The sequence below is a fragment of the Mytilus trossulus genome, chromosome 13 (assembly GCF_036588685.1).
Source record: "Mytilus trossulus isolate FHL-02 chromosome 13, PNRI_Mtr1.1.1.hap1, whole genome shotgun sequence".
NCBI classification, from domain to species: domain Eukaryota; kingdom Metazoa; phylum Mollusca; class Bivalvia; order Mytilida; family Mytilidae; genus Mytilus; species Mytilus trossulus.
Window position 1 is genome coordinate 17,902,395 of NC_086385.1, and position 60,948 is coordinate 17,963,342.

The window sequence follows — 60,948 nt, forward strand, 5'->3', positions numbered from 1 at the left end:
TATATTGTTTTCCGTCGAAGGTCGTTTGTTCTCGTCGGGTATTCTTGTATCTTTTATAAAAAAAAAATATAAGAAAAGTCACTTAAGGTGATATGGGTGTCTTTCGCCATCTTGGATTGTGAAAAAACAGAGAATCTAAGGTCCTGATTGTCTATGAAGTTAGCACAATGTAATGCAAGAATGCAGATATATAATGTAAATGTTCATTTAAAAGTACAAGTTAATTCGAATATGAATAAAATTGAGAATGGAAATGGGGAATGTGTCAAAGAGACAACAACCCGACCATAGAGCACACAACAGCTGAAGGTCACCAACAGGTCTTCAATGCAGCGAGAAATTCCCGCACCCGGAGGCGTCCTTCAGCTGGCCCCTAAACAAATATATATACTAGTTCAGTGATAATGAACGCCTACTAAACTCCAAATTGTACACAAGAAACTAAAATTAAAAATAATACAAGACTAACAAAGACCAGAGGCTCCTGACTTGGAACAGGCGCAAAAATGCGGCGGGGTTAAACATGTTTATGATATCTCAACCCTCCCCCTATACCTCTAGCCAATGCAGAAAAGTAAACGCATAACAATACGCACATTAAAATTCAGTTCAAGAGAAGTCCGAGTCTGATGTCAGAAGATGTAACCGAAGAAAATAAACAAAATGACAATAATACATGAATAACATCAGACTACTAGCAGTTAACTGACATGCTAGCTCCAGACTTCAATTAAACTGATTGAAAGATTATGTCTTCATCATATGAATATCAGGCACAATCCTTCCCGTGAGGGGTTTAGTATCATACTATCATAACATATATGAGAAGAACATAACCCGTGTCATGCCAACAACAGGTTTTTAAATAAATGTGTTTAGTTCCGATGCAAAGACCCTATAAGTGAATCAATATTAACGCCAAAATATGCAATCTTTAATGACCTGACAACAGTATCGTAACTATATCCCTTCTTAATCAGTCGATTTAAAGGTTTTGTTAGCTTCTGAGGTGAATACTGACATTTTTGTGCTTTATAAAGAATATTTCCATAAAATATTAGATGTGAAGTACCTGAACGTATAAGAAGTCTGCATGTTGAGCTATATTTATGAATGATGTCCGTATACCGATGATAAAATTTAGTAAATGTTTTAACTAGTTTGTGATATCGAAACCCATGGTGTAATAATTTTTTAGTTATACATAAATTTCTCTCGTTAAAATCTAAACATTGTTAGTCTTGTATTATTTTTATATTAGTTTCTTGTGTACAATTTGGAAATTAGTACGGCGTTCATTATCACTGAACTAGTATATATTTGTTTAGGGGCCAGCTGAAGGACCTCTCCGGGTGTGGGAATTTCTCGCTACATTGAAGACCTGTTGGTGACCTTCTGCTGTTGTTTTTTATTTGGTCGGGTTGTTGTCTCTTTGACACATTCCCCATTTCCATTCTCAATTTTATTGTTACATACACGAGCGAATCGTACAAGTTGAGATATATAAACACCGTAAGATGGCAACAATGGAACGTCACCATCTAAAAATGGATAATTAACGATAGGAATGAGAAATCATCTCTTTTATCATAAATTTTAGTATTAAGCTTTCAGTTAATGATATAGATATCAAGATCGAGGAAAGGGCAGTGGTCATTGTTAGCATTAGCTTTATTTAAAGTAAGTTCAAAAGGAAAAATTTCTTTAGTATACATACTGAAGTCGTCATTATTGAGAGCCAAAATATCATCCAAATATCTAAAAGTATTATTAAATTTGTGTATCAGATGTTGTTTCGGAATCTCCAAAGCGAACAAAAATGTTATCTAGTAAAAATTCAAAGGCAGATATAGTATCAAAGCATGTCCAATTGACATAGTTTTTTTGTTTAGTGCTACTAAAAAATTACCTAAAAGAGTTTGAACATATATATTCACATTCTGACTTTTTAAATGCCCATTTAATTAGGTGTGTGATTTTTTTCTTAATGAGAAAGTGAGGCAATGTGGTATATAGGGTAGAAAAATCAAACTTTGAACAGATTCAAAATCACCAATATCAGCATGCAATTTATCAAGTACTTCCAACGAGTTTTTGACACTCCGAAAGTAATTAATTCCACTATTTTCGAAGGCCTTATTTGAACAATTTATTATCAGGTTTTTTATTGTACCAAGCGTACTGGTAAGAAGAATAGATAATTTAGTAGTGGAACAATGGCTTGAAGACGAAATAAATCTATATTTGTAAGGTGTTTTGTGTAGCTTCGGAAGCAAATACATAGTTGGGACTTTCATTGTTTTTGGTTCTGCTTGTAAAGCGGTAGCTAAAAGTTTATGTTTGTTACAGATGTCGTTTTCTGAAAATGGAGTCAGTTGGAATGTTGGTGAATTGGTGATTTCTTTTTGTAGAACCTCAATGTAAAATTTACGTCAAACAATAATAATATAATTAGCAGCTTTATCGGTCGGGACAAAAACAAATTCCTTGGCTAGTTCTTTTAGTTAATGTTTGATACGCGAAATAGGTTTATTGTGGTTATTGTTAAGAGTAAAATGTTCTTTAAAATGTTGAACACGTATATCAACTATGTTCATTACTGAATTAAAAAAAAGAGTCCAAAGATTTTTTGTCAGCTTTTTCCCGTTTTATCCATTTCAAACAGTAAGTACGGAGTGAGTAGTGGATGAGATTACGACACTCATTCCAATTAATAATTGACGGGGGATGATATTAAGGTCCTTTACTGATGAATGATTTTAACTCTCGGTCTTGTACGATGTTAAGATCTCCTGTTTTAACATGGGAAATGGGTCCACACATGTATTCGGAATTACTGCAATTACATGAAGTAGGTGTATTTTCACTGATATTAACATCTTTAGACAATTGGCTAAAATTAAATACAAAATTCCGGGTAGATTTCTTGTAAATATAACAAATAAGAGGGAGCTCATTATTATCAAAATATCCAGGAATTTGTTCTTTAACAGAATGGTCGTTTAAAATCCCGGCAATATTTACATAATCAAAACCTTTATTGACATAATTTATTTTAAGAAAATGTCTTTTATGATCTTCAGGGCGATCAATTTTGGGAAACAGTTTAGAATAACAATATGCCATTATAATTTGAACGATTTCATACTAAGAACTGCTATATGAAATTGTGTTGCAATCCTCTAAAATTTTATTTAACTTATTAATCGGTTATGAATATTATAAATATTAATATTTTTTCAATTTAAGCAAACAACAATCAAACAATCATTATAATAATCCAGCTATGGACAGGATGTTACAAACCTTTTTCTTAATTGTATATATTTGTTTTCGAATTACCTTTCAAAATTATCATTGTAAATTATCGGAACTGCAACTAAATTGTCAACCAAAAATTCCGAGAGCTTAAAGTGCAATAATTTTACCTTTCAGTAAAAATAACAACAGCTGACGTCAATCGTGACCAACTTTGTCATTAAGATAGAAAAAGAAATAACATAGTTATTTCTATAAGTTAATGCTTGCCTTCCAAAAGGGCGTGATAAATTTTGCGTCACTAGGCGACACCTTTTTATCTTTTTGTTTTGTATAATACGGAAGACTGATGACAAACAGGTGGTTCCGTTAATAAAGAGGTCCCCCGGTATGATAATACGGAAGTATCATCCATAAAAAATGTGTCATTTTGTCACAACCTGTAGTTTGAGAAAATGCGAGGTCATTTTTATTGTATTTTTGAACATATTTCAATAGATACAAGGTTTTGACAAATTATGAACAAATTCTATCATTAATATTTTAGACTCCCATACTACCTTAAATAAATTTTTGTTAGTCTTGTATTTTTTTTAATTTTGGTTCATTTATATGTTTTAGAGTTAAGTGTGACGTCCATTTTTACTGAACTAGACTAAGTACACAATTTTATTTAGGGACCAGCTGTGAACCACATAATGGTGCGGGATTTTCTCGCTGCGTTGAAGACACATTGGTGGTCTTTGGCTGTTGTCTGCTATTTGGTCGGGTTGTTGTCTCTTTGACATATTCTTCATTTCCATTCTCAATTTTATTAAACACTAACGGACAAATAAACAGAAATATAAAGAATGTCGGCAATGGTGTTACGTTCATTTATAGTTCTGCAATATTTAAGTTTCTCTACGATAGTATGTACTAGTAATCTTGTTATTAAATTTTATCAAAATTATTGTTCGCATATTTAGAATTGTTGGAACCCCCTTTTAACCTGGGCTTAAAATGGTGGGATCCGCCAATGGGGATGCTTTAAAAATAAAACAGAAACAAAACGACACACCGGTTATCAAATCTTTATCGATGTGTCCAATATAACAATTTGTGATCCATGTCATATGTTGAAATTTATGTCTACTTTAGCCAGATATTTTACAATGTAAATCCAATTGACAGTTATTAGAATAAAAAGGCGAATATCATGTTTTTCTTTTAAAATTTGTACTGTTAAAAGTAGTGACGAGACATTGTTTTTTGGGGTTTACAATAAGTTGCCACGTTGTGCTGATTCGTCAACTGTTTTTATCTGATTAACCACATTTAAATTTAAAAGTTCCTCTTTGGTGCATTAATCACATGAAAGACATGACCGTGGACAAATAAAATTCCATGATGGATCGGTACAAAGCTGAACACAATTTGTGCATTGTATATGTGTCATCTTTTATCTACAGACAAACTTTGTTTTTTTTCTTTTAAATCCTCGGCTATGGTTTCCAATCAAAATAACAAACTACAAGCTATAAGCCATAAGGAGCATGTATCGCTCGAATAATATTTATACTGGAAACATAAGACATGTCAAACTAATAAAGCATGATATATAAAATGCCTGTACCAAGTCACGAATATGACAGTTGTTATCAATTCGTTTGATGTGTTTGAACTTTTTATTTTGTCATTTGATGAAGGAACTTTCCTTTTTGAATTTTCCTTCGAGTCCAATATTTTTTGAGATTTTACTTTTTTTTATAAAACGTCTTCATATCTGTTTAATAATTCAGATAGCTTTTAATCTAATATATTAAAGTCAGCTTTCTATCTAAAGTTCTATTTTTGAAGCGGTTGGTTTAATAGTAGTCCACCATAACTATTTAAAGTGTTCCATGTATATATGTATATACATCTCTTTTCTCTTAGGGGATTGATCATACGTGGAATGTGTTTGTCCATCATTTTCGTTTTTTTGTTCGTTCGTTCGTTCTTTGTTTATTTTATCTTTATATTAGAAACAAGATAGAGGTCATGTTGAATGTGAAATGTTAAATTTCACATTTTTAAATGTTAGATGCAATTTACATATCAGTTCTATAATATCAATATGACCTCAAATCCTGAAAAGTACTTCGAACGTATGAAGTTTTAAGTGTTTTTCTATTTCGAAATTTTACTTCCGCGTATTATCAATTTCGGGGACCTTTTTATAAACGGAACCACCTGTTTGTCATCAGTGTTCCGTATTATAGAAAACAAGATTTTGAAAAGGTGTCGCCCAGTGACGCAAAAAATTATCACGCCCTTTTAGAAGGCAAGGATTAACTTACAGAACTAATTAATATGTTATTTAGTTTTCTATTTTAATGTCAAAGTAAGCCACGATTTACGTCAGATGTTGTTATTTTTTTTTCTAAAAGGTACTAATCATCGTAAGTAGGTAGAAATTGAACCTTCACCAAATTATTGCACTTTAAGTTCTCGGAATTTTTGGTTGACAATTTAGTTGCACTTCCGATTATTTACAATGATAATTCTAAACGGTAATTCGAAAAAAAAATGTATAGAATTAAGAAAAAGGTGTGTAACATCCTGTCCATAGCTGGGTTATTATAATGATTCTTTGATTGTTGTTTGCTTAAAAAGTTAAAAGTTTTAAAATTTGGACTGCTACATGGAAATGAGGACAACTTCAATAGTGACATACATTTTGCCTTACTATGCAAGGGTTATATCACGTGTAATTTTATCAGAATTTTGCTAGACACATTTTTAACACTAGATAATTTTTCATTAGACACCCAACTCAAGATGATTGTAACCAAATCTAATTTCAATTGGCTCTGAGATTTCTGTAGAAATCAACGATAAAGTTGCGAAGGAAAAAAAATCCTAGGTAATGAAGGGTCAAAGCTAAAACTGTACCTAAAAATAAGGTGAGCTGAAAGGATGGTTGATAGGTGACATTGCAAATGTCATAGTACTGCAATGAACATGGTGAGGTGAAATGATGGTTGATAGGTGACATTGCAAATGTGCTAGTACTGCAATGAACATGGTGAGGTGAAATGGTGGTTGATAGGTGACATTGCAAATGTGCTAGTACTGCAATGAACATGGTGAGGTGAAATGATGGTTGATAGGTGACATTGCAAATGTGCTAGTAATGCAATGAACATGGTGAGCTGAAATGATGGTTGATAGGTGACATTGCAAATGTGCTAGTACTGCAATGAACATGGTGAGCTGAAATAATGGTTGATAGGTGACATTGCAAATGTGCTAGTACTTCAATGAACATGGTGAGCTGAAATGATGGTTGATAGGTGACATTGCAAATGTGCTAGTACTGCAATGAACATGGTGAGCTGAAATAATGGTTGATAGGTGACATTGCAAATGTGCTAGTACTGCAATGAACATGGTGATCTGAAATGATGGTTGATAGGTGACATCGCGAATGTGCTAGTACTGCAAAGAACATGATGAGTTGAAATGATGGTTGATGATAGGTGACATTGCAAATGTGCTAGTACTGCAATGAACATGGTGAGCTGAAATAATGGTTGATAGGTGACATTGCAAATGTGCTAGTACTGCAATGAACATGGTAAGCTGAAATGATGGTTGATAGGTGACATTGCAAATGTGCTAGTACTGCAATGAACATGGTGAGCTGAAATAATGGTTGATAGGTGACATTGCAAATGTGCTAGTACTGCAATGAACATGGTGATCTGAAATGATGGTTGATAGGTGACATCGCGAATGTGCTAGTACTGCAAAGAACATGATGAGTTGAAATGATGGTTGATGATAGGTGACATTGCAAATGTGCTAGTACTGCAATGAACATGGTGGGCTGAAATGATGGTTGATAGGTGACATTGCAAATGTGCTAGTACTGCAATGAACATGGTGAGCTGAAATAATGGTTGGTAGGTGACATTGCAAATGTGCTAGTACTGCAAAGAACATGATGAGTTGAAATGATGGTTGATGATAGGTGACATTGCAAATGTGCTAGTCTTCAAATATAATGGATTGTAAATCTTTCATTCTTACACGATCATAATAATTTTATTCTCAAAATGGATAATGGGATAATATTATCAATCATTTCAATGCTACAAAATATTTACTATACCATGCATACAACATGCTGTTCGTGACAAATCTTACAAGACACAACCACAATTATACACAAGCAAAACTCTCTCTCTCTCTCTCTCTCTCTCTCTCTCTCTCTCTCTCTCTCTCTCTCTCTCTCTCTCTCTCTCTCTCTCTCTCACTTTCTTTCTCTCTCTTTTACGAAACTTTTTTACAACACAGCAAACTTTTGGTTTAATTACAGATGTTTTGGTGAAACTAGCACTGCCATATAAGCGAAATGGGAAATAAATTAAAATGAGACCGGTTTAAAGATGTACATCAGGTTATAGCTCGTCGTGTTTAGGTCCACTAAACTCTTCTTTAGATATCTGACCGTCTTTATCTTTATCTTCATGAAGAAATATATTGTCAAGAACCTTTTGATGCTCTTCTGATTCTGGTTCTATTTTGTCTTCAGAATGTTTAATTAGGAACTCTGATACCTGAAACATAGAACAATATGTATGATTTGTCTGTAATGTATGCTTATCAAAAACGTACAGTTTATAGGTTTGCCTATCAACTTAATTTTAAAAGTTTAATATTCATAAAAAGGTCAAAAGTGTTTTGCAGTATTAATGTCACAGGAAGTAATTCTTGAATACCCATATTATCTTCTTTTCGAGATACGCTCCAAATTATGTTCAAGTATACCATTCTAACCAAATAAACTATCGCCACATCATAAGTCAACCAGTCAGCACCTATTTTTGTGAATTGATAATTCCACGATGGCGTTAGTATCGAAAGAAACAATAGTATAGCTCACATCCTGATTGAAACTAATGCTTCAACGCCTGAAGCAAAATTGTCTTTACAAAAACCTGAAAAACGCTATTGAGGAACGAATAATCCTATTCAAAAATTGATATAACACAAATTTATAAGAAAATAAGCAGATTTGGTTAACATTACGTTTGTGAAGATGTTTTTAATGTACTAACCTCTTTTCTAGTAATAAAGCCGTCTTTGTCTGCATCTATTTCATTGAATACATTGGTGGGTTTAGGTCCGTTATCTATCTTCACTAGCTCACATTCAAATATTAACGTAGAAGCTGGAGGTATTTTCTCACCTAAAAATTTAGAATGTAGATCATATAATGAATAATTTGAAATGACAAGCAAATCAATCGATAATCAACTCAAAATGAACAAACACTCACCAATGAGTTCCTATGGGCTTAATTCACAGACCTTAAGCTTAGGTATTAGAAATTATGTTTTAAGGTTATAATAGCAAATATCACAGGTGTGTGATATATGATATGTATTGTTCAACTCTTAATGCTATCTTTTCTTCAATGAGATTTTGTTTAAAAAAATAATTATGGAAGCTCACATGCTATTAAAGGGAAGTTGAAGTTTTTCTTTCAATCTTTCAAAAGTTCGTAAGTATCAAATCAAATAAAATGAAACCTTTTGTATTCTTTCTATATTAAAGAGTGAATGGTAGTAAAGACACAGAGATTTGATGATAGCTTGATGAATTAGATCACTTATGGTTTCCTCTCTACTTTCTAAGCCGGCTAGAGAAAATAAAACATGTATTTGGCATTATGAAACTGTTAAATGATAAGACCAAGTTGTTCATTCACAATATAAAATGTTAAATTTCCAAGGTATAAATGGTTCCTTGAAACGTGTTTTTATCAGATATTGTTAACGTCTTAGAAAGTAAATTCTTTAATCATTTGAATCATTACAAAGAGGATAAGGAAAACCCGATGCGTGCTTCTTTGTTTGGTTGTAAACTTTGGCCCGACATGGCCAATTATTTGAATTCGAGGGTCACTGCTGTGGGTCTTATGTAGACGAAACGCCTGTCGTACATGTATACGAATCTTCATAATTCGTGGTATATTTGTATGCCATTTAAAAAAATAAGGAAGGATCACAAAATGTAATTATTGATTGATTGATTGATTGTTTGATTGGTTGATTGCTAGTTATCATTTTTGCGTCACCTGTTGTGTTTGAGGACCCTGTGAACATAGGGTGGCCTATAGTTGCTGGTTTCAACGTAAATAATACTGTTAGTGTCATTACCGGCATAGATTAATCGGGTTTTCTACACATTGATATCGTAAAATATCCGCCGAGAGTCACTTTATTAAACTTTTTCGCGAGTGACCAAAAAAGCTTCACATTGTGTCGAGCGGCTGATATTTCACAATATATATATACGAAGAAAATAGAAATATCTGTTTATCTTTTTATTACTGGTCTTTTTCCCCTTTGTAAGACAGTTATACGCTTGACGAGAACAATCTTGATAAAGTCTCCTCTCACATTCATACTAGCATTACGGAGCAACTGAGCAAGGTTATATTGACGAAGAGAAGGAAGATTAGCACCAATATCACCGTACGTAGGTGTCGAGGAACTTAATATTTCCTTTAATGATTATTACCTGCTCCTATATCACCGTACGCTAAGTGTGGAGGGCTGTTAATGTTTGTTTTATTGGTCTTACCTGCGCCTATATCACGTACGCTAAGTGTGGTGGAACTGTCAATTTTTCCTTAAATGTTACTACCTGCGCCTATATCACCGTACACTAAGTTCGGTGGGACTGTTACTTTTTTCCTTTATTGTTATTACAAGCGCCTATATCACCGTACGCTAAGTGTGGTGGGACTGTTACTTTTTGTTTTATCATATTACCTGCGCCTAAATCACCGTACGCTAAGTGTGGTGGAACTCTTTATGCTTATTTTATTGGTCTTACCTGCTCCTATATCATCGCTAAGTGTGGTGGGACTGTTAATGTTTGTTTTAATGGTTATTACCTGCTCCTATAACACCGTACGCTAAGTGTGGTGGGACTGTTAATGTTTGTTTTAATGGTTATTACCTGCTCCTATATCACCGTACGCTAAGTGTGGTGGGACTGTTAATGTTTGTTTTAATGGTTATTACCTGCTCCTATATCACCGTACGCTAAGTGTGGTGGGACTGTTAATGTTTGTTTTAATGGTTATTACCTGCTCCTATATCACCGTACGCTAAGTGTGGTGGGACTGTTAATGTTTGTTTTAATGATTATTACCTGCTCCTATATCACCGTACGCTAAGTGTGGGGGACTGTTAATGTTTGTTTTAATGATTATTACCTGCTCCTATATCACCGTACGCTAAGTGTGTGGGGGGGGGGGGGGCTGTTAATGTTTGTTTTATTGGTCTTACCTGCTCCTATATCACCGTACGCTAAGTGTGGGGGACTGTTAATGTTTGTTTTAATGATTATTACCTGCTCCTATATCACCGTACGCTAAGTGTGGGGGGGGGGGCTGTTAATGTTTGTTTTATTGGTCTTACCTGCTCCTATATCACCGTACGCTAAGTGTGGTGGGACTGTTAATGTTTGTTTTAATGGTTATTACCTGCTCCTATATCACCGTACGCTAAGTGTGGTGGGACTGTTAATGTTTGTTTTAATGGTTATTACCTGCTCCTATATCACCGTACGCTAAGTGTGGGGGACTGTTAATGTTTGTTTTAATGGTTATTACCTGCTCCTATATCACCGTACGCTAAGTGTGGTGGGACTGTTAATGTTTGTTTTAATGGTTATTACCTGCTCCTATATCACCGTACGCTAAGTGTGGTGGGACTGTTAATGTTTGTTTTAATGGTTATTACCTGCTCCTATATCACCGTACGCTAAGTGTGGTGGGACTGTTAATGTGTGTTTTAATGGTTATTACCTGCTCCTATATCACCGTACGCTAAGTGTGGTGGGACTGTTAATGTGTGTTTTAATGGTTATTACCTGCTCCTATATCACCGTACGCTAAGTGTGGGGGACTGTTAATGTTTGTTTTAATGGTTATTACCTGCTCCTATATCACCGTACGCTAAGTGTGGTGGGACTGTTAATGTGTGTTTTAATGGTTATTACCTGCTCCTATATCACCGTACGCTAAGTGTGGGGGACTGTTAATGTTTGTTTTAATGATTATTACCTGCTCCTATATCACCGTACGCTAAGTGTGGGGGGCTGTTAATGTTTGTTTTATTGGTCTTACCTGCTCCTATATCACCGTACGCTAAGTGTGGGGGAACTGTTAATTTTCTCTTTTCACCAACACACATATCAAGCATTCCTCTTTCCCATCCTTGGATGACCTGACCAACACCGAGTTGGAAAGAAAACTCTTGATTGTGGTCATCTCTGTAAAAAGAATATAATATTTACTTTTAATGAGTGGATTTATTAATATCATAGAAACAGACAATTAACCTTATACTGTAACAGATTTGATATCGCAGTAAAGTGATGCCGTTATTTATTCAATGTACAAAAGGTTTGCCGTTTCACATGTGGCGCAAAGTGCGGTGTGTTCTTTTTTTGGGTTGTTGTCAAGCTCTTTGTATTATAACATTGCAATATTTATAGATACTACTGAAAACTATAACCAGGCAAATCCGGAAAAAAAACCTAACGTTAAGACTACGTGAGACATACAGCCTAGAATTTGCGACACTGAATAATCATGTATTTAATCATTTAAAAATAATATAACAACTTTGCCATTAAAGAAAAACAGTTTATGAACATAGAGCCTAAAGAGCAGTTGGGAGTGATCTAATAATAGTTAGATAGTTAATAAAAAAAAAAAATTAAAAAAAAGTATCAGCAACCGCCTCCTCTCCTCCGCCCACACATGAACACACATAAGCACTAAATTGAAGTCGTGCATAGTGGCCGAAACTATAAAATGATCATCTGATTTGATTCTATTCAAAAATCTTTTAGTTGTAAAAATGTAAAAATAAAAATGTTTTTTTATGACAACATGGACAAATGAAGATGGATTATTTGTTAGAAGTTGATCTTAAATGATGAAATACTTCACTCAAACTTGTAGACATGTTTAAAGTAGCAAATGCATATGATTTAATATGTCTTTTGTATAGAAAATACAATTTAGTTGATCTTAATCGATCTAGGTGCTTTATACACAATCCCATTGACTATTATAAATAATGTTTATATATTAAACAACAGGTGGCGAATATTATAGCAATGTCAATCCTCTACATCACCAATTTACGATCGTCTGTAGAAATAAAAACTGCTGAATAATAAAGTACTAAATCATTAAATAAACGTTCAACAAATAAATCATAAGGCAATTTCTACATTCACTATGATGATGTGTTATGGTGATTCTAATATTGATATGAGAGAGAGATATTCTAGTTCCATCTCTTGTTAAGCAAATCTTCAGTGGTACAGTCAATCAGTTCACTGGTACAATCTATATCATTATCTCAATACCGATTTGAAATATTTACAATTAAATAAAACATATTTTGCCTTTTTTTTCCCGGTATATTGTCAATTTCTCCGAATGTCATTCGGTTGTTACTTTATATTGTTTTCCAGAAACCCTGTATATTTCATGCTGAGTATATCTAGCCGCTAGAGAAAGAGATAGAGAGAGAGAAAGATTTAACTTACGTGGATTCAAACTTTGTACCGTTTTCCAGAAATCCTGTATATTTCATGCTGAGGATATCTAGCCGCTGTGATTTTCTAGCATCTTTATCACATCCTTTTTCTGGTAGGCTCACAACTTCAATTTTCAAGTCTGGTTTCTTTTCCGGTTCTTTTGTTTCTTTTACTTCTTGGTCCATTTCTTTGACCTCCTCGCTTGCCCGTACGGACAAACAAACGGAGACAAGAAGACAGAGGAATACAGAGATTTTAACCATTTTGAAATTATGTGTTCTATAAGCGAAGGCACTTTCTTATTATAATACCTATTTTGTATTATATTCAACGTGGCTAATTCATATTTGTTATGTATTACCTAAGGCAATAATATGTCATTTACTTCTAGAGGAAAATGATTGGTCAATTAAAAGAAGATTACGACAGTATTTATAGTAACAGAACACGTGTTGAAAATGCCAGTTTATTTTGCAAATCTTAATGCAAAACTCAATAGATTTTTTATTATTTATTCGAATCAATAAGGTCAATATTGGTTTGTAACGTACAGCGACACAGACTTTGGTATAAGCAGACTACGAGATCCCGCTTGAAACGTATTAACAATTCACGATAAACGCGGGTTGCATCTTTAATATTTAAAAAGTTTAAAAAGTGCTTACACAGTCATTCATCCCCCAAAGCCAAGCGCGGATCCAGAAGGGGGAGGGGGGGTATTCGGGGGTTGGAACCCCCATTTTTTTGGACGACCAATGTATTTGAATGGGAACATGTGATTGGAACCCCCCTATTTTTTTTTAAAATGGCTGGATCAGCCCCTGAAACCGCCTCCAAATATTAAATTTTGTTCAAAAAGAGTTATAATTTATCATTTACGAGCCAGTATATGCCTTGAAGACAAGTGCTTAACATGAGGAATTAAGTTTTGCATCTACAGCTGTAAAAATAAAGCGGGTTTTTTTTTTATTTTTAATATCGAACTAATTGATTATGGCTATGATATGCCGATTTTTAATGACAAAAATATATTTTTTCAAAAGACATTTACAATTAAATATTAATCAAATCAAGGACTATTTCCGTTTTTACAGTCCATACATTTACGGTGTGCTATTTCACATTAACCAGCGTGGGATACATGTATGCACTAAGCTTTCGAGATATCAAAATTTTATGATGAAAATAGAAGCAATTATTTTCATGCTTAGCGATTCAAGAGTTCATGAAATGTCACATGGACCCTTTTCATGACATGCATATAATATATATATGAATACTATCAAGCCCTCATATTGTACAAATATAAAAAGATGTAATAGTTATTTTATTTGACTAAAATTTTGTAAAATTTAAATAAAATGAATTAGTTCATTGATTGTTACGGGCTTATAACGACTAGGTAACATATGTTATTAATATCCAGGACGAGAACAAATTAACAATAGGTTGTAAGGTATGAGATGAAGGGATACGACCGGATGTTTAAAAGGAACAGGAGAAAATAACAGACACCTCAAATATTTGTTACAATGGTTCTTAAACGTGCAGTATTTACGAAGCTTCGGATCTTTTTATGCCCCATTTATGGGCATTATGTTTCTGGCCTGTACCTCCGTCCGTCCGTCCGTTCTTTTGTCCGTCAGTCCCGATTCAGGTTAAAATTTTAGTTCGAGGTAGTTTTTGATGAAGTTGAAGTCCAATTAACTTAAAACTTAGAGTGCACATGTTCCCTATGATATGATCTTTTTAATTTAAGGATGTACACCTCTGAGGAGCCAAACATTTCTAGAATTAAACTTTTTTTCTTAACCTGATTTTTTGGTTTATAAGACTGTAACAAAATAGTTGGTGAAGAAAAAATCATATGGTGGTGCACTTCTTTTTTTGCTACAGCCCTTTGAAAATGCCCAATTTTGATGATTTTCCCATTTTTCATCGATTTTTACCTATTTTTGGGCTATTTTCGTGAAAAAAATCACATTTTCACAATTACACTTTTTTTTCATACTTTCTATAAAGATGAAGTGGACCAATCTGAATAAATTTTACTTTAAAAAACTATAGGTAGGTGTTAATATAAGAAAGTTTTATCATGTTTTGACATTTTTTTGTGTAAAATTCACCATGCTATAAATTTTGTATTTTTGTGATTTTTCTCCGTTTTCAGAACAAAATGCATATTATTGCAACTTTTTTGTTATAAATGATTGAAAAAATACATATCTAAGAAATTTGAAAAGACCAAAATGATATGGGATGCAAAAACTGGATTACTCAAAAACCATTTATTGTAAATACACAATTTTTTCACAGAGTTATGTTTGATTATAATATTTTAAAAATTCATTGATATTTTCTACTTCCATCAAAGTTTTTGGAAATAATTCAAGAACGAGATTTCAACGAGACTAAACGAGACTGAAAAGTCAGAAGAATACATCCTTAAATGTCAAATTATATTTTGTACCCCATTTTCACGGTCCATTGAACATAGAAAATGTTAGTGCGGATAAGGCATCCGTGAACTATGGACACATTCTTTTTTTTTTTCAATTTCAATAAACTCATCATAGATACCATTAATTTAGTATACGACAGACGCGCGTTTCGTCTACAAAAGACTCATCAGTGACGCTCGAATCCGATACACAATAGATAGGAAAACGTACATGGGTCATTTTCAAAAAATGTGGATATTTCAGTCGTGAAATAACAATACAAAAAAATATTCAATTTTCAACTTTAATATGATATTGAATAGTTTAACAACAATACAACCTGAAATAAAAATATGCAATCTTTAATGCTACTACAAAAATATTTTAAAATATAACATAGAAATAAGTAAGGGACAAGTATGGGACAAATGTCAACTACATAACTGATTTAGTTTCGGTCCCTATTTTTTTTAATCATATTTACATTGTGCTTGATATATATTTCCATAAAAATCATAACACTTTTTAAAAACATATTTTAAAGTGAATTTAATTCAGCATTATGAACTACATAACGTTTTTTGTCAACTACATACATGCTGCTGTCGGTACCATATTGAGTTCAGAACTATTTTTTCAGAATGTATGAAACAAAGAAAATTGATTCTCGAATCTACACGATCGCGCTATTGTAGAGGCACGCTATCCCATTTTCAAAAGTCAAGCATATATGTTTGCTGAAAATTTATGTCCTAAAGGTACAAATAAAGAGCATTATAAAACAGAATGCTTGAACAGAAAATACCAAAACTGTGGTGTTGCAAATCTCCTTTTAATGCCAGAGGAAAATGACACAATTGATGAAGCTATTGAAGTGACATGGGAAAACTTTGAATATGTTAATGTTTGTACAAAGGGGAACCTGGAAAGAAAAAAACTTACGCCAGTAAAAAAAACAACAAAAATAGGAACACTTTTCAAATTTCTACTGGAGCTTTTATCTACCTTTCCCTCACAACAATTCCGAGCAGCATGGCAAAACCAGCAACTCAGGGCTATTATATCGAACCTTTCTGCCAACGATTGTATTTGTATACAAGACTTTTTCAGAAAACTTTAGGTAAGTTTTCAATATAGGTATATGACATTAATCCTTTCAATATATCTGTCGGTAATTGAATCAAGCAATTTTATTATATTACACATACAAGTACATGTAATCACAAAACTGGTATACTTGGCCAATATGTAATGTTTCTCAAAGCCTGAGGGAACAGACACCCTTCGCCAATTCAAAAATTAAAATCGAGAACACCATTGCATTTTTCACAGCCTCGTTGTCAAATCTTAGATAAGATTACTATTTTAAATTGTCCGTAAAATTAACTCCGTATAATTGTTTGAAATTCATGTACATGTACAAGTGAGAGGTTTAGCTAGCTATAAAACCAGGTTCAATCCACCATTTTCTACATTAGAAAATGCCTGTACCAAGTCAGGAATATGACAGTTGTTACCCATTCGTTTGATGTGTTTGGACTTTTGATTTTGCCTTTTGATTTTTGATTTTCCTTTTTGAATTTTCCTCGGAGTTCGGTATTTTTGTGTTTTTACTTTTTATATTCCTTTTGAAAAAAACTTGTAATCAATACAATATCGAAAATGCCAACAATTATTATTACAATTTTATGATGTTCTACAAAATTCCATGCCGTGATTTTCAGCTGTTGAATTGAGAAAAACGATAAACATAATATTCTTTATTCTGTTTTAAAGGTGTTCAGCCAGAGAAGAAATACAAAGTTCCTATTTCCAACGCACAGAGGTGTCTCTTCACGTGTCGATCATTTATAGACACGCAGTTCTTGAGTACGACGGAAAGGACAGCACAACTGAAAACCCAAATATTATTAAGGAACATTTCTTTGTAGTTAGTAATGATGATAAGCACGATCATCATTTTGTCCATGAAGTCCAAAATCAGATAGAAGAATACTTGAATTCCATATCCTATAATGTGTCAACAATACACGAATATACTGATGGTTGCCAATGTCAATATAAATCAAGGCACTGTATGGGTGATGTGTCAAATGGACAGCAAGATTTTGGATACGACAGACTTATAAGGAATTATTTTGAGACTTCACACGCTAAAGGTTAGTCGAAGATATCTTAATGATTTATCTATAGGTTTGTTCCCTAAGAGAAAGAAAACTCATTCAACACGTATTGCACTCAGGTAGTGGACGCACAATAATTATAAAAATAAGGAGATGTGGTATGATTGCCAATACTCACTTTCGTCACCACGGCACTCAGTTTTAATCATTGTGGGATTCCGGAAAGAAAACATCCATCTTCGCCAGATTAGCTTACAATCTTTGGAGTCAAACGCACCTTGTAATGAGTGAGATTCTAACTCGCATCCATGAGCGGATTACTAGAGGTGCGCGCCGCCCGCTTACCTTCAAATCTGTTTAACATGAAAAACTATCCGAATTTCAACACAATATTTAAAGAAATCATACAATAAGGTCAATTATACTGAATTTTACGCCGTGAAAAGACCCCCCTTTCCAACCCTTTCAAAATTCTGGATCCCCACACCAAACACATCTGAAAAAATTCCAAACGTGTCGCTTCTGTAATCTTCTTAACATTTGCAGTTAGTGTATTTCCAATACTTGTTTATGCCATAGTATTTACAATATCTGATTTAAATATTTATATTTTTCACTGTAGGCCCTCAAGATGCTGCGGGTGGATATGTTAAAAGACAAGCTAACTTAGCGATTTTAAGGAGGAAAGCAACAATTCAAAAAGCTCATGATTTTTATAAATTTGCAAATGAAAACCTACAGGAAACTAGAGATTCGTCAGTTTGTTTAAGGCGTGTTTTCAGATTCATAGACAACATAGATCGGAATCGCGACAGGTACTTTAAGTCCATACCTCAGAACAGAAATATTCATCAAATCATTTCAGAACGAGAAGGCTTACTTTCGGGAAAAAATTTGTCATGCTACAGCTGTGATAGCTGCTTGCTCAACATGGCTCATTCCTGTCAACATACAGAACCTGTCGGCTTAGTAAAAAATATACAAACAGAAAAGGAACGCGGGTGTGCAATTGTTGAAGATATCTCCCCAGATGACGATTTTGAGGTAGTTGATATGATCCGAAAAGGAAGTTTAGTTGCCTTATATACAGACGATGAAGGAGAAGACTTTTATCTAATGAAGGCAGGATCATGTCAAGAAAAACTGAAAAGTTCGGACTCCGTAATTGATTTGTCCTTGGCCATTCACGAAGAAATAATTGGACTGGCAGAGCAAAGCAGTTTATAACAGACTATTCGGAATAAAATTGAACGAGTTATTTTGTCTTTTAATTGCTCTTACAAAATGTATATTTTTTATATTTCTTAAAAAGTAAACAAACAAACATTAAAAAAAGAAAAACTAAAGAAACAATTAACGTAAACTGAAAGGGAAATAAACAAAACAAACATACAATCGAATTAAAAAACATCAAATTCAGTCTTTCAATGCCGTCGTTTTTCAACGTTTCATTTTTCCATGTAGAAAACGTCGTAATTCGACGTTACGTTTGGTGACACCAGTATCGTGCGTAACGTCATGACCATTCACGGCGTTATGTAGTTGACCGTTATGTAGATGACCTATTTGTGGTTTTGAATGTTTTTCTTGACCCTAATACTACCAGATAAATGTTTTTTGTTGAATTAGAGTCAGTAGCATAGACTTTGAATGATTTAGGTAAAACAAATATTTATGCAAAAATTTATCAATGTTTTTGCCGTTACAAAGTTGACAGAATAAAATTACGGAGTAATTTTGCTCACCAAAACTAATCTATAATGAAATAAATCCATGATGTCATCCTGTAACTTTAAGCACGTCATCAGAGGATGAAGAGTAAGTAGAGAGCACTTCCTTAGTAACAAGGGATATAATCAGTTATTTATTGGCAACATTATTTCATTTGTGTTATGTTGTAGTTGACATTCTTTTAAGTACGAAATGAAATGTAAAAAAAATGCTAATAAAATCTAATAATTCCCTGTATTTGTGTATACATACCTGCAGTAATACCTATATATTTATAATAACAAAAGAAAAATAATAATTTCCTCTGGGTATTAAAACCAGCATTTAAAAAAGGCTAGTTTTACAATTTCGTACAAGCAATTTTGGGGTTTTTGGACCCTTTGAAACCCACTGGAAGTAATTTCTGTAGCTAAATTTCATATTGAATTTGCTGGAACTTGTTACACACACCAAAAACTAAATTGTGTATCTAAAAATTTATTAAAAATATTTACACATTTTTTTTAGAAATATTAATTGTACAAGAAAATCCAAATTTTTTGAAAAGGGCCCACATACGGGTTGCATGCTTAATTCAAATTTCAGGACTGTGAACAAACATTATTTATAGTAAGAAAACAAGCGCATTTCCCCCCACTTTTCTAGGAGAATTTAATGAAAACAATTCCCTCTTACTGACATTGTGTTTTACAGTTAGATTCATGGTATACCGCCATCTTGGATTGTACAATCCAAATAGGTCATGATCGATCGGAGTCGTTATTTGTCCAAGTCTGGATTTTTTTATTTTTACTTTAAGCAAGAAAACAAATTCGGTGATACAAATCTTTTATTTTTATTTTCTTAATACATATTATAAAACCTATCTTCTCACAATTAATTTCAAAATTCTATCTCATAGATTTTTTTATTCACATAAATGTGTTTTTTCATGAACCAACTTACCAAGTTAAGGCAATTTTTTAACGACTCGTAGCTTGGAAAATAATACGGTGACCCTTACTTTTTATTATGTTTTTGAAAAATCTTTATTTTGGCAAAGTAAAAGGAAAATCTGTCTCGAGAAATATATATACATTTAACCACCTTAATAATATGATATATGATATACAAAAATGTATGGCGCTAAACAATTTTCAATAGTGACGGAGACATAGTATTAGTATGTCTCTGACAGTTATAATAAAAATAATGAATAGCACTTGATAAGTTTCGTGCTTCCAAAACGATTTTCTACATTAAATTTCATCAGAAACGCTCAAAACTTTTGAAAAGGCCTAAGGAATACTATAAAAACCTTGTTAAATGAATAGATTAAATTAAAATTAAAGTTTTCATTGAAATTATTGTGTATCTCATTTCATTTTGGATAGTTTGCAAGAGGGTTTGTATATTCAATATAATTCAAAATTATATCTATATAACAAGAAGTTGTGATATGATTGACAATGAGACAAGTTCATCGTACGGCTTTCAACAATGAGCACAGACCATGCCGCATAGTCAGCTATAATAGTCGCCACAAGGACAAATCTAAAACAATTCAAACAACAATTTGTGTACAAACAGTTAATAACAAATACCAAAAACATACAGTCACAAACAGCAACCACTGCATTACATGCGCCTGAGGGTTTATGCATATATGCCTAATATATTTTTCAACAAAAAAAATCCAACAATGTTTTTGTATTGATCCTGATATTGAAATGATTAATGGTAGTTTAATATGCATTCGATTACTTTGTAATAGAATTGATAAAAATTTAGCTTTGAAATTTATTTTAACTGTATAATTATTATTGTTAGTCCTGATTCCAGAAATTAGACGGATGATCAAGTTTCCGTGTTCATACTATCTTGCTTACTGAAGGAGTCTTTACACAAAATCTGTTGGATGCGTACAGATTGACACTCTCTGACAAGATTTATTTGCTTTTCACTGGCTTTGAGTAACTGTAAGTATTCTTATTTCGGTGTTTTGTGCTATTGTTTCGTGTGAGTGTTTGTTTGTTTGTTGTTTGATGTTTTTATTTTAATTTTGTGTGTTTTTTAAAATTGGCAAGGTGTTGTGTGTGTTGTTCCTAGGTCCTTGCATTTTACTCGTTCTTCTATGTTCATAATTCATTCCTGTAGATACTATTGCTGTAAACGAATTTAACGATTTATTGAAGCAAGTTTAGGGTGCATATAATTGGTAATTGGGCCATACACCCCTTTTATATCGTTGCAGGCGTGTTTTGTGTTTCAATATTTGTTAAGAAAATATTCTAAAATGTCTTAGTTGTTTTACTTTGAATTCTTCCTTGTTTTCTTGGAGCTAGTGGACCATGCAATGCGATTTTATAATAATATCTGATTCAGTTTTAAAATCATTTATGCAGTCCCTCTTTTCATAGTGAAAAATAAAAAGATGTGTTCATGCCTTAATCTATGATTTACACTTCCACCATATTCTCACGTACGGTGTTGTCGATGATACGACGTTTTGCAAAAGTTCGCTTTTGTTCGTAGTTTCGGAATTGAATTAAAATCAATACATTATTTTCATTTTGTAACTCGAAAGATCCCTTACAACTGATTTTGCCGTGTGTTCAAGTAACAACAATACTTCTAAATGAATAAACTCTCCACGCCATTTTTGTTCCCTTTAATCTTTACCTGGATATGAGCCCAAATTTGATCAAATATACGTGTGATTTCTCGGGGTAGGTATCATCTTTTAAACAAGAACCAGCAGTGTGCTCAATGTCAAAACTTTTACGTTTGTATAGCGTTGTAATTTTTCAAGCTGATGAAACACGAAGTCTTCTGAGAAGGCGTACATGTAAACAAAATTCTACGGACAAAGAAAGATAACTCATATCAAATTCAGGGTACCGCAGTCGAGTAGCCACAAAAACCATTGAAATGAGCTATTTATTGCAACATAACAAGTTGGGCAATAAACGAAAACGAGCAAAGAACATTTTGCCATTATATGTAAACATGTGTGGCATGATAGCTAGTATGGTGAAATACTCAATCAGATTTTTTTAATTTCTGAAAATAGAAACCCAATGTTGGGTATATAATAATGCTCATATACATAATTTGGGATAGTATACCCATTTATAAGGATCTTGAGAAACTGTCCACACAGAAAAAAAGAGTCGAGTCCACGTATAATTCCTACTCGGTAATGATAATTTGCATGTACATTGTATTGTATTTAAATCGCAAACAAAAACAGAATTTCAAAAGATCTTTTCAGATTAAATTATTCGGACTCAGTAGAAGGTACCATGTAGCATTATTTTCATCTCCGTTAAGGAAAGATCGGTCCAAATTCGGAATTGTGTTTTAGTAAAGTACCATCGCGTAAATACATTGTACTTAGCATGAATAACCAATGAAGTAAATATGCTTATTTAAATGGGCCAGTATTTCCATATAGATAATGCAAAACCTTGAATTTTTCGAAAAAAAACCGTAAGGAACAGAATACCTTGGGTGTATTTGGCATATCTTTTGGAATTTTGCGTCGGTGCTCTTTAACTTCGTACGTTATTTGACTTTTTTTCAATTTGTTCATTCTTGTATCACTGATGAGTTATTTGTAGTTGACACGCGCGTCTGATGTACACAATGTTAAGACTGGTATACATGATAATCTAATGTAAAAAAAATTATATCTAACACGAACAAAATAGACATAAAAACAAATACAGGAAATAGCCTACTAGTTTAAAAAAAAAACAGATGAAATCACTAAAAATAATATCAACAAGAATATGTCCACAACACGGATGCCCAACTCGCACTTTCATTTTCTATGTTCAATAGGCCGTGAAATTGACACCAAAAGTAAGCAATAAAATAAGAAAGATCATATCATTAGGAAGATATGAACTATGTTTCAAGTAGATATGACTTCAACTACATAAAAAAACACCCCGTATAACCCCGATACAAATGAATCCGGACGTTGACGCGTTCGAAGCGATAATCAGGACAACATTTGGGATGACAATAACTTTGAATGCCTCTCTAGAACTTATTTGAGTATATATGAATATGTCAATGAGCATGTTAGTATCTTTATTCAATTATACAGTTGTTGTAAGTTTTAGATATTGTATAAAACGTTTGATTAAACTGCTAGATGCAAAACGCACAGACATGGTGCAATTTCATACGGTTTACGATGTAAACAATGCTGAATATCTTTTCGTGCATACACCTTTGAGTATTAATACCTTAAGCAATACTAAATAACTATACATTGAATTACTACGTGCCTTCAAATGTGCCCTAGAACTTAGAATAAATAATTTTCTCTGACTGTATTGTTCGTTTCACCAAATGTGTCGCGTTCGTTGTGCGTTTTGAAATAATCACTGTACAGTTCGTTGACAAAAACCGTGACAAACACTTTCTTGTCAAGGTTTTCGAGATGGTTTCGGCGACCCTTTTTCTGCATTTTATTGCAAATGTTTATCTGTTAACTTAGTCAAACTAGTTGAACTTAAAATATCTGTCATACAAAGCCAAAATTGAAATATGTAACTCGAGTACATCTGCTTGGAATGTTTCTATTGAAAATTGAGACTTTCAATGTTTTTCCAGATGAAATGAACAGTTAATAAATATATTCCAGAGGAAAGAAAGTTTCAAAAAGTATAGTACAGTCATTAAAACTTTAATGACTTCCTTTTCACAATTTGAGACTCTTCCAAATGCCGATGTTGGTCAAAATTCGCCTAGACGAAAGCAGACATACATGAAGGAGCTCGTTGAACTTAATTTGCCGAATGCCATAGATGGCATTCCAACTGCTTTAATTTTTTTATTATTTTTTTTTACATGCGGAGCTTTGTAGATGTGGTGTGATGGCCAGCGAGACAACTGTCCATCAAAGTTTAAATGAAGTTGGCGTATAAACTATTATAGTCCAATGTACAACATTTAACAATGACAAAAACCTATACCATACAGTCGCCTAAAAAAGGCCCCGATATGAAAAAAAAATATGAAAAAAACGATTACACTAACGGTTAATAATTTATAACTTATGAAATGACAGATCTATATAACCAATGTACTGCAGGATTCTGACGTTGGACCGACAAAACAAAGTGCGGCAGGTTTAAACATGTGAGCCCCCAACCCTCTCCGTAACATAGAACACTGGTGTAACAGCACAACATGATAAAAAAGTTCTGTTGCAATTGGCTAAACTCAAAATGTCGGTACAAGGCACAAAAACCATATACATAGAATATCGACAAAGGAGTAGTTGTAGTAACTGATAGTTATTTCAAAGCGAATTACAACTAAGAAGTAAATCGTGTATCCAAAGTGTTTTAATCAGTATATCCTACGCTTTTAGGTAAAGACGTAATAAAACGCACGAACTTGTGCAATGCCAAATATGAACAGTATCGAGAAGATGTACGGTATTATGAGTTCTCATAAGTGTGCATAAATTACAATAATGTTAAGTGATGTTTTGATTTAACAGGTAGAGCAAAACTTTCTATATTGTGGCCAATTGTTTTTTTTATTTATGAAAGAATTTGGTGAAGGGTGACTCAGAGATATACTATAAGTTATGATAACTTTGGTCTTTTTCCGATCGGCAGTAAAAACTGACTGAAGTTGGCCACCCATTTAGTTGTGTGGGTTGTAACAGTACACAGTCACGTCCTGTCCGAATGGGAATATAAAATCCAATGTCTCGTGTAAAGAGAGTACCACGCTAACTACATAGTACGAACCCCTGCAAAAACTTCAAGAGATGTCTATAAATAGCCTGTTGAAAGGCACCATTTGTGTCCTTATAAAATATACATCATTTTATCCAGTGGCAATCCAAACGTCCCTGACGTAATTCCGGAGGGTCTCCTCACAGGACTTACATGTATGTGTTGCTACTTTGTACTTATCATGAACATGCATGGCATATTTGCAAGTGATCGTTAAGCAACCAACAATCAGCCATTACGTACGCGTGTCATAAACAAATAAAAGGGTCCATATATTGTTAAGTACAAACAGTAAAGAAGAAACACAGCAAATGTCTAAGGTTAGGTTGGTGATTGATGCTTTGCTAACCCATAATTTACCAATGACGCCAAGGGTAACTGGGGAATATAAATATGGTCCCTGTGGTCTTCTGTGAAATAAATCAAAATTTGAATGAAATGCATATGGGTGAGTATAGACTTTAAAGGTGTTTATAATAACCAGAATGACCTGACCAATCATTTAGATTTTTGCACCACAGTAGAAAGACTGTAATGTTCGAGGAATTTAAGCATAATCTTTATACCATAAAAATTAAACAAACACAAAAACATAATTAAAGAAAGCAAACCAGTTAATATTGAGTGTTTTCTCTTCATCTTTATATCTTCACATTAAAGTAACTGTATTACTATTGATGGCTATCAGTTACATGTTCCTTGCATAGACCTATTCTTGAGCCTTAATGTAACTCTATGGTAAGCTATGACCCCCTTGGACCCGCCTCTGAGATTCAGGCCAAAAGGCTTAACCTATAATCCATTGATTATATTTGATTACTTTCTATATCAAATAGAAGATGCGGTATTGAAACAGCTCTTCGCAAGAGACCAAACGAAACAAAAATGAACAACTATAGGTCACCGTACGGCCTTTAACAATGAAAAAGCCCACACCGCTATTAAGCACACCGAAATAACAAATGTAGTCAGTGCATACGAGAAAACTAACGGCTCAATTTTTGCACAAAAGTGTGAACAAAAAAATATATACAACCACTGAATTACAGGCTCCTGGCTTTGAACAGGCACATACAGAATATGGCGGGATTAAACATGTTAGCGGGCACCCAACCCACCACCTAACCGTACGTTGATTGTTGTATGGTAAACACTTTCAAATATGCTATGAAATTAGAAATCGGACTTGTGCATCTGTATGCTTTGTCATAGTTGCATCTTTTGAGTTATTGTATTTTCCTACCAATGCACACTTTTGTATACATGAGGATTTTTTTAAATGTAGAAATTTCCTCCAAGTGTTTTTCGACAATACAACTGACATTATGGGTTGCTGTCTGCATGTTATGATGGTAAATTATTATTTTCAAACATGCATATTGGTTATAATCATATCAAAGCATAATCTAATACATGCAACATTCATTCACAAACGCAATATTTTGTCAACGAAGCGTACAGTATAAAAAGGTGTAATGACAACGAAGCGTACACAACATGAAAAAAGAGACATTTTAAAACGTGTATTTTTTGGTTTCTAGATACAACATAAACAAACGATCTTTATAAGTTTGTTAATTTATACTATGAAGTTTTCAAAAATGTATGTTTTAAAAACTATGAGGTACGAGAAACATTAAGTTTTGAATGTTTAAAAATACCAAGCACGTTTTATAATTAATATCGTCGTGCGTTTTTTGATGTTTGTATAAAAAAATGTCACATTTTTTAAAAACCTTTTAGTAACTCATGAGTATTATGGCAAAGAATATATTGGCGCAAAATATACGAAGAATAGATATTGGATTGCCTTTAAAAGTATGAATTCCTTACTGTCTGAACTCAGTGCTAAACGGTGTGCTCGACTCGAACGCGTCAACGTCCGGTTTTATCTGAATCGGGGTTATACAGGGTGAAAAATACCTTGACGAAACCTTTAACCAAAAACTTAAACCTGAACGGGACAGACGGGCGAACGAACGGACGGACGGATGCACATACATAAAACATAATGCAGCTAGTTGAGGAAAAAAGATCTACAACTTTCGAAAACGTATTTAGAAATGTTAAAGAGTGGCATAAAGGGGGGTATCTGCAGGAAAGAGCTTGAAATGATAATGCCATTTCGCGATGAACGAACGATAAATAATATCTTGCACGTTGATCTTTTTATCGATTACGCGAAACACGGCGAATAACACACCTCTTTCACGGCTGTAAGTGAAATAAAAATGGCAAAACACGTTGCACGAAAATAACCCTTTATCACCTTCATTAAAATAATCAATTAATAAAAAAAGTAAGGCGTTTCTTTGAACAGTAAAATAGTAACAAAATATGTATGTGACAAATGTATTATAAAAAATAAAACAATTAATAAATGAATATAAAAAAACATATCAGAATCATACAACACCGAGACAGTTATATGAAAACTGGATATACTTGTAACGAGTAAGTTTAGTTCAAATTCTATTTTCCTGATGAAGGTAAATTCAGAAAAGTGCTTCGGACGAAGAACAAATATTAAACATGTTGTTTTAATTTTTTTAAAGTTCATCCAATATTAAATTTTTTTATGGTTATTTGTCTTCATCTCTGAAAATGTCCTTTCATGAAATATATCATAGAATATATTCTTACTTTTTTGTTAGTCATAATATAATTTACCATTCATATTATTGCTTACTATAATGAAATTCAACAAATGGAAGTTTTTAACGACCTTGACTGGCTATACAGCCCTTGCACGCTCGGTTTTGAAAGTCAGAAAAACTTTTCAAACACTACAGCAATAAAATAGAATTGAGATTATTTATATAGTACATAAACATGTTCATATAATTATGTAAAGCATAAAAAGTATAAAATACAACAATAAAAGACATCTTGGTACAATACTGTACTGCGTAGCTATATAGTAAACATATTTTCCCTTAAGTGCATAATGGACTTTAAAAAAAAAGGAAATCAACTGAACATTATAACAAGTAGATAAATATATTATTATGTTCTGCCGAGTAACAAAAACGTCGGTAAATGAATAGTGATCTAAACATGTAGCATGTGTTGCTCACACATGGATAGAAGAAGATTTATAGTATTAGTGTCAATGGGACAACCCTTCATCAAAGTCACAGTTTATAAAAGTAAACCATTATAGGTCAACGTATTTTTTTTCTACAATTAGCCTTGGCTCACACCGAACAGCAACCTATAAAGAGCCCCCAAAATGACTAGAGTAAAAAAATTCAAACGGGAAAACCACCGGTCTAATCTTTATAAAAAAAAAACGAAAAAGACTTACATTGTATGAACCTCATCAACAAACGACAACTACTGAACATCAGATCAAAGGGATCAGTACTTCCATATAGATACAGTACATATATATATAGATGTCCAATGTTACAATGGTCCTACACGTAGTCTTTCCTCCTTAGTAATGTATAAGGCCAAAATAAATAATAGGTTTGTTTGCCCAAACGCTACCTACCCAGAAAAAAGCTGCCTACTCAAATTCTTTTATTGTCCTAATTTGAAGAAGTTTTTTTTTAATCAAATAGACATGAAGACTAATAGACATCTGATACTACAATTTCTTTAAAAAAAAAAAATTAAAAAAAATGCCTACCTACCTACCCACTGTCTCAATCTTGGGTAGGGTTTGGGCAAATCAAAATATTTTTAAGTGTGGCCTAATACACCAATTTATCGCACCGCGGGTAAATTATCACGTTGTGTTTGTTCTAACGCCGTCACGTGGTGACCCCCTATGAGACCGTAGGGGGTTAGTAAGTTTCATAGGGGGTTCGTGACGCGGTAATTGTGACGTCATCTATTAATGTTGTTGTGTTTCGTTGTTTAGTTTTCAACAAAACGCCGCAGAAAAGGTCCAGCGTCCGATAAATTCGTTATACGGTTAACTACTGACCCCCTACGGATCCATAGAGGGTGAATAAAATTCATAGGGGACTAGGCCTCCGGCCTCACCCCCTATGGATTTTACTAACCCTCTATGGATCCGTAGGGGGTCAGTAGCGAACCATATAACTTATAGTGTAGCGTAGTTGTCGATAATTTGCCAATTGTTATGAAGCTCAGTTAGTAAGAAAGAAAGTTATTTTTATTTACAGTCGTACATGATATGTTCAAATTTATCATTAAATAAGCTGTATGGAGCTCTTAAACGATTCTGATTACTGCGAATTATGAACCAGGCCAATAAATGTTACATTAGAGGTGTAAGTTCTCATTTGTAACTTTGTATGAGGTACGTCAAGTGTTATCTATAAATCAATTGGCATTATATCTGACCACTATGGGGTTTGTTGTTGGGTTGGTTTTTTTTTTTTTGCAATCCATACATAGTTATCGCCCTTTTTTCTCCAGACCTTTGTTTCAAGTTTGTCTAGTGGTTTCAAAGAACGAAACAAAAATGTGTAAAATTGCTGACGACGGAAGCCAAGGTAGAGCAACATATCACTTTGGCCATTTTGACAGTAGAGGTGACATGTAGATGAATACATAATATGTATAATAAAATAAACAATAAAAAAAATCAATATATAAAAATCAATGAGAACCACACATCTCTGAGACAGTAATGTAATAACCGGATGTACTTTAACAAGTTTCTGTAAGTTAAGTTCAAATTCTATCTTCATTACTTCCATGCATTTGACAATCTTATGATACCAGATAAGGATTTCTATCATGCAGGCATTGGACCAACCTGAAATTAATCAGAAAAAAAAACATTTTAAACATTGTTACGGTCTTGAAAAAATGTGTATTATAATGATGCAGTTCTGACGTGTACTGCTAAAAATCATTAACAATTTTAGAATATTTAAAAAATAAGTAGTACTAGGAATGAAGCATTGAATTGTTGAGTTATGATTGAATATTATATACTGATACACGGTGGGTATGGTTGTCCTGCGAGAGAACGTACTGTGCTGGTGATTCGGTCCTGACGGGTGCTGGTGATCAATGAAAAAATGTAAACAAAGACGAAAATGATGATTTTTGACGTTTTCACTCATAAAAATGGAAGAAAACAGTTGAAATTTTACAATTTCGTTTCTTATGGGTTCATATATAAACCATTAAAAAAATGACCCTCTAAACTGTTTCAGAAAGCGTAACACAAAAATGCTCATTTTCAGAAAATCTCGAACTGAAAAAATAAAACAAAAATACTCATAGAGTCCGCTTTCTATACCGCAATCCACACGACAAAACAATTTTGTGAAAAAACATTGCAATTTATTAAAATTTAGCATTTTCTCAAATTATTCATGTCCTGATACTGTGCTGGTGGGTCCTGTCAATGTGCTGGTGGGTCCTGATACGGTGCTGGTGATTTTGGATAGGAAGTTGGTCATATTTGAAACAAATGTTACAAAACCAATAAAATTAGCCAGATAATTGTTGCCAACAGGATCTATGACTCCTATTTTCTTGTGCATTCATTTTGGCTGTTTAATATGTGTTTTCAAATAATCTGAACTTGTATTACATAATAACATAATTCAACATCTTTCGTCCAATATCAGATAACAATATATAGTATCTAAAATAAGTTAAAAATTCCACAATACTATATAATTCATTTTATGTGTCAATTTGTTCGAAAAAAGTCGAAAAGAAGAGATTATATGTCGCTTTCTAGATCTATGCTTAGCATTTATTTCAGAAGACATGGACTCCTCACCCTGATGACCCTGCTGCCTTTCGTAACTTTATCCATATACATATCTTAATAGATAAACAAAAGGCTGCATGCAACACGTATTTTTGTATTTAAAATGATTCGTTGTAACGAGAATATTTGTGGTGAATTGAAACTGTGAGGGTCACAATCTTAAATTACTTATAAATGGTGCTGGAATAAGTTTCGTTATCTGATCTGAATTTTCTGAAAGGTGCAAGGTAGATAGACATTTTGATTTTTTTACTCGGTAATGAACCATTGTGTTGATCCCATGCCAAACATAACAAAAATCTATGTACAAAGGTCTGTGAATTTTCTACAAAAATAGTGATTTTGATTTCACTAAATTCTCTTTTTCTACTAAATACAATAATGAACTATAAATAATAATGCTTTGCAAAAAGTTTCCCCTTGATATTTGTACAAAATTATATCTCTATTATTCATTGTCTGTGCTGTTTTGATACTATTGCAGTTTGCACATTTCGGAATTGACAGGCGACAGGAGGGGTCATAAACCGTACACGAAAAGATAAAATATTGATATAAGTACTTAATTTGCATCTTTGAACCCCCACCCCGGCTTGTTTTTTTAGTAGCCTGGGGTATCTAAAAATGGTCGATCACAGACAGCCAAGTACGCATTTTACTTTCCAGGCGTGTTATTGTTGATTGTTTAAGTCCTGAAAACGGATAGATGGAAACAAAAATGTTTGATATATCTGGCTTTAGATTAAGTTTTTTTTTTAAATAAAAATTAAGGCTACATCTTAATATAATAACTCTATGAATTCACAATATAAAAAAATGCAGAAAAAAAAATGAATGAAGTGAAATATCTTAGTAAGGAGTCATTACTACAGAGATGGTGTGTTTGACACACAAAACTTAAAAGCTTAGTGATATTACCAATATTAAAATAAAAGTGTATTTTAGTTGGGTATTTTTTCAATTTACTCATTTTCAATTATAATCAAGGCACATTTTATTTTTATTCATGAAAAATATTTATATATAGAAAAGAAGGACACATTGTTCACTTCCTCCCCCGTAATTCTTTATCAAAAATATTTATTTTGAAATGAAAAAAGCTAAGAAATTTTAATTTTATTAGTGTTCTCTAGGTTATCTCGTCTTCATTCTCTGACATATTCTAGCCTGCCCTTTCATAAAATAGTGATTTTTTAGTGTTCTATCGAACTTTCGAGAAAAAAAAAATACCTGATAACCGTTTAGACGAAAAAAAAATTGTTGGAAAAATCTTACAGCAAGTGATTTTTAATAGCTATAAGATACATTTTTCTTTTACAATACAACTTTTAAATCTTACGGGAAACTATTCCAAGCTTTCACTGTAACCTCGCTCTAACTTATCCCCATCCCTCTCCCCCCCCCAAAAAAAAAAAAATTGGCATTACTTTTCCGCGAAAAAAAGATGACGTTTCCAGAAAAAAAAGTTTACGTTTCCGCAAATAAATATCTTACTTTTCCGGATTTAAAGTAACTATTCCGCAAATAATTAAGGAATATCTATTGATCGAAAGCAAAGCTATAATAAAAAATAAATATGTATGAAGTTAAAGGTCATCATAACATGTAAGTAAAATAGATCATTAAAATGTATGAAAACGTATATTCAAAAATGTCTTGATATGAGTTCATAAGTCAGTTCTGGCAGCATATTTGTAGCCAACACGTCGTACAAAGTCCATAGTAGCACATTCACCGTTTACAAATTTTGTATTTTGTTCAGGAAGGAAGTCCATCTTCTCCTTTTCATATTTCCGAACGGGTGCTTTTACAGTTCGAGTTCTCATCTTTATGTAAGATGTTGTCTTCAGTTTCAATAACACATTGACAAAGACAAATATGGTAGGATGGCTACCGTAAAACTGCTCGTTCAGGCAGGCACGAAAAGACTCGACACCATTCGTTGTTCTCTTTTCTTCGGGGTCAGTGGTGATGCCCAAATGATTGGTGGAAATCTCAATTGCCATCTATATGAAATTCCAATATATAATCGGCAGACCTCATACATTTATCGTCAGATGGAGCATCGGAAATTAATTCAATAAAGCATTCTTCAATCATGTCAGTTGGCAAGTAAGCCAAACCAAAGATGTCTCTGTGAAGTTTAACTCATCCTTACCCAAGTCAGTAGTACTAGTTATATCTAGTAAATTGTAGCTATACTGAGATCACAACATTTTTTTTTTATTTAAAAGAAAAAATAAATAATTGATCATATATGTGCATTCAAATCTTTAAAGTATACCAGGTAAATTTGCGGAAAAGTAGTAAAAACAAATTGCGGAAACGTATATTTCAAATTTGCGGAAACGTAGTATTGGGACTTTGAAAAATTAGCGGAAATGCAATACGCCCTCACAAACAAATGTGTTATAAGCTGCTAAAGAATGATTCAAACGCTCAAAAAGTCCTTTGTTCTATATTTTTGCTCTCCATTTTTATGCAAAACCTTTTACATTTTTATTTTATGGGTTACTGTTGAAGGTCGATGACGTATGGTTGTTAACACAAACTTCCTTTGGTTTCTTATGGAAATTTGTCCAACGACAACAAACATACCACATCATCTACTTTATATAAGTATTGTATAAATTACAACGTATTTTGGTGATCTTGCAAAATGATCGTAATCCCGAAAATCGTAAACATATTTTCTTTTCTTAAAAGGGGGCAAGAAGGGTTCCATTAACAGTTAGTTTAAAAAAAAATAAAAAAAAATAGGGGTATTTTGTCTCTCATAATAACAGTAAACAGATTCACAACAATGTCAATTTCAAGAAAGCAGACAACAGCTAATAAGTCAATAACATTACATCATCAATGATCTTGAATATATGCCACTTTTAACTAAAATATAAAAGCACAGAACCAGGACATAGGAGCACAGAACCAGGACCGTTTTTTCTTATCACCAGCACAGCGTCAGGACAATTCCGTTTAACGAACTTGCACGACTTTTGCAATATAATATTGTTGTAATATACTTTGCATGGTACTTATGACACATCAGAGAAAAATTAAGCAACAAAACAGTCGTTTTATTGCCGTTCTGATACAATGTAAACAAACCCACCAGCACAGAATCAGGACCCACCAGCACCCGTCAGGACCAAATCACCAGCACAGTACGTTCTCTCGCAGGACAACCATACCCACCGTGGATACGTAAGACAAAAAAAATATTAACGTGAAATGAACATCTCTAAAGTATCATTTAAATAGATTAAGAGTAGACAGATGATGTGTTTTGATTCTGTGATATATGTTGATTACCTTTGTTATGCATTTTGTGGCGTAGCAGTAAATGAACATTGCTACTGCTACCAACCCGGCTGCTCCGACCACAGAGACAACAATAACGACTGTAAAATAAAAACAATCGAATTGATGTATAATATATCTATGTCAAGATATCATATCTGAAGAATTAACATAATTAGGGGACGACCATTTTATTTTTTGGGGATTCGTGATCCACGGGGACTCAGTAAGTGGTGATATATTTGATTTTAAATCGTTGTATATTTTATGACTTTTTGTTTGTTTTTCGGTCTTTTCTGTCTATTAGTTTCGAATTAGCATATATGACCAATGATTTGTATGTTTGATATCAAGATGTAATTTACAATCCATGTCTTTATATTGGAAAAAAAACTATTAAAGGATTTCAGTCGCCGTTTTGAATTTTTAATAGCGTACCCGTCTTCAAATAAAAAAAAAATCACATACAAACGAATATAGCAATGCAGCGTAATTCGGTTTTGCAAAAATTATTAGACGTACATAGTTGTAAACCACTACCTAAATTTTGTAGATGCAGTCATAGATTAGTTATAGCTTGCTGTTCGGTGTAAACCAAGGCTCCTTGTTGGAGGCCGTACTTTGACCTATATAAAAGTTAACTTTTTATACATTGTGACTTGGATTGAAAGTTGTCTCATTGATTCTCATTCCACATCTTCTTATTAATATTTAGTGTAAATAATGTTGAAGTCGATTCCATCTCACAATCATTACGAATATTCAAAACGCAGTCATAAAAAATTAAATCAAAGAACAAATAGTCAATTTAGAAAATTAATTACAAATCTTAGAATCAGTGATCATTCACTATTAATTGAAAAAGGAAGGCATTTTAAAATTCCTCGCAAAAAATGCAAAGTACTAGATAATGAGAAACATTTCTTAATAAATTTTTCTCACAATTCAAATATTAGATTAACATATTTTAATTGCATTAACATAGAAAATAATTCATTTGCTAATCTCACTGACAATAACAAAGTTATATATATACTTAACCCATCAACACCAACACAAGTGAATAAACTAGGATCCTTTATAAAAAAAAGTCAATAGAACTGGGGACAGGGGACCCTTTAATATTTACCTGAATTTGTATATATATATTGAGTTACTTAGTTATTGTCTTCATTTGTTTTTGTTGTTGTTATATGTCACAAACTGTAAAGTTTATATGGCAATAAAACTTTGAATTGATTGAAAATTGTTATTTTTGTTTAGGATTATTGATTATAAGTATCATTTTCTCTATTTCAGAAATGTAGACATATTTCTGAACCTTTTTCTTATTATTATTTAATTACTTGTAAGGATAGGATCATCAGTTGTAGTAGTGCTCTCTGAAGTAGTGCTTTCTGCTGTTGTACCATCTGTTGGTGTTATAATTGGAGTTGTGTCTTCTATTGTTGTTATAATTGGAGTTGTAGCCTCTGTAGTTATAATGACTGGACTTGTAGCCTCGGTTGTTGTGTCCACCACTGTTGTCATTTCAGTTGTTGTCATAACTGTTGATGTCATAGCTGGAGTTGTAACCTCGGTTATAGTGTCTTCTAGTGTTGTCATTTCAGTTGTTGTCATAACCGTTGTTGTTATAATTGGAGTTGTAGCCTCTGTAGTTATAATGACCGGAGTTGTAGCCTCGGTTGTTGTGTCCACCACTGTTGTCATTTCAGTTGTTGTCATAACTGTTGATGTCATAGCTGGGGTTGTAACCTTGGTTGTAGTGTCTTCTAGTGTTGTCATATCAGTTGTTGTCATAACCGTTGTTGTAATGACTGGAGTTGTAGCCTCGGTTGTAGTGTCTTCTTTTGTCTTTATTTCAGTCGTGGTCATAACTGTTGTTGTAGTAGCCTGTGCCGAAGTGACCTCCGGTGTTGTCGTCTTCATTGTTGTCGAAATTGTCGTTGTGCCTTCCGGTGTTGAAGTCTCCATTGATGTCTTAACTGGAGTTGTAGCCTCTGTTGTTGTGCTTTCCAGTGTTGTCATTTCAGTCGTTGTCATTACTGTAGTTGTATCCTCTGTTGTAGTGACTTCTGGTGTTGTAGTGTCTGCTGTTGTCGTAATAGGAGTCGTACTTTCTTGGGTTGTCATCTCCGTCGTTTTCACAGCTTCTGTTGTAGACTCGTCTGGAGCGCACGTTTTACAGCAGGAGTTTTCTCTTGTATTTGTATCATAATAAGGACAATCAGTTTTAACACAACCACTTAAACGATCCCCATATTCACAACCTATGGAGAACAATGTTAGCATTGGGTAAAATAAGTATTAACATCTTTTAAGACTTTTTTTTAACAAATTGTAACTTGGATGGGGATTTTACCTAAGATCGTTTTTTAAAAAGACTATATATATATATATATATATATAGCAAAATATCTTTTTGAGTTACGTCTTGTATTATATCTTGAATTACGAAAAAAACACTCAAACTGATGAGCCAGATTATAATAAAGTAAATACCACAAATTAAGAGCCAACATGGATAAACAATAAAGGTTCCAATCTTGGTTGAGAATAAATGAAATGTAAAGAATTGAGCGAGATTGGCCATTCTTGTTTTTACGGTTGATATAAATAAAACCTTATCTTGTGCAGTGCAACTATTACCGTTAGTCTGTTAATGTTAATATAAGACAAATTATATAAATCTGACCTGTAATTCCTGTATGGTAATTCTGACATATTCCACAGCAGTATATCGGATTATAATAATTATCATAACAAAGACGTGGCTTAGGAATGATGTCGCTAGCACAAAATGGAGCATCTCCTAGTATACAGGAAGCTGTCAATTAATAATAAAACAAGATCATTCAAATCAACATTAATATTATATATGTGTTTCGCGTAATTTGTTCGTAAGGATGACTTTTGGTTTTCTCTCCACACGCCTGGAGAAAACCCAACAAATATTTCTGTTCATGTTTTTTTTAATATCAAATAGCTACTATATTTGCTACCTGAACTTTTCGCCGGAGATCAGCTGCAGGGAAAAACTTCAACATGAATATTAGTACCATACTTGTAGTATTTAACTTCTACAAATGCTTGCCTTTATTGAATAAATTTTCACTTGTGTCACAATGTGCATTTGTCAATGATAATTTTGTTTATAATTGAATAAAATAACATTAAAGTAATATGAAACCTCAAAATAAAAAAAAATGATGCATGTTTTTATTATAACAAAATGAATAGTTTTCTTTATTAAACTTAAGAACATATACTTTTGTCTGTGGAACATTCTTGAATTTGTCCCCAAATAGAAGAAATTTACTTTTTTAACATATTTTCCGTACGAAGAGTGACCTTAGCGTGAACTTTCTCGTGAAAATCCAGTAATCGCAATACGCATGAATCTGTCACTAAAATAAAATACTATCTGATTGTACATGTGTAAAAAGTTCTCAATATTCATGTTTTTTGTTGATTGGTAACTGTAAGGTGACAATCAGTAAACTGCGTAGTCAAAACACGGCATCATACCAGACAGAGAGAGAAAACAATTTACGATTACGCGATATATTTGCGTAAAAAAATATAAAATTGTTTATGATATATACATGTTTTGGTTCAACAATTGGATAAACGTTATTTTTCACCAGTCACTCGTTTCCTATGACTTTCACGATGCCAATTTTTAAAGCACCAGATGCGCATTTCGATTATAAATGTCTCATGAATGAGGCCCGAGGTCAAACATTTCAAAATCAAACCGTATACAAACAGTGAAATGTTGATCAAAGTAAAAAAAATACCTCATATATAGCTAAATCCGGACAAGGAATAGAATTAAAAAGTGATATTTGCATGCGTTTACCGTTAGACATATTTGCATGAAAAATGTATTCAGAGCTATGATTGTGTTGATGACTTATATTTATATAGATGAAGACAATTTTTAACTCTTCGTTGTTGTGTGATGACAAACTAGTTGTGAATTAAAAACGTTATATTTATGTTAACCATACATGAACAACATACATGGAAAAGAAATCAGAGGTATGTATGAGGAAAAATAGTTCCTTTATTTAAAAGATTTCCAAGTTTTCATGATCTCCCCGAGTACTGGCTATTGGACTTTATACCCTCGGCGACGTTCACTTAGCTATATCATATTTATCATTTATTTGAGCACAATATATATATACTTAATATTACGTTCTTCTTTCACTTTAAAACATAACTGTATTCTAGTACCAATAACACATCGGGTTACGTGATTGACGTCTTGATAAAAATTGCCAACGTCAGTTTACTTTGAATAACGCTGGACATCAAAGTTAGCATTTTTGTCGGGTTCCTTGCTAGGAAATTAAATAACATGAGTGGACATTTCAATTTACAAGGATCTGTTCTTTATTTCAATCGTCAAACAGCTGGGTTTTTTTTATAAGATTTTGACCTTATCAAATTGACATGGTTGCCTTTTTATAGTGTCTTGTAGTTCCGTTTCAAAGTGCAAAAGTTTTCCTATTTGAATGGAACTAATTCAATCATTAAAGTTGTCAACATTTTACACCTCGATCACGCTTAGTACAAGTATATTCACACATATAATGCTATCCTATGTTAATATTAGAACAGAAGGCGCCCGATTCTAAACCCTTCAGCCCCCTTTTAAAGATAAACGTTAAAAATCAAGAGAAAAGCAAAATTAACTTGAAAAAAGTTGTACTTGAATAACTAACTTACAGTTCGCTGATTGTGCTCGTACATCTTCACAACATTTGCCAGCAATACACCACTGAAATATAATATTAGTGTGTTTTTTTTCTAATTTGGTTAAGTTGAACCAAGAATCTACCTGATTGAATTTCTAACTTGTATCATTAATGTTAATTTGTGTGCCTCATTCTAAACATTGACCATTTCAAATTAGAAAAAAGTATGAACGGAACTAACAATATAAAAAAAGAAGATGTATTATGATTGCCAATGAAAGTACTCTCCACAAGATACCAAAATGACACAGAAATTAACAACTAAAGGTCACCGTACGGCTTCAACAATGAACAAAGCTCACACCACATAGTCAGCTATAAAAGTTGGTGAATAAATTTTACCTTTCCATCACCACACACAGTTCCCTCCCAAGGTATATGTATGCTGCAAAATCCTGTTCCTGGTACTAAACAATACATATATTTACAAACTGTTGTAGGATCTAGATAGTGCTGGTTCTGAAAAAAAGTATAACTATTTACAATTACCATAAAAACTGAATGTCGTGTGAAACTTCATGTAAATGAATGATAAAAGATATTCACAAATGTGGAGCATGATCTGCTTTTCCTTCCGGAGCAATTGAGATCACACTCAGTTTTTGGTGGGATCGTGTTTTTATTCTTTAGTTTTCTATGTTTTGTTTTGTGTACTATTGATTGTCTGTTTGAATTTTTCTTTTCAGCCATGGCGTTGTCAGTTTTATTTTCGACTGATGAGTTTGACTGTCTCTCTGGTATCTATCGTCTCTTTTTCATTTATCCTTATGCTAAATACTCATTGACTGTAAACTTGTATATGCAATAGGTTGAAACTAAAATAAGTTGTAATCACATTTCCTATTATTATGTTCGATATATTTTAAGTACGTATTAACATCCAACGAATTTAAACAACACTAGTTTACGGATGTTCAAATCTTATAAATGAAGGAGGATGACAAATCAGGGCAACAAACAGAAACTGGGAAAAAAAGTAAAATCACAAAAATACTGAACTCAGAGGAAAATCAAATCGGAAAGTCAATAATCACATGGCAAAATCAAATGACAAAACACATCAAACGAATGGATAACAACTGTCATATTCCTGACTTGGTACAGGCATTTTCAAATGTAGAAAATGGAGGATTAATCCTGGTTTATTGCATTAACACAAAATATAATACTAGGTGCATCTATATGGTAAGTGTCCTCCTATGCGTTCACAATTATTACATGAAATTAAAAACTTTGCACGATATTTTCTAAAAAGAATGTATACACATTCTACATTGTAATAGTATAAACGAGTCGGCAATTAAGAGTGCACAATGAGTACCAATTCGAATACCGACTGTTTGTTCATATATCGATTTGTCAAACTCAATAAACATCAAGCATTTTGATGATATCACCTCCAGTATTTTTCTTATTTTGGATTCCGTGAAATTCTTCAAAAAGGAAGATTTTTCGTGGCCTTAAACAAAAATTGGGTATCTACGGTGTTAGTTTGTGCAGAAAAAGTGAAATAACAAAAATACCGAACTCAAAGAAAAATTCAAATCGGAAAGTCCTTTATCCAATAGCCAAATCAAAAGTTCAAACATATCAAACGAACGGAAAACAACTGTCATTTTCCTGACTTAGATCAGACGTTTCCTTCTGTAGACATTTGTGGATAAACCGTGGTTTAAAAGCTAGTTAAACCTCTCACTTGTATCACAGAATTCCATTATATTGACAAATAAAAATGAGCAAAAAAAACCCAGATATAATTATAAGTAAAAACCACAATAAATAGGGTACAGCTGTCAAAATTGTGTTATAATCTTAATCACTATAAAACAAATAACTATTTCAACAAAGAAAAACAAAATGGCATATAGACACTTCATAAGAAAAGTACATAAGCGAAAATTAAAGACAATTAGATTAAAAAAGACCAATTCACAATAAAAATTGATGGGTGTTTACATCCCGAGCCACACCAACATTTTATTACAAAACTGGACTAAACAGAAAAGGTTAAATATGTACAAAGACAAATAGAAAAAATACTTTAACACGTAGTTAAGTGGGTTTTTTTTGTAGAGAAAGAAAAGCTCATTAACATTTTTGAAAAATGATACATTGTAATAGTTTCGTAAATAATTATACGTACATATACATGTACCAAGCCAGGAATATGATAGTTGTTTCACGGTGTTGTTTACAAAGCAAAACAATTACGTCATATTAGACTTTTCCGTAAGTCCTGATGTTTTTATACAGTTAAGGAGAAAGTTTTGAAAAAATATGCCAAATTTGCGTTTCTTAGGGGTCTTAATATAAAAGTACTAAAATTGTTAGCTCAAATGTATTGCCTAGATGTGAAGCATTTGTATGTTCTTTTTAAGGAATTGTGGTTTTGTGTAAATGTTCCATGTTATCTATTCTTTTCATTTCATTTTCTATTTCATTCAAGTAGTCTAGACTTAGGTGATAATTTTTTTTTACATAAACTCCTCATTGAAAGCTATATTGATAAAAGATATTAAATAAAAAAAACTACATCCTTTAGTATAGTCATGATTTGTGAAAGGGTTATGCTTTATTATCTTAAGTTAAGGAAGGTTTAAAATGTTCATACGTACCCTACAAAGATATGAATCTTCAGAATGTCTATTTTGCATACATTGCTCGTCGTGATTGTATATCTGTCCGTGTAACGTAGCATTGTACTTGTCAAGTGCTGTAGGATCATTGTTTGGTGACAATGATGCCATGCAATTTTTATCAACCCTGAAAATCAAAATAAAATTCAGATAATCGTTTCCTTTTAAATTTTCGTCCTTTAAAATCTTATAATTAGTATTTGATTGAGCATCCGGCAACCAAATGTCTGAAAGTATTAGCAACTCTATGACGGTGACTCTTGACTAATCTCAGAATCTAAAGAGATCTCCATTTATTCTACTGTTACTAAATACTAGCAAAATCATAATTTGATTGGTCGAGATCAATCCAGAATTTCATATTCACCTCTGAGTACCATATCCCCCTCTGAACATGGGGACAATCTCATGTGACGTTATACGCGTTAAAAGTGTTTAATGTTTTGAACGTTTTTAAATAGCGATAGTATATATCTTGTTTAAAATAAATTCAGACGTAAAAGCGAAACAGAAAAAAAACATGTCACAGAACAAATAAATAACTTATCATCGGTTTTGAGTATGTCTTATATTGTTATAAATACACCCAGATATGAACTATTATCTTACCTCCTATACATTTCTAGGAATAGCATTGGTTACAATGAAACGCGTGGAGACCGTTTATATTTAATATGGGGTTAGTAGGGGATGGTTTGTTTTCATACACGATTAGCTGTGGTGTTATGTCCCTAAACCAGAACGACACGGCGTTGAGAAAAAATCTGAAACGTTTCACTCGGACAAAAAGTGAAGAAATTGATGATGATGTGAAATAAATACAGAAAACACATTAAAAGCTAACAAGTTGAAGGTTCTTTATATTGAAGAATATATCACTTTGATAGGCCACTAATTTAAATGCCAAATGTTAAGATAGTCGGTAAGATAAATTCTCTACGAGGTGTGCTAGTGACCTAAATGTAAAACCATTTAAATATCGGGGGAAATCCCACTTCAAAAAGGCCTCATATCAGGCGGATAAATATACAACACAATGAAATGTACATTACCTGTTGAAACCCGCAATCGATGGTGAACGAATTCGTTTGAGTATTGTCTATGAGTGAGCGTCCAGAAACAGTATAACTATCTGATTGACTAATGGTTAAAACAGACTTGGCCAACTAAAAAGTCTAGCTGACTTACGGATCAGTAAAAGAAAATATCTTCAAATTTCGTAGCGTATGATATAAAACTGGTGTTCTAATAGTGGTCAAGTTTTAATTTCATTTGGTAATAGTCTATAATAAACCAAACAACATCTTGTCGATGTTCATATTAACTCCCTGTATGGTGCGTTATGTCTTTCGTAAGAAGTAGGTTTTTACAACAAAAACGTTAACAAAAGCAGCTCTACTATGATGGTATTACTACACGTATTAAGACAATATGTGCCTTAACTACCTGTATATTCAATTTTAGTACAGACAAAAAAAAAGAAAATATGAAATAAAAAAACACAAATATAAGTAGAATAAACTTACTTGTTGAGCTCATCTATATACTCCTGAAAGTAGTCAATTGAGCAGTTTGAAAAAATATAGTGATTTGTTGCTTTCTCGTCTTTTTTTGCATATGCACTCGGTGCCATAACGTATCTGTCATCAGCAGAGCAGTTGTTCTTACTCGAAGTATCATGGGAAGCTCCTAAGCTGAAACAAAATTATTAGAATCTTACTACATATTTAAAGCTTTTGTTTCCTTTCTTAATAATTTTACAAAAAAATAATCTCTGAAAATTTCCAAAACTAAAAGCTAATATTACTCTGGTTGTGTATATTTTTAATTTTTTATTTCGTCGATTTTGATATTACCAATGTCCTTGGTGTCATTCGTTTAATCAATATAAATGATCGTGAAAGAATATATAACTAACGGTGGTCAAGCATTACGATCAGATCGAGAAAGATGTGTTATAGGATCGTGATTGAAATATTATCGAAAAGACACGTGCTCCGTCAGTAAATAATCTTATTCAACAATTATTATGAAAATATTGGAATAATAAAACTGTTTGTCAAAATGGTTCAACATTCAGATTAGTATTCGAGAAAAATAAAGACCTAAAGTATACCGTTTTTACAAAATTGTAGAAGGCAATTAGCTCTTCGAAATTTCAGAGAAATAAAAATGTAAACACACATGATTTTTTTTCAAATCTTTAATGCATATACTACTTTTGTTCTAAAAATATCATTCAATATTACTGTTTGAAATAGTTCTAAAAGTTATTCTGATTTTGTTTATTCAGAAACTTTACAAAAACGGTGATATTTGTAAAAAATGATATTTCGGATCGTGAAAGATGGGGTACCGCATTTTGATGATCTTGAAAAGGATCGTGAATGATCTAACACGAATCCTTCTAAAATATGGGGATGATCTCAGGTGCTCCGGAAGGGTAGGCAGATCCTGCTCCACCTGCAGCAACCGACGTGTTGTTTATTTTAGTACAATCTCGGTAATACGTCTAATTCTGTACATCACATTCGTAAAAAGGGGACGGGATTGTAGTTACGACATTATGAAAATATCCGCTATCATCTATGAAACGGATATTCCAAAACGGTCTACCAACTCGTGATGGCGTCCGTAAAATTTACGAAGCGATGATTTTTACTTTACAATTTGGAACTCTTTGTTTAATAGCTTCCTTGTTAGCAGCAACCCTCTATCAAGGAAATTATGATATGAATACAAGTCCGGGAATATCTATCAATTGGAAGATATATACTCCGTATGCAGGCGCTGCTGGAATGTTGCTACATAGAAATGGAAATTTCACAGTTGGGAAGCTGAAATCATCCTTTGTGTCGCAAAGTTTTGTTTTCAACCGACCCTCATTGTCCATTTCAAGATGTAACTTAAGATATGAGGCAGACTTATGTGTATCTGTTCAATCCTTTATCTTAAGTTCGATGGGATAGATGCATTCAACATAGTCACCAAATTTTGAATATTTAATGAGAAAACATCACCTATATAGCGGAAAGTAAAGTTAAAGGATACTGCTAACTTCTGTTCTTTCTTTCTAAGAAGTTCCCGTATGAAGTCAGCATCATAAAAAAAGGAACAAGTCGGTAAGAAAAGGGATACAGACTTGGTTCCCATGGGAATGCCGATTGTTTGTTGTCTAAATAATGTCTATTTTTCTCGTTATAATGTTTACTAAATCGCTGGCATTTAGGGTCTGGTTGAAAGTATGTACAAAATAAAGTAGTAATTTTGTCCACCTTTAAAGGTTAAGGCTGCTGAAAGACCTATTATTGTAGCAGCCAATTATGACTTACTTATGACCAAGTTCATGTGCTGCTACAAGACCTATTATTTCGGAAGCTTTCAAAAGAATTTAAGACCCTCTTTACATGAAATAGTCCATATTTTGAGTTAGAGCTGATAACGTTTTCTATGATTTTGATATAGTTTGTCCCAAAAGTAGTACACCCCACTGTAAAAATAGTATTGAGAAAGTGCAGGTTAGAATTTCCATATTAAAAAAGAAATGCACTACCAAATAACTGTGTTCTCGGGCCGACTATTCCTAAACGGAAGTCTTGTCTATGTTTTAATAGTCCGTCCGATGACCCAAACTTAATAATCATAAGAATGGATGACAATTGCGACTATAAATGAACCTATAGGACACAGCGGTGTGGTGATTAATGTATTGTGGCAGAAAGGGAAGCGAAACACAAGATGACAATAGAAATACAACATATATCTACACAATTATAGGTGATATAATCAGTGTAACTGAGTGGACAGTATCAAATTTTTTTTTTAATTTATTTTTTTATTTTATCATCATCTAATTCTGCAATGATGACACAATACCAATAAACTTTATGGGATGACAGCTTAAAACCATAAATAGACCTGTTATAAAAATCAGATCGGTAAAAAATACAAAGTTACTTTCCTTGATTGCTGTATTCAAATGTGTTGTATTCAAATGTATCAAACATCTCATTGTAGATTGGAAATAAAAGCAGTATTTAATCTTTCTTGTCATACCTTTTTATGCGCTAATTGAAATTATGACTTACTTATGACCAAGTTCATGTGCTGCTACAAGACCTACAATTGCTTTGCCTTTATCTTCAACAATGGAATTCTCATAGTAAGCAGTGTACCTCACTTTAGTGCAAATTGCTCCGACCCATGCTAAACCTGTAATTAATAATAAATAATAATATTCTTCATATTTACGGATGAATATCATTTGATATATGTATACAGCATGATTCTATATAACACCTAGAGGGAATAACATACCTGCGAAATGGAATGATACACATACTACTGTAAAATCTACGGGTTAATGTGAAAGGATATAACCGTCTCTCAATACCTATTATTTTAAACACGATATTATCATTATAGATTTTTATCTGTTACTGTTTACTTCTTCGTATTGATGAAATATGTTATACATGTACTTACACCTTATAAATCTATGTGTGTTTTTCTATCAGTAGATCTGAAAATCAAATACATTATGTGTGCACAGGTAACCTTTTTTCAGGTTTTAATTTCGCCTTGTTTTCGTCTTTTTTGTTGTGTTCTTTTACAACATTTGATTTCTTACTACCCCTTTTTATCGAATTATATCATCGTCAAAATTTGGATATGTTCGTCATCAATGCTCTTAAACTTCGTATTTTATTTGGCCTTGTAACTTTTTTGATTCGAGCGTCGTAGATTAGTCTTCTGAAAACAAATCCAACGTCTGGCGTACACAATAAATTATAAGCCTGGTATCTTTGATAAATGTGTTCATCCTTTTATTTAGAGTTGTATAAATTACATACCTAGTAGACCTGTAGATGGTCCTTCTGGTGTACTTGTAAACAAATCGTACCTTTAATTAAAAAAATTAAAGTCAATTATATAAATAGCATTTCTTGTAAATAAACTCATCATAGATACCAGGACTAAATTTATATCCTGAATCTTGCTTTATAACGATATTTTTATGACCAGTAACACTCATTTGCTATTATTCATAGACAAATATCTTCTTATTAGTCTCAAATAGCAGATAGGAATAAGACGATGTGGTATAGTTCCAATGAGACAACTTTCCATCCAAGTCACAATGTGTGTAAAGTGAACATGGCGCACTTTAGATGATATAAATGTTAAAGGACATTGTAGGTAAGGATGAATATTTTTGGGTCTTTTAGTTTCTAAAATCAATAAGTATGATAAATAAATTAAAAAAAACATTTAAATTTTCACGAGACAGTTTAAGTATTAATTTATATTCTTAAATTTATTTTGAAATTTGCGTTTGGGATTGTAACGTCTTAGAATTAGAAAGTACTATGAAAACTGTAAAACAAAACTAGCCTCATTTTGATATTTTCGTATTACTATTTCGGTATGGTTGATTGATTGGTGTTTGCTTAACGTTCAGTGGTTATTCAGTACAAGAACATATGCACAACTACTGCAATATGTACGTTTTCGACCTGATTTGTATAATCTATTCTTATGCTGTGCTGTTACACCACGGTACCATGTTAGAGGAGTTAGGATCCCGCTAACATGTTTAACCCCGAAACATTCTGTATGCATGTGCCTGTCCAAAAACAGGAGCCTGTTATTCAGTGGGTTTTTTTCGCTCATTTTTTGTACACCAATAAGGCCGTTAGTTTTCTCGTTTGAATGGTTTTACATTTGTTGTTTCGTTTTTTTCTTCATATATTACTATGTGGTATGGGCTTTGCTCATTGTTGAAGGCCGTACAGTGACCAATAGTTGTTGATTTATGTGTCATTTTGTCTCAGTGGCAATCATACCACATTTTCTTTTTTTTTTTTATATGTACGGGATTCTACGAAGAGTTGTTACAAGGATTCTTAATCGTAGGGCATTTATCACTGGGGATCGGCTTTCATGTTTCTTTACACCATGTGAAAACCGCCTCTTCCCTTTAACAATAAGGTATTGTATGTCGTTACCATAAACAGTTGTAAACGGAAAGAAAGACATATTATTTGGAACTTTCATGGGAGAAATGAAGACTATCACATATATAAAGAACAGATTTCATCCATTTTCTGTATGCCGCCGTAAATGGAGAATCTTTGTAACGCAATTTTTTTTCTCTTTTAAAAAGTCTTGAAATAAAATAACAAATTGGTTCTCTTTTGTCAAAAGAAGCGGACGGTCCTTAACAGATTGACCAAATCAAAGGAAAAAACGGAAAACGACGAAAGAACTTCTCACATCAAGTAGTTCAACCCATGCTAAACATTGGTGACGATGATGTTGTGCGGAAGTACAGACGGGTTCAGGTCACGTGAATAAAGATGAAAAATATTAAAAAAAAATTGCAGCAATTCCTGAATGAATCCTTAGGTAATATGTGACAAAGCAAAGTTTCTGATTTTTATTAATATATATTTTTGCTGTGGCTCTATACATTTCAAGTCGTTCAGCCGGATCCTTATTGACCAACTTTGCTGAAACTACTTATTAGTTTTGAAGTAAAGGACCAGGGACACAGTTATCGTCCTCTGATTTTTGTTGTCAGCAAAAATAATCCCAAGTATGGGCAAAGTTTTACTTGCAATTATTTTTCGTACCCCTTCCAAATTTGTTTCTTCGTGTTTTATTCGTCAAATAGTAAGTAGGGGGATGAAATTACACTAAAAAATTGGGGTAATGTTTTTCAAAGTAAATTTGTGGTTTGTTCAAGTTGAAATGGAAAACTTCGGCAGCTGTCAGAAGATTTCAACACCCCCATATCATAAAAATGTCCATATTGTCATTTAGAGCTATAAATTATTCTATGATTTGTCCCAAAAGTAGTGCAGGACACTGTGAAAATATTTTTGAGAAGCCGAAGAGTATATATTTAATTTCAATTTAATGTCTGAAAGAAATGCACTACGAAATAACTGTGTTCTCGGTCCATATATTCTCTGAATAGGTATCATATATTTACCACTGGACATTAAACAACGATCTATCAATCGATAGCCGACGATACTTGGTTGTGTTTGACTATCATAATCAGGTGTTGCTTGATGTTTAAAGGGTCCTTTATAGCTTGCTGTTCAGTATTCTAACAAAAGTATCAATATCGGTCTCAAAATTCTTTCGCTAAAACACTGTGATTATTTCAATTATTTTCTTTTACACAAACTAAACCTTATGAGAATCGGTTTCAGAATAGGTATCATAATATAATGATATAACATGAATACAATTGAGAATGGAAATGGGGAATGTGTCAAAGAGACAAAAACCCGACCAGAGTAAAAACAACAGCCGAAGGCCACCAATGGGTCTTCAACACAGCGAGAGAATCCCGTATCCACTGATGCGGACTTTAGCTGGCCCTTTAACAAAAGCGTGTACTAGATCAGTGAAAATAGAAGTCATACGAAACTCCAAAACATATAAATGAACTAAAATTTAAAAATAATACAAGACTAACAAATGCCATATATATGTTTCAAGATGACAACGATATTTATAAATACTTTGTCTCCTTCAACAATCTATATTTTGATACGCTGTAGAATTGCAAATAAATGGACCTTAAAAATCATTGACTATGTTTTGAAAAATTGGCACGATCAGGAAGAGCACGAAGCTAAGGTTGTTTAACATAGCATAGCACGTTTGCAATTAGAAATAAAACGTTTTCTTATTATTACATCAAGTAGAAACAAACTGAAATTGGTCTACTTTAGAAATTAGTGGTTATTTGGTGAAATTTGTGTCCGAGTCATATCATTTAGCATGGTGGCAATAATGCTTTTTTCAAATAAATATTTATTTTAGAAGTTTAAATCTCAAATAATGATTATCCGCAATTTCAAGCCTTTGGCAACCTTTATCAAAAATATTAATATAGAAAAACCACGCCATTAAATGCCTCATAACCAGCTTGGAAATATATGTAATAAATTTAGTTCATGGAATAGATGCGATAAAATGATCAGTAAACAATGAACTATTTCGATTAAATGATATCATCTTTTAACGTGGGGTATGAAAAAAATAATTAATAATCATTTAAACAGTTTTCAACTTGTGGATTTGACATTGTGTAAAAGCACTAACCGACAGAGAGTCTAGAAATCGATTATTACTTTCGATGCATTGCGGTTCTCTGAATTTAGGAAAATGAGATATTATCTGGCCAGGATGACGGTGGTGTATTATGTTTAGATGACCCGTAACTGCATGCTCAGACCATTGAAAATATATTGTGAGGAAAAACAGTTTCATGTCGGAAGGTTTTTTATTATTCTCATTATGACGTTTTTTTTACATTCTTCTCGAAGCAAATGTATACGAACAAAAGAACATGGTGCAACTGTCATACAAGTGACAGGTTAAGCTATCTTTGAAACCAGGTTAAATCTACCAATTTCTACTTAAGAAGATCCCTGTACCAAGTCAGAAATATGACAGCTGTTATCCCTTAGTGAGATGTGTTTGATCTTTTGATTTTGCCATGTGCTAAAGGATATTCCATTTAGAATTTTCCTCAGAGTTAGGGTTTTTTTATGTTATTTTTTACTAGGCGAGTAGCATAGATGTGTATGGCAGACAAAGGAAAATTAAAAATGTTCGGTAAGCAAACCTTATCAAGTTTTGGAAACTTACCCTGAAAATAACATTGCGTGGTCGTAATCAGGTAACTGTGCTGCGTTTGTTTCTAACCATGCTTTAAAGTTGTTCAAAGCAATATCACCGTCAACTATGTATTCCCCGGAACTTAGATATTTAATGGTTTCTGTCCAAGTAGATTCTGTTGGAGACTGTGAAAATACATGGCTTTTGAATTTGAAAAATGTGACTTTTATTTCAACACAGACTGTCATCAAAGTTAGAGGGTTAGCGCTATAAAACCAGGTTTAATCCACCATTTTCTACTTTTGAAAATTCCTGTACCAAGTCAGGAATATGAAGTTCTTGTCCATTCGTTTTTGATGTGTTTTGTTATTTGATTTTGCCATGTGATTATGGACTTTCCGAATTGATTTTCCTCTAAGTTCAGTAAAAAAGAATGGCCAACGTAGATACAAGTATCTTGTTTTAGGGAGGGATAAAACCTACTTTGTAAAGAATCACTCTGATTCGAAGAAACAATTCTCTGAAACTGATATTATCAAGAGTTTTAGATGCTTGATTTCTTGATTGACAACATATTTTTTACGTTCGGAGGACGTGTTTTTCAACAGACTGGCGGCGTTCCAATGGGAACAAACTGTGCCCCTCTACTTGCTGACTTGTTTCTTTATTATTATGTGGCTGACTTCATGCAGGAACTTCTTAGGAAGGAAGATAGGAAGTTAGCAATATCCTTTAACTCTACTTTCCGCTATAAAGATGATGTTCTTTCACTAAACAATTCAAAATTTGGTGACTATGTGTAACTCATCTATCCCATAGAACTAGAGATAAAGGATACTACAGATACAGTTAAGTCGGCTTCATATCTTGACTTACATCTAGAAATTGACAATGACGAACGGTTGAAAACAAAACTTTATGACAAAAGAGATGATTTCAGCTTTCCAATTGTGAACTTTCCATTTCTAAGTAGCAACATTCTAGCAGCACCTGCATACGGGGTATATATCTCCCAATTGATACGATATTCCCGTGCTTGCATTTCCTATCATGATTTTTTGATAGAGGTTTGCTGCTCACAAGGAAGCTATTAAACCAAGAGTTCCAAATGGTGAAGTTGAAATCATCCCTTCGTAAATTTTACGGACGCCACCACGAGTTGGTTGAACGTTATGGAATAACCGTTTCACAAATGATATCGGATATGTTCCTAACGTCGTAACTACAATCCCCTTCCCTTTCATGAATGTGACCTACCAAATTAGACTATTTACCGGATTTGTAATCACATAAGCAACATGTGGAGCAGGATCTACTTACCCTTCCGGAGCACCTGAGATCACCTCTAGTTTTTGGTGGGGTTCGTGTTGTTTATTCTTTAGTTTTCTATGTTGTGTCATGTGTACTATTGTTTTTCTGTTTGTCTTTTTCATTTTTAGCCATGACGTTGTCAGTTTGTTTTAGACTTTTGAGTTTGACTGTCCCTTTGGTATCTTTCGTCCCTCTTTTAGTATTGTTGTAATTTTACTTTTTTCTTAACTTATAGATTTTGTTCAAACTATCTTTCAAGAAGACACCCATCTATCTAGTAAATCAATCTCTGCATATCGATTGTTATTGTGTTTCTAGAAATTTTATTTTGGAAACTGACTTTTTTATTATTGTCATCAGCAAGTCAGTGTAACATAATTCATTTCAAAACTCTATGAATTGAGGTTGGATATCGGCAATTATCTGATTACTTTTTTTTTTTTTTTTTTTATCAAAAAGTGAAATTCTTCATTTCTTACAAAAGTAATTTTCAGTCTAATTTCCTAATTTCTTTTGTCTTATATTTTGTCGTAATATTGTGACATAAATCTGCAGATTGATGACACAATCTCTTAATGATATTATTATGACAGTTTGACTATAATGCAAGAAGCCCGAATGGTAATATGCATATTTTGTAAAATGATATTGAATATTGATTTCTGTCGAATAATTGTGCACGAAAGTATTAATACAATATTAAAGTATAACATGTATAGATTATCCGGTTTCCTACACATCAATATCGTAAAATTTCATCCGCGAGCCATAATGTGAATCTTCAACGAATGGGCGCAGAGATCAATCTTAAAAGCTTCACATTGTGTTAAGCGGCTGATATTTTACAATATTTATACGAAGAAAATCCGACTATATGTTTATAGTTCTATTACAGGTTCTTTTTTCTTCCTGAGACAGGTTTACGCTTAGCGAAAGCAAACTTGATACTGTCTCCTCACACATTGTGACGTTGCTGATACTTCTTCGCAGACCTTTTGACGTTCCAGATAATGTATAATTTGTCTCAAACCCGTGATACAAGATTTACAGAGCGCCTGAGCAAAATATATATATATAAGAACAATAAGTTTCAATTTGGAACTAAATAAGCATAGTAATGTTTTTTTCATACCTTCTATTCATTCCTAGATGAGTTTTTGATAATGTAGTAAAAGTTACAATAACTATCAAAAGTAAAAACTATCTGAGCACGCCAAAAGTTCCAAATGTAATTATTATATATTCACTGCTGTTTTGAATTAGTTTTCACTTTTTTTTTTCTTTTTTTTTTTGGGGGGGGGGGGGTGGAGGACTTAACAATGAGGCACTCGCACCTTCAAAGTGAAAAGGGATTAGTATAAGTTGCAATACCTTATTTCCCAATCCACTGTAAATAAATATGTTTTAACTAAGAACGTATCTGATTCGATAATTTTTTTCAAGATATACAAAAAACAAAGGGAAAGCGTCGTTAACTCATTCAATGTAAGGCAAGTAATACCCACCACATTGACCTTTGGCATTTCTTCTCAGTTTACTTCATTTCTCTCTTTATATTTTGTTGGTCTATTAATTATTTCTTTAAGTTGGCTAGAACTGATTGTTTTTTTAACGATTTTTGTTCCATGAATCTTGAGTATTTCCTTAACACTGCTTTCTTATCTTTAGAATTGAATGCATACAACAACAAAAAAAAGTTTTATCTAACGTTCAACTTTAAACACATCGTTTTTTAACCAGAAACATATAATACTACTTATCAAAATGTCAAATTATAGTTATATGGATAGCTGTTTAAACATACAAGAAATCTTACAGTAGCAATATAAATACCAGCATACACATTTTTCATGTCCCATGGAACACCCTGAATACTCTCATAGTGAACGTTCATCTGTAAATATACATAACGTAAAGAAAACACATTTAACTCAGTTAAAGCCATTTAAACCCCAATGGAATAGAAGATACTTACCAGCACGTTGTGAATCCATCAATATAAAATCACGTTCTGACTGATTTAGATAGTTAAATTTTTGACAGATGTTTTGAAACGAGTTTATTTTTGTTGTAGTTCAGTGATTTTGTCGTTCCTTTTTTTTTCCTCTTATAGTTGGTGTGTTTCCCTCGATTTTGGTTTGTTATCCAGATTTGTTTTTTGCTAAATCGAATTATGACTATTGAACAGTGGTGTACTACTGTTACCTTAATTGAACAATGCTACATTTTCTGAATCTATACGAAAACAATATATCTTGAAATGCTCGCTAGTGATTAACGATGCTACAGATAAAAATAAAAATGTTCCACCGATTTGGTTTTTACTGATTTCCAGTATTTTACAATTCTTCTTGTTTTTGAATTTGACATTCACTTAATTTAAAAAGGGTCCCAATTTTGATTGAACTATTTTGGGTTTTGTCTATAATAAAAACTGAAAAACAGGTTCTAAATTTCAAGCGTCAGAAGCGCTGTTCTATTTTTAATCATTTTAAACATCATTGGAATACATGTTTACTCATGCCATATTTTCTTATTAATACAATACGTTGTTGCAATACCCCTTTTTACTATTTGATTTATTTTACTTTACTGGCTGGGGTTTAAACCGTATGCTCGTTATATACCAGTTCATCTATTAACATGCAATTTGGGATAAACTTATCAATGAATTGTCGATTTATGGTCATTGCGCCGGTTAGAATATGTAAACCCTATATGTGTATTCGCAAAATAAATATGAGACACTGTCATTTATTTATTTTCTTATAAAGCGGAGTTTAAAAACGTTAAAAATTTTCACATTTTATAATTTGTGGATAAGCACTTGCATAATCTATTTTGGTTGTTATACTATATTGTTTTGAAAACACTGATAGGTGATTAGAATTCAGTAATAATTATAACGACTATCATCCTTATCACACACATAATAGACTGTCCTTATGCAAATTGAAATGTTAGCTCCGCCCTATCAGGTAAAAACACATTGGTAATACTTACATCATTTATAACATAAGCGTAGTACTCCATGATGGAATCAATTGTTGCCATGTTCCTTTCAGTGTCAGTATTCCCAGTACTTTGATTATACCAACTATAATATAGAACTTGGTGTTATTGTGTGTAAAGTTTTGTTACCCTGTATGAAAACGAAGTTGACTCTTGTCAAACAGGTCACCAAAGTCGTACAAGTTTGTATTGTCATTATTGTCCTGATTGAGGGAGGGGATATTGTTAATAATTATCCGACATATAAATCAAAAGTGCTTGAAATAACTGAAAGTTGAAGATCTAGTCTGCCTCGAAATCTAAATCAGTTTAGTGTGAAGGCAACATAATAAATTTAACTTTTATATATTTAACAAAATTTTCTAGTATCAAACACAATCATGAACATATAAAGATAATTTGAATTGGAAAACAACCCTTAATGGATATGTTCAAAATCGGATAGATTCACCTTTGCAGAGTACATCTTTTCACATAAACACTTTAATTCAAACTGTTCATTAATGACAGTTTCCCCGCAAAGCAATCACTTCAACCACAAAATTCTGCATGATAATTTTTATTCAAATCAATCATGTTTTATAATCACCGTACAATAAGTGTACTTAAAGGGGTGCTAGCTGTCAAAGTCATGTTCACCGATTTGACTCAAATAGTCATATTTGATTTTTTAACAAAGCTAAAAAAAAATCACACTTTAAAAGTCTGAAATATACAATTAACAGGGCATTATCATGACTATACGAGACATCGTTTCGTCTGTTATTTAGTCTAGGCACAATCTAATTAACTATTGAAATGACCTCCAAAGTCATACGATGATCATATTTGCAACGTAAACATAAATATAGATATAAATAGATAAGGCGAACTCGGGCTATTTGATTTCCCTTGTTTTTTTAATTACTGTTTATCGTCGTTTTTACCTGTATAAAAATGATTTTTTGTGAATCGAATCAGTCAATCAAATGATTTACCTTCGATTCACTTTTAATGTTGACATTCTTTTTCTTTAAATAGCTTCACGCATACAAGTGTGAAGGGGTTAAATTGAAGTTCACATGAATACGGATTCAGTGAGGTAGAATTGTTCATTTGCAAGTGAATAATTCATCCCTAATGGTTTTTAGCTTATTTCGACACAATTGGACCATACTGGCTGCTAGAAAGGAATAATCATTTCACTTTTTCACTGTATTAATGATTTAATAAAACAAAAACATATAAAAGATCTTGTGTATTCCTCGTAGCTAGTGCCCTTTATGTTGAATAAATGTTCCTATCATAGTGATTTTAATCTATACGAATTTAGTGATTCGGTGCAAATTTTAAATATATAATGTCTGTCAACATATAACACAGTTGAAGCATAGAAACATGAGAAAGACATGCAAACCCAGTTATACCATTTAGATAATTGAAGTCGTTGATAATTTTATTTAATTTTTTCTTATCTTTTTTTTTTTGTCAGTAAAGAGTAAAATACAAAAAAACGAACTCTGATGAAAATTCAAAACGAAAAATCAGTATTCAAATAACAAAATCAAACAAACGGATAACAAATATCATATTCCTGACTTGTTATAGTCATAAGAGAAGATAATTTGTAAAGTTTTGCAAATAACGATGGACGTCAAATGAACCTTTATTTTTTACGTGCGCTTTTGGGAATATGCGGGAAATGAACAAAACATGTGGCTTAGTTAGAAAAAAATGCTTCTTCTTTAATTTTGGAATCTGTTATAGTAATAAAAGTTCCAATGTGTGCGTCTTGTATATATTTTGTAATTTGTGGTCCTTAAGGTGGTATGGGAGTCTAAAATAAAAATGATAGAATTTGTTCATACTTTGCCAAAACGTAGTATCTATTAATATATGTTGAAAAATATAATAAAAATGATAGGTCACCACGCATTTCTCTAGCTACATGTTGTGAATAAATGACACATTTTGTATGGATTATACAGGAAAAACCACCATTTTGTGATTAGAAACTAAACAAAATGATAAAATTGTTAGTTACTTAAGGAAAAGATAGCTTTCAGACAATACTTTGAGAAAATCAAAAGAAAAGATAAGGTCACCGAACGTTTTTTTCCAGCTAAAATGCAAAATAGGAAAATTCCATGAAGAATCCTTCAGAAAATGCAGTGTTTTAGAGTTACCTCACCTTAAAATGCCAATTTCAGAAAAAATTAAAACAACCAAACAAAATCAACATTGGCTAAAATAATAATATTTATAAATTATATTCTTATAAACTGGTTCCTTTAAATGAAAATTCACATTAAATATCTGCATTTCTGCATCAAATTTTGCTAGCTTGATAGAAAATCTGGACCTTTGGTTCTTTGTTTTTTACAATCCAAGATGAAGGAAGACACCCATAACACCTATAACACCTTAATGATCTTGAACTTATTACTTGATATAGACCTTCAAACAATAATTTGAGCATCATTGATGTGTAATTTAAATAAAATGGAGACTAAATTTATCTATTTATTGTCAATAGTACAATTAAAAATGGTACGTACTATTCATAAATCCCGAAATCGGTACAGGGTAGGAGTTCTACTTTGTAATGTGTTGTTGCAATAGGGTTACCGCCCACAGCCGTTCTTGATATCTTTTTATCTTGCGATAACACATCTTCTGAAATATATAAATGCAAAATTTTATCATGATGTGATAAAAAATGTAATACAGGTTAAACAGTATATATACATAAGATCGGTCTTTTGTTTAGTTGGTTTCTTATAAATACAAATTTTAAATGAACTTATCATATATACCAAAATTGAAAATCTGTACGCCAAACAAACAATCATTCAACAAATCTTATTAATGACGATGGAGGAAAAAATTAATAAGGCCAAATAAAGTAGTAAGTTGAAGTGCATGGAAGAGCAAAAGTTCTAAAGGTTTTGTGAAATATAGGTAAATCATTTCTTAGTATTTTAACAAATTGAAAGTTTTGTGAACAGTTAATTTCTAATTACGACCTATAGAAATATTTTAATTCAATGGCTGTCTACTGTGCTGGTAATACAGTATTTTTAACTTTACTGAGCATTTCTGTATAATGCAGAAAGATGTTGAGGTCATCAAAAATGTTGAAAGTTGACAGTTTTCCTTTAATTTTAGACATATGAATCTATCAACACATTCATAGAATATAGCAGGTTGAGGATGGACCTAGTGGTTCATTTTTTAAAATCAATCTAAAGTAGAGAATTATTTTTTTCGCACTTTTACACGTTGTAAATAATGTTACTTAAGTATTGATCATGTTAAAAAGTTACCTGGAATTTTACGAGCATCGTTTCCAAAATCAATAACTTGGTTCTCCTGAGGTATAAGGTGGTGGTTTTCTACATCTGATAAATTTCCTACAGATCTTGGTTTAATCACATGATGCTCTCCGTTTAAAAATATTCGTCCATTCTAAAATATTGCATAAATATAGCACCTTGAAGGAAAAGGACTAGGTGCATGAGGGCTTTATTTAATTTGAACTTGATTTCAATGGGATTGCCAAAAATGTCTGTTTTAAAGTTGAGGTGATGCAAAATTAGTTGATTTCTCTACTCATGATGTCACAATAAGTGTTATTAAGAAATTAGCCCTTCTACAATTGTTGTGAAAAAAACATCGACGTGTCGTCATTTTTCTAGATATATCAACAGCACTTTTAAGTTTCAAATTTACCACCATATATGTCTATATGAACAATATCTTTTTGTGTAAATATGTTTGTGGTACACGTACTTATATGTGTTCAATATACGCAAATGAGTAATTTCGATATCTTTTGACTGTTAAATCGCCGAGAATTTTTATACTTTTTTAACGAATTTTCAGTATAAACTTTGAAGATATTTTACAGCTAAATACTAGCCAATACCACCCGATTGTGTAACACTTCTTAATCTTATGTCCTTGAACGAAGAAACAAAAACATGTTATATTTACTTAGAAGGGAAAACTTACTTGATAAGCGCCTTTTTAAAACGGTGCAGTTTGAGCAGATTCAAGTAGCAAACAAATCACCATAACTTACCAATATATATTGACATCGTTCTTGATATTCATTTTCTTTACACTGTACACCGATAGAGGCTAAATGGTTTACATCTGTATAAAATACTACTTCCTAAAGAAAATACAAATATGAAAATAAAACGATGTAGTATGATTGCTAATGAGAAAACTCATCGCAAGGGACTAAATGACACAGAAATAGACAACTACGTAAGTCACCCGTACGACCTTCAACATTGAACAAACCGCATACCGAAAATAAACCTCCCGAAATGACAAACGTAAATCAAGTCAAACGAGAAAACTGACGGCCTAAAACATGTACATAATAATAAACGAACAATCTAATACGAAATACAGAAAAAAACGAAAAGCACTAAATTACAGACTCATATAGAATGTGGCGGAGTTTAATATGTGTGTCTGAAACACAATAAAAGCGAAATAAAGTCGAATGAATTCGAACCGTTTTATGGCCATATTATGTATTTGAAGGGTTTTTGTCATGTATAAATATGGTGAAAACTTGAATTCAAGCTTCAAATCATCTTTATCATAAGACAAACTATGGGATTAAGACCATGATATTCGAGAGTAATACTTTATGGTGATGTATTGAAACATTTCCTTGAAATGTGAAAATGTGCAAATGCAGAAGAAGAAAAGAATACTTTTATCTATGGTGAGTTTATTTACAACCACTGGGTCGATGCCACTGCTGGTGCAGTTTTTTCCCCCGAGGGTATCTTCAGTCCCTTAGTCAGCACTTATGTGTTGACATGAATTATCATTGATATGGTCATCATTATAAATTAACTGTTTACCAGACTTTGAATTTCGAAATTCTTTTTTATACTTCAGGAATAGATTAACTTACCTGTATTTGGCATAACTTTTAGGATTTTCGGTCCTCAATGCACTTCAACTCCTACCTTTATAACTCATTTCATTCGAGCATCACTGACGAGTCTTTGGTAGATGAAACACTTATCTGGCGCAAATACAAAATTTCAATCCTGGTATATATGATGAGTTTCTTTGCATGTCATTCGCACAAACGTAATGCAAATAAACAGTCATATTCGCACAAATGTATGTCGGTCAAATAAACATTAACTCTAAATCATAATAAAACAGTAGTAAACGTTTCCTTAGATATATCATGTATATATCTTTGGCCGCAAATAACTCGATAAAAAAACCCGACAGAAATGTATTCAATAGATATAATTATTCGTAAATTAAAACCAGAAGAATTATAAAAACATGCTCCATTCATGCAAAGCGTTTACCTTTACATTTCAAAATTTCATTAGTACCCCCTAATGAAAATTGGACTATAAGAGATGTAAATTGAACTTACTTTTTCAGGTCGTGCTGCTTGCTTGACGATGAAACCATTCTCGTACATGTATAATGGCACTGATGTTTTCACGTTTTGTTTTTTTAAGTTTAATTGAAACTGTTGATCTTTCAAACCTAAACTGAATTTTAAGTCGGACTTGAAAATATCTGTATCTCTTTTCTCTCGTCTATTTACACTTTCGTCGTCTATATATTGAATAGATACTGATTCTGAAATAGAAAACAAAACTTTGCAAGTATCTTCCTAACTTTAACCAAGAATTATCTAAAAAAAATTTAGAATGAATTGCATTGTTAGTTAAGTTTAAATTAGGAAAGACAGAAGATAGGCTAAGGATATCTAAGAAACTTTCAAAAAAAAGTCGAAAAGAACGCCATTGTTTAAAACGAAATCGACGAACAGGCAAACAACAGGACAGAAAACACAACATATAAAATCAAAGACGGAGTAACACCATAAACTGGGTCTAATTTCAGGTGCGTAGGAAGTGGTAAGCCTGTTTCACATGTTGCATCCGTCGTGTTGCTCATGTTAGAAAAAAAGTAAAAAAGTCAATATAAAAACTTGATGTTGAAGAAAGGCAGACAGCACAATAATCAAATGTTAAAAGACTGACACAACTAAAAGAAACCAACTTTATAACTTTAAAATAATGAGCAAGAGGTTATCTTTCATAGAATGCTTACACTGATAGCATTGGCTATTAAGAAGGAGATTTTCTGAACAATAAATCAGCAATGAATTGAATCATTTGAAAGGTTTGTGTAATTAACTTCCCAATATTTTTTTGTGGTTTCATAAAAGTATAGATACATGTTTGTCATTTTAAATAATTTAAGGACTGTTGTGAACGTTTTTGATACAGAACAAGATACTTATTGACGAGTTGTCGAGGAATATGGATTAATGTTCATGGGTTATACTATATACCCTGGTCATTAAGTAGCAAAGTCATAAAAGAGTGGACAAAAATAACAATTTCATGCCATTATAGTATGCTCCTAACATAGGTAAAACTGACTAGAAAAATCATCATTCGACATCATATTTTAACGTCGTGCCAAGTGGTATAGGGTACTGGATAAATAACAGCTAGTGATGAATTAGCAGGTTGAGATTTCATTCCACAGAGGATTCATGACTTTTTATTCAATCAATGTTAGATATGTTAATTTACGGTAGCACCTTTTGTCCTCGCTCTGCGAAATTTGAACCACTGCTTCGGTTGTAATCACGTGACAACTCCTCCTGAACTGT

At 32.7% G+C, this 60,948-nt stretch overlaps 4 protein-coding genes across 4 annotated transcripts; 1 reads left to right on the forward strand and 3 right to left on the reverse strand.

The window, feature by feature from the left end:
• Positions 1–7,503: 7,503 nt before the first annotated feature.
• LOC134694640 (peptidyl-prolyl cis-trans isomerase FKBP2-like) lies at positions 7,504–13,219 on the reverse strand. Its single transcript, XM_063555679.1, has 4 exons — positions 12,871–13,219; positions 11,432–11,577; positions 8,346–8,476; positions 7,504–7,844 (listed from the first exon to the last, which is right to left on the reverse strand). The coding sequence occupies exons 1-4, from the start codon at positions 13,122–13,124 to the stop codon at positions 7,686–7,688; spliced, it is 690 nt and encodes a 229-aa protein (XP_063411749.1). The 5' UTR covers positions 13,125–13,219; the 3' UTR covers positions 7,504–7,685.
• Positions 13,220–17,066: 3,847 nt separating this feature from the next.
• On the forward strand, positions 17,067–18,678 carry LOC134694641 (uncharacterized). Its single transcript, XM_063555680.1, has 2 exons — positions 17,067–17,461; positions 18,048–18,678. Exons 1-2 carry the CDS (start codon positions 17,380–17,382, stop codon positions 18,650–18,652), a joined length of 687 nt encoding a protein of 228 aa, XP_063411750.1. The 5' UTR covers positions 17,067–17,379; the 3' UTR covers positions 18,653–18,678.
• A 10,290-nt stretch (positions 18,679–28,968) lies between these two features.
• On the reverse strand, positions 28,969–35,535 carry LOC134694713 (mucin-2-like). The gene is made up of 3 exons (XM_063555755.1): positions 35,260–35,535; positions 33,926–34,014; positions 28,969–29,638 (listed from the first exon to the last, which is right to left on the reverse strand). The coding sequence occupies exons 1-3, from the start codon at positions 35,531–35,533 to the stop codon at positions 29,618–29,620; spliced, it is 384 nt and encodes a 127-aa protein (XP_063411825.1). The 5' UTR covers positions 35,534–35,535; the 3' UTR covers positions 28,969–29,617.
• A 36-nt stretch (positions 35,536–35,571) lies between these two features.
• On the reverse strand, positions 35,572–59,736 carry LOC134694147 (zinc metalloproteinase-disintegrin-like VAP2A). Its single transcript, XM_063555144.1, has 16 exons — positions 59,689–59,736; positions 58,345–58,437; positions 57,587–57,728; positions 56,819–56,936; positions 54,273–54,366; positions 53,086–53,163; positions 49,989–50,143; positions 46,169–46,218; positions 45,404–45,527; positions 42,842–43,009; positions 41,295–41,442; positions 39,022–39,138; positions 38,651–38,702; positions 36,609–36,740; positions 35,669–36,183; positions 35,572–35,613 (listed from the first exon to the last, which is right to left on the reverse strand). Exons 1-16 carry the CDS (start codon positions 59,734–59,736, stop codon positions 35,572–35,574), a joined length of 2,076 nt encoding a protein of 691 aa, XP_063411214.1.
• Between the last annotated feature and the right edge of the window lie 1,212 nt (positions 59,737–60,948).

Excerpts from the sequence above, each read along its gene's own strand:
- LOC134694640 (XM_063555679.1), bottom strand. The coding sequence starts at position 13,124 with ATGGTTAAAATCTCTGTATTCCTCTGTCTTCTTGTCTCCGTTTGTTTG. Across the intron at positions 11,578-12,870 it reads GGTACAAAGTTTGAATCCAC|AGATGACCACAATCAAGAGT; the intron begins GTAAGTTAAATC and ends TTCTTTTTACAG. Across the intron at positions 8,477-11,431 it reads GTACGGTGATATAGGAGCAG|GTGAGAAAATACCTCCAGCT; the intron begins GTAAGACCAATA and ends CTAAATTTTTAG.
- LOC134694641 (XM_063555680.1), top strand. The coding sequence starts at position 17,380 with ATGGGTGATGTGTCAAATGGACAGCAAGATTTTGGATACGACAGACTT. Across the intron at positions 17,462-18,047 it reads TGAGACTTCACACGCTAAAG|GCCCTCAAGATGCTGCGGGT; the intron begins GTTAGTCGAAGA and ends TTTTCACTGTAG.
- LOC134694713 (XM_063555755.1), bottom strand. The coding sequence starts at position 35,533 with ATGACAACAACTGAAATGACAACACTAGAAGACACTATAACCGAGGTT. Across the intron at positions 34,015-35,259 it reads TGATGATCCTATCCTTACAA|TCGTTATTGTTGTCTCTGTG; the intron begins GTAATTAAATAA and ends TTTATTTTACAG. Across the intron at positions 29,639-33,925 it reads CCACAAAATGCATAACAAAG|GTTGGTCCAATGCCTGCATG; the intron begins GTAATCAACATA and ends GATTAATTTCAG.
- LOC134694147 (XM_063555144.1), bottom strand. The coding sequence starts at position 59,736 with ATGTACGAGAATGGTTTCATCGTCAAGCAAGCAGCACGACCTGAAAAA. Across the intron at positions 41,443-42,841 it reads TATATAGATGAGCTCAACAA|GGTTGATAAAAATTGCATGG; the intron begins GTAAGTTTATTC and ends TTTGATTTTCAG. Across the intron at positions 38,703-39,021 it reads CTGTGTGTGGTGATGGAAAG|TGGTGTATTGCTGGCAAATG; the intron begins GTAAAATTTATT and ends ATTATATTTCAG.